The following is a 72089-nucleotide window of genomic DNA, read 5'->3' as shown; positions in this document are numbered from 1 at the left end:
TCAACAACAACACCAATTCGTATAGTATACGACTGTAGCTGTAAAAAGTCGCCAGATCACGCAAGTTTGAATGATTGCCTAATGTCAACTCCGCCAGACTTGAACGACTTGACAAAAATATTAATGGGATTTAGAACCAAGAAGTACGCAATAAGCACGGACATTGAAAAGGCTTTCTTACATATTGGATTAGATGAGAAAGATCGAGATTTTAAACGCTTTTTTTGGTTGAGCGACACAGATAATCCCAGCAGTACTCTTACAACATATCGATTTAAATCTATTTTGTTTGGTGAACAAGTTCACCGTTCATCCTAAATGCAACACTGCTTAAACACTTGGATGCATGCAACACAAATGTATCAGCAATGATGAAGAAAGACCTTTACGTGTATAATATTTTGTCCAGTTTGGAAAATGAAGATGACGCCGCAAAGTATTTTGTACAAGCCAGATCATTGATGTCGGATGCTGGATTCAACCTTTGTTCATGGAGTTCAAATTGCTCAAAACTTACAGATTTAGCCAAACAACATGACGTATGTGAAAAACTTTTGTCAAAATACTTGAACTGAAATGGGATACAGTTAAAGATACGATCACTTTTCAAAAAGTCGACTAATTTGATATTGAACTACCAAATATTACGAAACGTGAAATTCTTAAACAGTCGTCACGTATTTACGATCCGCTAGGATTACTTAGCCCTGTATCCGTACGAGCAACAATTTTAATGCAGACATTGTGGGAACAGAAGTACGGATGGGATGAGCCACTACCATTAGAAATACAGACAACATGGAAAAATTTAGCCAAGGATTTGGAGAAAACGACTTATACAGAATTGAAAAGACCGTATTTTCCCAATTTATCAAATCAGAAAACCCAACATCATGTTTTTGTAGACGCTAGTACAACTGCATACGGAGCAAGTGTTTACATATGTAACCATCATGAGTCATCTTTAGTTATTGCAAAGAATAGAGTAGCACCGCTTAAGCAACTGACACTACCACAGCTGGAATTAATGGCCGCATTGAATCGAGCACGACTAGCCGATCACGTTAAATTAGTTTTACACATAGAAGACATAACGTTTTGGTCAGACAGTCAGATAGTTCTACAGTGGTTATCAACTTCAAAGCAATTGAAAAGGTTCATACGAAATAGAGTAACGGAAATACGCAAATTGACCAATACACAAGAATGGAGATATTGCCCAACGAAAGATAATCCGGCTGACCTTCTTACTAGAGGACTCAGCGTGTCACAGTTTGAAAACAATACATTATGGTTCAACGGACCCGAATGGATCACTGATGCATCAAAATGGCCGTCGTGGAAGCCAAACGACACAACAGTATTACTTATCAGTTTGAGACAATTCTATGATCAAATGGAAACTTACGTCAGACGGCTAGAATCTTTGGGCCAGTCACAAGACTCGTTTGGAACATTACTTATACCAATTATTTTGAAAAAATTACCGGTAGAAATTAAAAAAGACCTTGCCCGTGAACATGGAACAGAAAACTGGTTATTACGAGACCTCCGGAAAAGTATTTGCAATGAAATAAACATAATTGATGCGGGACAAGACACTGAAACTTCTAACAATTTACCAAGTACATCATCTTTCTTTACCGGAACTCACTCAACAAAACCCCGCCAAAATCAAGCTCTAAATACAAGAAATATACGCCACTATTTAGACATTAAACCTTGTGTATTTTGCCGCGATGTACACGCACCAGCGCATTGCGCGAACGTATCGGATCCAGCATCACGCATGAACATTGTAAAACGGGAGAAATTGTGTTTCAACTGCCTTGGAACACATCGTATACATGAATGTAAGTCAAAACACTTATGCCGAAATTGAAACAAACGACACCACACAAGTCTGTGTACTGTACCCCAATTTAACAACAAGAACCACGATAATGACAGGAGTAGACAAAGCGTGCAAAATACAAATTACAGCTAACAGCATATCAATTTTCATGGTAACAATGGACAAGCTAACCAGACATCTGTACATTTGGTAAATGACACGAATCAGAAGGAAGAGGACACGTCAATTTTATACTCATCGTCAGTCCAGGTACGTACAAATGTTCTTTTAAAAACTGCAGTAGCACCCGTATGGTCAGACTACTCATGTAGAGACACCCATATACTTTTTGACGAGGGAACACACATCATTTGTGACCGAATAATTGGCAAGAAAACTTAATTTACATTCAAAGGGAACTGAAATTCTACAGTTATCATCATTTGGAGATAGAAACAAAAACGTAAGACATTTAGATAAATCGACAGTGGTCGTAGAAACAGATGCAGGACAGACAATACCGATACACGTTCTAATTGTACCAATGATTGCCGTACCTTTGCAGAACATTATTCGCCACATCAACAGAGGACTGAATTATATACGGGGACTTAAGTTAGCACATCCGGTAACAGAGGAAGAGTCTTTCGAAATATTGTTATTAATCGGAGCTGACTACTACTGGGACTTAGTCGAGGATGAAGTCATACGGGGAAAGGGTCCAACCGCCGTGAGGTCAAAGTTAGGTTTCTTACTTTCCGGTCCAGTAAGCGACAAGAGGAATAACTCGTTGATGGGTACTAGCATTTTTAATATTCTTGTTTCTCATAAAACGGAGGAGCGTGATATAGAAACATTTTGGAGATTGGAATCGATTGGTATTAACTCGAAGGAAACAAACGAAGACGATACGGATTTTTTGGAAACATATCAAGACACTTCGATTGAACTCAGAGGTAATAAATACTTCGCAATATTGCCATGGAAACAGGAACATGACGAACTACCATCAAACTATACAGTCACAAGAAGAAGAACAGAGAACGTTATTAAGAAACTTAGTCAAGATCCTAAACTACTAAAGAAGTATAGAGATATAATCGCCGAACAGGAACGCAGAGGATTTGTTGAGACAGTAGATGAAAAAGAACAAAAAGGCGGGAAAATTCATTACATTTCACACCACCCTATACACAAGGAATCTAGCACAACTCCTATACGAATAGTATACTACTGCAGTTGTCGTCAATCACCAAGTCATCCAAGTCTAAATGATTGTCCGATGGACACACCACCAAAATTAAATGATTTAACAAAACTCCTAGTACAGTTTTGAGCCAACCAGTTTGCTACATGTACTGATATTGAGAAAGCTTTCTTATATGTTGGATTGAGCGAAGAAGATAGAGACGTTACTCGATTCTTATGGCTTAGTGACCCTACAAACCCAGGAAGTCAGCTAAAAACTTATAGGTTCAAAGCAGTGTTATTTGGAGCGACGTCTCCGCCCTTTATACTCAACGCCACAATACAGAAACATTTGAAACAATTCGGAAACAGTGAAACAGCTAAAATTCTAGAAAGAGATATTTACGTTGATAACATATTGTCTAGTATGAACAAAGAGGAAGATTTACTTACGTATTTCAAAGAATCAAGGAGCCTGATGGCTGGTGCTGGATTCAACTTGAAATCATGGAGTTCAAACTGTGCTAAATTACTAAAATTAGCTAAAGAGGAAAACGTCCTAGATACGGATAAGTATACAAAAATACTTGGAATGGTGTGGAACAGTCGAAGCGACGAGATCTTTTACCCTAAGCGTGAAATTCCTACACCGGAACTACTTCAACATGTTACTAAACGAGAAGTTCTGAAATATTCTTCAAAAATTTATGATCCACTCGGCTTACTTAGTCCGGTTACAATTAGTGCGAAAATCCTGATACAAGAGTTATGGAAATGTGAATTAGATTGGGACGAACTTATACCAGATAATTTAAAGACTACGTGGATAGATTTGACCAAAGATTTGGAAAAGGCAATATAATTTACTATTCCTCGATATTATTAAAGCAAGCCATCAGCATCAACAGAATTAGAACTTCATGTATTTACAGACGCAAGTCCAAAGGCGTACGGCGCAGCAGCTTATTTGAGTAACGAAAACGAAACAACTTTAGTAATGGTGAAAACCAGAGTAACACCAGTCAAATGTTTAACCCTCCCACAACTTGAACTTATGGCAGCAATCATCGGCGCACGACTAGCTGCACATCTCCATTCAACACTTAATTATCCAAAAATTGTATTTTGGTCAGATAGCAGCATTGTTCTTCATTGGCTAACATCTGCGAAGACTTTGAAACGTTTTATAGCTAATCGAGTGAAGGAAATAACAGAATTGACGCATCCATACAAATGGCGGTATTGCCCTACTGATAACAACCCGGCAGATCTTCTTACAAGAGGACTTACAATTGAACAATTTGACCAGAGTATACTTTGGCGGAAAGGACCAAATTGGTAAACAGATAGTACAAAATGGCCAGAACTAAACAGCGCAAAAAAAATAGAAATAGCAAGAATTTTAAATGACCACTTACATATTTTTCATCCGATATCAGAGATTGCGAGACGTTAACCCCCGCTCATCTTTTGTATGGTAGAAGAATATCAGCGCTGCCATATCCGCAAATAGACATAGAGGAATTCAACGATCCAACCTATATGAATCATAAAGAACTCAATAAATGTGAACTTAGACAAACTTTATTAATACAACACTTCTGGACCAGATGGAAGTCCGAATACTTAACTTCATTGCGCGAATTTCACAAAACTTTAGGAAAAAACGAACAATCTTTTCAAATTAGGGACATAGTTCAAATACACAATGAATCGCCTAGAGTTAATTGGAAACTAGGTATAGTAAATGAACTCATTAGAGGCAATGATGGACATGTACGAGCAGCACGGATACAGACAAGCAATGGTGAGACATCCCGAACAATCGTTAAACTATTTCCGTTAGAGGTATCGGGGACACATTCGAATGCTACAAGCGATCACACTGACGAGCAACATGAAGAAACAACGCAAAACAGTACTAGACCGAAACGAAATGCGAGCATCAAGGCCGGGGAGAAAATACGAAAGTGGATAACCAATGCTGCTAAATGATGAAGAAGACTAGAACTTTAACAATTTTAAAAAGGACTTTCGAAGTTAATTCAATTTTTCATTTATGTGAACAAGAACTTAGTTAATTCAATTTAGTTCATTCATAGAGATAGAGACTTTTTTAATTTGATTTATTTACAAATATGGACAGTTAATGTGAAATTCATGATAATTTGCACTTTTTGCAGCCCCCAGTATGCCGATATTACCGCGGGATTACGACGTTCCTAAGTTTGTACATTACCATTGGCGACGTTGGCGACTTCAGTGAAGTCGCCGTGGGCTCTTTGAGTTGTTATTGAAAGTTATGGCTGAACAGACGTATTTGTTATATTAAAGAAAATATCATACTTTTAACCTTCACAACGGGCGCTTCTTTTGCGCAAGGTATCGAAGGGCGCTATGTTAAAAAATCTGAAACTAGAGCCCAAAATTTGAAAAAAATGGTAAAAACAAGGGGTCGGCCTATTCCAGGGCTCCTAGAGAAAAATAATGAGGGTTGTCACAGGGTATGACTATATAGGTCTTGTAGAAGAGAAACAGACGCTTCTTTTGTGCAAGGTATCAAAGGGCGCTATGTTCAAAAATCTGAAACTAGAGCTCAAAATTTGAAAAAAATGGTAAAACCAAGGGGTCGGCCTATTCCAGGGCTTCTAGAGAAAAATAATGAGGAGTGTCATGGGGTATGACTATATAGGTCTTGTAGAAGAGAAACAGGCGCTTCTTTTGCGCAAGGTATCGAACGGCGCTATGTTCAAAAATCTGAAACTATAGCCCAAAATTTGAAAAAATTGTAAAAAAAAAAATTGGGGGTCGGCCTATTCAAGGGCTATTAGAGAAAAATAATGAGGTTTGTCAAGGGGTATCACTATATAGGTCGTGTAGAGGAGAAACGGGCACTTCTTTTGCGCAAGGTATCGAAGCGCGTTATTTTCAAAAATCTGAAACTAGAGCCCAAATGTGAAAAAAAAACAAAAATAAGGGGGTCGGCCTATTCCAGGGCTCATAGAGACAAATAACGAGGGTATTCACGGGGTATGAGTATATAGGTCTTGTAGAGAAGATACAGGCGCTTCTTTTGCGCAAGGTATCAAAGGGCGTTATGTAAAAAGTCTTAAACTAGAGCTCAAAATCTGAAAAAATGTTCAAAAACAAGGGGATCGGCCTATTCCAGGGCTTCTAGAGAAAGATAATGAGGGGTGTCATGGGGTATGACTATATAGGTCTTGTAAAGGAGAAACAGGTGCTTCTTTTGCGCAAGGTATCAAAGGGCGCTATGTTCAAAAATCTGAAACTAGAGCTCAAAATTTAAAAAAAAATGATAAAAAACAAGGGGTCGGCCTATTCCAGGGCTTCTAGAGAAAAATAATGAAGGGTGTCACGGGGTATGACTATAAAAGTCTTGTAGAAGAGAAACAGGCGCTTCTTTTGCGCAAGATATCGAAGGGCGCTATGTTCAAAAATCTGAAACTAGAGCCCAAAATTTGAAAAAAAATGGTAAAAAGTTAGGGGGGTTGGCCTATTCCAGGGCTTCTAGAGAAAAATAATGAGTGCTGTCACGGGGTATGACTATATAGGTCTTGTAGAGGAAAAGCAGGCGCCTCTTTTGCGCAAGGAATCAAATGGTGCTATATTCAAAAATCTGAAACTAGAGCTCAAAGTTTGAAAAAAAAATGGTGAAAAACAGAGGGGTCGGTCTATTCCAGGGCTTCTAGAGAAAAATAATGAGGGTTGTCACGGGGTATGACTATATAGGTCTTGTATAGGAGAAACAGGCGCTTCCTTTGCACAAGGTATCAAAGGTTGCTATGTTCAAAAATCGGAAACTAGAGCTAAATATTAGAAAAAAATGGTAAAAAAATAGGGGGTTCGGCCTATTCCAGGGCTCCTAGAGAAAGATAATGAGGGGTGTCACGGGGTATGACTATATACACGGTGGGTATGGTTGTCCTGCGAGAGAACGTTCTGTGCTGGTGATTCGGTCTTGACGGGTGCTGGTGGGTCCTGATTCTGTGCTGGTGGGTTTGTTTACATTGCATCGGTACGACAGTAAAACGACCGATCTATTGTGTAATTTTTCTGTAACACATAAATCGTACCTCGTTAGGTATAATACAACGTTTTTTGTACGCAAAAGTCTTGGAAATATTCAAAACAATAATGTCCTGTCGATTTGCTGGTGATTATAAAAAATGTCCTGGTTCTGTGCTCATATGTCCTGGTTCTGTGCTCTTTATTTTAGAAGAAAAAGTGGCAAATATTCAACACCATTGAGGCAGAACTTTTGTCTAATGTATAGAAAATCCCCCTAGCATACATTTGGGGGAATACTTGTTTGAGAAGACTAGAATTAATTGTGTTTCGTTCATTTTTTTTTTTTTATGAAATGAATAAATATGCATATACTGGAGAATATTACTATCATTTTACACAATAAAAATAATTTGCAATATATATCATATCCCTTGCATAAAAAGGAAAATGTGGTATGACTGCCAATGATACACCAATCAACCAGACAACACAGTTCATAGATGTACCAACTACGTATCGATCATTCACCAATGAGCCAAACCAATAACGTATGGTAAGATTAAAAAAAAAACCAACAGACAATTAATACGAATAAAAAAAGGCCTGAATTATGTACAAAACATTTTAAAAAGATCAAATAGGATAGAGAGAAACCAAGACACTTTGGACAGATAGCGGGTTTAAACTAGTTTGCAAACGCTCAACCCTAGCTCTCTCTCTTACGTGTGACAGTGGTGTAATAGCATACCATAGGAAGAACTGCAAAACTTTGTTGTAACGGCTATACCGTGTTATCAATATGATAAAAAGCATATGATGCTCTATCTATCAATAATGATAAAATCATATATAACGATGAAAATACATAATGGATCTCCCGTTTTTATGCATGTTATTAGTTCACTACCGGAAGAGCCGGAGAAGACTTTAGGTCTGCCACCTGTCTGTCTGTTTTCCTCTGTTTCTCACAAAAAAATTTCTTGCTCGAAGATTTTGACTTAAATATTTTCCTAGCATCTGCGACCAACTAAAACGGCTTGTTTTGTTTCTATTTAATCATCTTGTCAATGAAATCTTTTCATTAATTTATTTTATTTTATCAGCCTTAACAAATTTTAAAGCCACAAATATTATTATTGTTAGGCGGAGCCTCCATACAAGCACGTATTGAGAGTGCTTATGCTTATAGCTTCTTACACAAACGTGTGTGTGCGTGCGTGTTTTCATGGAGAAAGAAGATACTGAAGGTAAGAAAAGTTTCTTCACAAGTCTTTTTTTAATGTTTTATGATAACATGACAAAACCTTTTTAAAATAGCGTAATTTCAGGACGAACGATATCATTGTTTACAAAAGTGTATGGGTAAGCAAACGTGACAAATTGTATATATTGTTGATTTCTTTTCGCTCTACATATAAACGGTTGTTCTATGATGATAATGCATGTTAATGTTCTTTTGTAACAAATTATGAAATACTTGACGCAACAAAATTCACCGAAAATGATGCGGACTGAAATTCAAAACAAAAAACTCATTTCCATGGAGATAATCTTGCCCGCCCACTCAGGCATGGTTCATTGATTTTAAAAGTTTGGCATACTTAACATGTTTAGGTTTTGTCATATAGAGTACTAATATATTTTTTTATTTTAATTTCAGATGCTTCAACAAGTTTCAATGTTGAGACCTGCATTCCCCTAGATGGATCCTTTGAGGAAGACAATAATATTACCCTTGTTGCTGAACGTGTCGCACCAGAGTTGACCGATAATCAAGAAGACAAAGAAGGAAACACTGATTGTAATAATAATGCTATCGGCGAAACGAGTACGTCTCAAGAAGTTCTTACTAGTTCATGTGGCGTTTGTAAGTCCAACATAAATAACAAACATAAAAAACGACATATGAGAAAACATGAACACCATTATTCTTGTTCCATTTGCCCTTCAAAATTCACAGAAAAATGGATTCTTGATGACCACATGCAAGGACATGTCAACCCATTAATATGTGATATCTGTGGGAAACATTTCACATCGAGGTTTGGATTTAGACGACATATGAAGGTTCATAATGGATCCTCTGAATTCTTTAGGTGCAAAATTTGCAGTGTAAATTTCTTTAATAAAGCCGACCATGAGGGACACAGAAATAGTAAGCATTTAAACTATAAACCTTTTAAATGCGAAAAATGTTCTAAAACTTTTTCATATAGATCATCCTATTTACGTCACAAAAGCGACTGTAAAAGTGTGGATAAAACCGCATGTGACAAATGCCCATCTTTATTTGGATCCAAAAGAGCCTATGACGAACACTATAAGGCCAAACACGGACAACAAGAACTGATATGTAAATGTGGCAAGAGGTACGCGTGGTTGAGAAGCTATAACAGACATATAAGTAAATGTAATAGCACTAATTGAATAATAATTTGACTAACAATAAATTGATTTCAAAATTTCAGCAGTCTTTTTCATCCTTTATTGGTGTGTATTAGAAATGACGCATTTTTTCAATCTACATTTAGGCAGGCTCTTTTGTGCGGCCAAATTTTTTCTTCATCTTTTCTGTGATATTGACGTATTCCTTGCGCTCCGTGAGGACAGTTGTCATATGAACTAATTGTAGTACGTTTCCTTTTAGCAGTTGTTGTTCTTGGTAAGTCAAATGGTTTATGGTTCCTGGAAAAAAATATGAGTACAAAAATAAGAATTAGTTTTATGATTTTCAATAAGGCAACTATTGAACATAAATCAATTTACTTAAAAAAAGGCACAAATAGAATGTAGAAGTTTAGACAGAGGTATAACAGTATAATACCGGTATATACACTTTCTGTAACAGTCAGTTAAGAAGAGACTGCCTCTCTCGGTATACAAAAGTGCAAAAACAGACTAACAAAAGAGACACAAAGTACAGATAACTCGAAAGTCTGAAAGGGAGTTCAATGCCAATTTAAACTTATAAAGTTCGTGTCGCTAGGACTAATCTATCAATCAATAGGCACTCAACGGATTTATTGTAAGGACGTCATTAACTGAAGTACAATTATTTCATGCCTTCGTCTGAAATACATTTTAACATACCCAAATATCTCTGCTTCTTCCTTGCTTCCAGTTGACTCCTCACTCACATCTTCAAGACAATGAGCAGTATAGACTGGGAGTTTCCTTGTTGTTGTGAAAAAAAATCCCCTAAAATATATATATATATTGGATTTGATATAAAGCAGCTGTTGTTATGTATATTATTTTCATCGTGACCTACCGATTTAAAATTATTTGGTTTGTACTAACATGAACAATATAACGGTAGCAATATGCAGAGCAGGATCAGATCAGCCTTCTGGGGCACCTGCGATCAACTCCTGTATATGTAGTTGGGTTCGTGTTGCAAAGCCTTTAATATTCTACTTTGTGGGTTTTAGGTATTATAATGTTGATAATCTGCTTGAGAATTTAAACCATTAAAAAGAAAAATGAACTTTGAAATCTGAAATGTACACGATACAAAAGGCAAACTTGCTTATAAACTTGTAAATAACATTTTATCTGGATAAATAGATTTTGAAAAGAAGGGGAAAAGATACAAGAGGAGCATTCAAACTTACATAAAAGTATAGTCATGTTATATAGAAGAATACGTGTCTTATTTTGTTACAACACATTTTGTCAGATTTCTATCATTACAGAACTAACCTATTTGGATTGAGACGAGTTGTCAATATTTCACAAGCTATGCTCATCGCTTTTGGAATTTCGGTTGTCCGTAATACTCCGGCTCCCCTAGGATCCAAATCACGAAATGAAGAAAAGAATGTCTCGTTGTCAAGGCTACCAATGGCTCTGACATTGTATGTCCCAGATTTTGAAATTCGGTATAGCTGAATGAGTCTTTCACAACTTATAAGTAATCCAGAAAACAGTCCTGACGGCATACTAGAAATGTGAGATCCAGGTGGTGGAAATCTATTCAGAGAGGTGGAACATTTATCTAAAAGGAACTCTCGGAGGTTGCGCAGCCTAAAGACTCGATCTTTTGCTTTTATCCCTTTTTCATCCACTGCTTCATACCATTCCCGAATGAGTTTACAGAAATTTGCCTCGTGTATGTCGTTATTTTTTGTCATGATTTCTTCGACCTTTGTGCTGAATGTCAGTTGTGCGATTGAATTACTTTGTGTATCAACTAGATCCTCCACGAACGCTACATTTAATCCTGAGCCATTTCCTTTGCTCGCAACTGCAACTTTATGCCATGCAGAGGGGTTGATATTCATTTCCTTGTAGCCTTTTTTGCAACAATGAATTCGGCAATTTGTCAACAAGTGGTGATGATCTAAAAATCGAACCAACAACTTATTTTTAGTTTTGTCCGGTGTCGAAAACCAGCCATATTTAGACTGAAAACCGAGGTTTTTCAGTTCCTCCATTTGTATTGCTGAACAATTGTTGTCGTTCCAGTTTTTACTTCTTTCCGTCCATCTAACATGGGCTGCAATCACATTCAGTGTCTCCTTTTTGATGGTCCGAAATTTATCCATTATAATTTGTTTAAGTTTCTTTGGATTCCTTTGTTTACTTCTTGGCCTTGCCGTTGACAGATTGGAAGAGCAAGCTGCTGCTTTTGCAAAAAAAATCAACGTACGAGTCTTTGTTTGATTTTGATGAAATATTCAACGAATGGCTTTTAGCGGAATCTCTGGGAACAAATACTTTATAGGACGACTGAAGCTCATTTTTGGTGACATTTTTGTTGATAACATCATGAGTCTCGAAGCACATTTTGAATGTACTAAGGTCCATTAGCTTCCAGGTTGCCTGTCTCCGGATGCTAGCATTTTTGGTCAAAAATTTCAAGATTTCTGAGTAGTCTTTGTCGCATAATAGATACAGATCCGCTGTAGGAAGATTATTATCATGGTCGAGTTCTATATTATGTTGTTCACTATCTTTATCTATATGGTTAGTTCTTGCAGACTCTAATTCTTGACTTTGTACGTTAACGGTCAATGCTTCCCTGAATAAGTTTATCGCCATATCAGTACATATTTCTTCATAGCAATGCTGCAAAATTCCGCTAACATGAATAGGTCCATGAGTAATCTTTTCATTATACATTGTCAAATTCATAACTGATACTTCCAAATGCTTACACGCGTCATCAAATGTTTTTACGACACATGGCAGTTTGCCTACCTCTAAATATGGTCTTGCCAAATCATTCACTGTGATTTTACAAACTTCTTTCCAGTGTTTCTTTCTTTCTTGAAGCAGAGTTAACGATGAACCATCTTTACCGTCGATTGCTAGTTTGATGAATTGTCCATCGAAAGCCTCAACTTGGACATTTATATCATAAGACATCAATTCTCTCCTCAGATAGTCGAGCATATTCCTAACTGTGTCAACTTTCAGGGTTTTTGAGCTGTATCCATATGCCACTGGATATACATATGGTTTTTGTGGATCAAATGTTCTATCAAGGTCGCTGAGCATAAAGACTATAATATCACTTGGTCTCTCTGTGTCTAATTTAAAATGCTCCTTTATAAGACGTTCAGTTTCTTCAGCATACAGTTGAACCTCACGCAGAGCAATGTTCGACCTGATTTGAATGTCCATTTTATGAGAATAGTACATTCCAGAACTTGTTTCATGATTTTCGTCATTGCATGGTATGGCCTTTAGTGATTTGAACTCTCCTAAAAACGAAACATTGTTCGACAAGAATGAAGCAATTTTCTCTTTGATTACCTTAGACTCTGGTCTCTTCTTCGTAGGTCGTGCTTTATTTGACTGTCCATATAAAGCTTCTATTTCTCTTTCCATCATCCCCCATAAATGACAATCAAATTTAACATGAAATGCTGTGGTAGATTCCATTGACCAAGATACGAACAAAGATTCTTTAACGTGATATCCCAAAGTTTCAACTGAAGTACCCATTTGGCAAAGAATTTGAGGAACATAGTATTCAGGTATGTTGTAATGCACTGGTGCTTTCCATTCAGATGCATATGGACATTTGATTTCAAACAAAACACGTTTTGTTTGTCCTCCATCCCCTTCGCCATCTGGACTAGCAACAACAAAAGGCTTAACTTCCTTCCATTTGACATAACATCCAACTTCTTTGAAAATAGTTGTTGGGTATAAAGTTGGAAGGATCTTACCACAAATAGTTGCTACTGCGTTAATTTCTTTATTTTTTCCATGTACCATCTGTTTAGTTACTATTTTTTCAGTCATTTTTTTCGCCTAAGATGACTTTGTCATAATGATCTTGTTGCTGACGTAATGTCCCTAGTCCTAATGCATGATGCAATTCACTGGCCGTAACCTTAGCCTGGCTGCGAATATTAAACCAATCATCGGATCGTTGTTTAATGAATTTTGTCCTACTGGTAATTTCTATAAATTCGTTTTCTGAGATCATCCTCAAGCATTTCAGATTTTCTTGTTTGCTCATTGTAACCATTGTGTCACATCTAAAATTGCTTTCCGAATCATTTAAAACGGAGCAAAATTGACAAAGTTTATCGATAACATTCATCATTCCATCTATGCACTCTTTAATAAGTGAGATGTTTGTTTTTTTGCACTTATTGCATATGAGTACTTTGACTGTTTCCAGTCCGAAAACCCCTCTTTTTCTGCTTTGATCTTTAATTTATTCAGCCCTTGTTGTTTACAAAGTAAGCACAGACGTAGTGATTTAAGTCTTTTACATAATAACTGCATTGTTTCCAGAAGTTTATTCTTCAGATCATTGTTGTATAGTTTATTTTCTCTGACAAAAACAAGAGTAGCAGTGCCTAATTCATACAATGTTTGTGTTTCTTTCAACAATTCTTTTACAACTGCAATATCTTGTTCCATGTCAGCCTGTTTTTCTGTCTTTGAAGGTTTGTCTTCGTGTCCCCATAAATCGACTGGGGAAGACTCCACGCCTCTACTTCCATTGATTTTCTTGAGATCTACACAAACTTTCCATGTCTTATCTCCAGCATGTTCGGTTTTTGATATGAATTCAATCATACTGGTGATCACACCTGGATAGATTTTGTATGGTAAACTATCTGACAAAGCAATTAAGTTTTGTTTACACGGTACAGCAAAATTCAACTTAGCATTCTCTGGTTTAAGATGACCTTTCACGTCAATATTATCTCTCACTAGTGTTTGATTGCCTAATCCTTTCATAAAATTCAAAAATTTACCATGGAAAAGCCTGAACCCAAGCCTCCAGAAGTTTTTGGTTACATCGTTATATCGCATTGATGCAGCGTTTTGTTCAGAAAACCATTTAGCAACATCAGGAAAAAGAAGAAAAGCGATATCATCCAATGGGAATTTTTCATTTAAAACCAGCTTGAGAAAAAGCTCAAAATTGTCTCTTTGGTTTTGACCATTTGGTATTTTATCCAAAATATCAAAAATGTTCAAAGCATGTGTTCCCATTCTGTCTTGTACAGCATCGTTACAAAAGTTGTTCCCATCCTCGTTCTCGTCACTTAAACATTTGACATGTTTTAAAATCTTTATGTTAGATGTTTCTGCCGAAATCCATATAGTTTTTCCCTCTGATTTAACGGCATTTGGCACGATGAAATAGTGTTTAGCCATTGAGCCAGATTTTCCATTATCTCCTTTGACCTTTTCTTTAATTGAGAGACATTTATCTCCATGGCATACTATTGAATGGCCTATGGCTTCAAAAGCATACTGAGTCTCTACATCACAGTAAAAGCATGCAAAGCCTTTATGTTCCATGCCTGGAAAATAATAAATCTGTCTCATGAGTTGATCAAATATTTGGAAATTTTTTAATAAAGAGCCAAAAATCAATGTTGTTGCTTTAAATGTATTTGGATACCCTTTGTAAACAGTTTGTAGGAAACATTTAATGTTAATTAGAATAAAGATGTTGAAGGTATTCAATTTCTTTCATAAAATACAAAAATAACATGCTTTCGTGTGATATTGAACTATAGATTTTGCCCTAAATAATAATATTTAGTAGCAATTATTCTAAAGCGTTAATACTTCAATCAAAAGACATGTTCAATGATAAAATGTGTGTCATAAACCAGTTTTAGCACAAGTCTGTACAGCAGACAGTTATTTTAGTGACGTTTAAAAAATAATACTAATAACATCTTGCGATAAATCACCAGCACTGTATCAGGACCCACCAGCACAATGACAGGACCCACCAGCACAGTATCAGGACATACATAATATATAAAAATGTGCATTTTTAAGAAAGCGCTACAGTTTTATGCAAAATAATTGTGCCAAGCAGTTGTAGGTATAGTAAACGGACTTGAAAAACACTTTTGTTTGTTTTTTTCTTTTCCAAATTTTGTAAAAATGAGCAATTTAGTGTTCTTCATACTTAAGCGGTGTAGACGTCTAATCTTTTGTTTGCTTGCTTTTAAACATATAAGAAACAAATATGCAAAATCTTACCTATTTATTTTGTTCCGTTTTTGAATAAATTGTCAAAATCATCATTTTCTTCTTTGTTTACATATTTTGAACGATCACCAGCACCCGTCAGGACCAAATCACCAGCACAGAACGTTCTCTCGCAGGACAACCATACCCACCGTGAATATATGTTTTGATAAGAATATTTAGACATTTAAACATGTTGCATTCGATAGTTTAATCTGTTATACTCTGGGGTTTTTTTATGCACACACGAAGGGTTTTAAAAAAGTATGCGCCCTGCCAAATGTTTGTTACAAAAAACTTTGCGCCCCGCTCATTAATTGCATGAAAAAAGTATTTGTCCCGTCCATGTTTGCACCGGCCCCCACCCTCAGATAAATATTGCACAGTCCCTTAATACATCATAGTTATTTGGATACAGAACATAAACGACAAGATTATTAATGTATTACCTATCAATAGATGATGAAAGATTACAATAGAAATTAGTTGTGATTGTCACATGATTCAAACGAATAATTATATGTGCAGGCCAAAATCACGAGTACAAGTAAAATATTACTACACAAAATATCTAAGCATGCCCAAAGAAGCTGAAAAACCGAAACAAAGTGCATGTAATAGTCAGATTATCTTTTAAATATAGCTTCCTGGTGTACGTCAAAGAAGATTTAACACATCAGTAACATTATTTCGAGAAATGCTTAACTCCATTTGAGTACACTATAATAAAGAACAAAATAAGTATGATTCTTTAAACGTATACACGACGCACAAGATAGACAATAAAGAGTATTATATATAAAAATTTTTGGGGACCTTTATAGCTTTTTGGTGTGAAACAAGGCTCCGTGTTGAAGACCGTACTATGACCTATAATGGTTTACTTTTATAAATTGGCACTCATACCAAATCTTCTTATATCTATCGTAGAAATGAAATTACAAGCCAAAAACATTTTTTTTTAGGAACCACTTAAACTTATATTCATGTATCTGTGTGTTTCATGCAGAAACCGTGTTCGAACTACAAGAAAAAAGAAATTACGTATGCAACCAAAAAAAAAAACGATTGCCGAATTGCAGTTATCTATTGGTCAGCGGATCACTGCAAATTGCTCGTATAAAACGGATAACAACTATAACACGTGTAAGGGATGCGATGGTTACATGATTTAAGTAAAATGACTGCCCTCAATAGTAAATAGAGAAAAATATCAAATGTCTATTTATTTGATCTTTGCACATACTGAATTTATTACGTTAGATTATATGATTTCAGGATCTCATATAGAAAAGTATCATATCGGTATTGTGGTGAGGATATATATTAATTTACACTCCTAAAAAAAACTCGCCTTGAATGTGTATTGCTTAATAACTATACTATCACAGTAAATATTGACACAGTTTTTCTTTCTGCTTTCCCTTACGAATACGTTCACTGCACCTTTTTAGCAGCCGAATTCTTTCTTTTTTTATTTCATTCTTTAATGCAAAGCAATAACTAACAGCTACAGGTATCAACTACAGAAATGTAAGCATCTTTCAACAGTATTATGAAAAAATACAAACTACGTTAATAAGGAATAGAGGTACAACAATGTATGGCTATTCAAACTTCACCAGTATTTTGATTTAACTTCATGATAAATGGACAGCAGTATAACAGTTTGTATAGTAATAAGTATATATTCGCAGTTGATAAAGCGCACGTTAAAAGTAAATTATGCTTTCGTCGCCTAGAACTCGATAATCAATTTTCTTAATTGTTACATTTAAGAAGGCACATGTTCATAAACCTCTACTTTTTTTTTCTATTCGTAACATTCAAATTTACAAAAAATGACTAGAGATAAGAAAAATAAAGTTGAAAAACTGCATTTTTATGGTCAGCTGTATGCGTAAAAAGAGAAATAGAGAACAATGCAAATGAAAAAAAAAACCCAATCAAACACCATGACAACAAATGAAACTATAAAAGACCAATATTGTTCACTAAAGTAAACACTTAACCAAAAAGCTGCAGATTGTGCAGCAACACGAACCTCATTAGTAGAATTTGGATGCTCTGGAAGAGTATACAAATTCTGTAAGGTTTACCAGTTTAGATAGGTGATTCGGTATTAAATTACATTTGGTGATGTTACAGTGCTGGAAAGAGGGCATGTTCATAAATACGAAGAAAAGGGGAACATATAAATGTGTTTTGAGGCAAATATTTAGTTTCATAACGGTCAACAAAGTTATGATGAGGTCCGTAAAATTTCGAAAGAGATGTCTGCATCTTTACTTTTTGAATCTGGTCATAAACATATCTTAATTGAACACCTCTAACAAAATTATGATGAGGTCCGTAAAATTTCGAAAGAGATGACTGCATCTTTACTTTTTGAATCTCTGAGTTCAGGGTCATAAACATAATTATCTTAATTGAACACCCCTAACAAAATTATGATGAGGTCCGTAAAATTTCGAAAGAGATGACTGCATCTTTACTTTTTGAATCTCTGAGTTCAGGGTCATAAACATATCTTAATTGAACACCTCTTTTTCATGGAAATTTTTCGTGAATTTTTTTTAACTTGTAGCTTGTAGAAAACAAGCTGAATCCTCTACATGCCTACCTTTCCAGTGAATTTAGAGTCAGATTGTTCCAAAAACATTTACTAGTAAAACCGACAGGTTCTTGAAAATCACACCAGCCAAACGTTACACGAGGTGCATGACAGGACAAACTTGTTAACATTACTTACATCAGTTACAAATTTGTCAACAAAACCATTTTGATCTTTCCATACATCTTTTTATTATCTATGGTATCACTTTATAACTAAAAAATCCTGATTGCAGATATGATATACGACTTTTAATTTTAATTATTATAATAACATAAGGCAAACATATTAAACATAGATACTCAAAAGTAAAATTACAAAAATACTGAACTCCGAGGAAAATTCAAAACGCCAGGTCCCTGATGATCAAGAGGACAAGTAGATGGGATAATGAGTGAAAGACAAAATTGACCAAAGATAAATAGAGAGCTAATATAGGCAGTTGTATTTCAAATATGTAAAGCTATTGATCGTGTAAAGCCTATAAACTTTGTGTCAACGCCAGTGTAAAAACAGAACGGTTTTATTTTACGAAGGTGCCTAAAGTAGAGGTTTGTTTGTCAAAGGTGACCGCTAAAAAAAAATGTTTCAACGTTTGGCTGAGTTTTCTGTTTTAATCTATATTACAGTATGCTGAACAAAGATTGGTTTTGTGGACATATTGGGTGGCATTGTTTCAAATATATTTTCACATCTCTTAAAAAAAAAAGAAACCTTTATTATGATATGTGGTATACTGATGTGTCTTTTGAAGACTAAAAGCGAGTCCGGCTTTAAATCAAAATTTAATTCTTATATCTATAATTGGTTTATATTTAACACGATATTTCGGTTTCAATTAAAAATAATGAATTCAAACCACCTAAATCTTCAAATAACATTAACTTTCATTGGTCTATAACACGGTGTCTTCCTCCAACACGGTGTCTTCCTCCTATTCCTACTTTAATAAACTATTGAATCTGAATCTGAATCAGATGCAAAAATAACTTATTACCTGTTCTAATAAAAAAAAAAACACTGGTCAATTAACAGTTGATTAAAAAATGTTTGTATAGTATAATCCTTTGTTTGCACAAGTTTTCCTTCTATTCCCACATGAAAATTTACCTTTTCTTACCAGATTTATAAAAAGTGGGAATAGAGGGAATGAACCAGCCATTGCGTCATTGTAAGCTGACACTTATTAAGATTAAAAAATACTTGTTTTGTTCGTCTTTTATTTTTAACAAATATCCCAAAAAATGTAACTTACCAAATAATTGACATCTTTGGTTTTGCACAAACATAAGATATGGCGCGTTTCTTATAAATTATGTAAAATTTATTTTGTCAGATGGTGGTTGAAGTAGATGGTCTCCAATAATTTGGATGAATGGTTGTTCTACGACTTGTGGCTTTGGAATACAGAATTGATATAGAACAAGAACATGCACAAATCCGCCTCCTTCAAATGGCGGGAAACCGTGTTCAGGACCTAGTAGACGTACCGAAACACGTGCATGTAAAATCAAAGATTGCCCAATAGGTAAACAATAATTGTGTATAGACATTTGTTGATAATATAAATTTCATAAACTAGTAGACATGAAATTCATTTAATAAGTTTCAACTTACAATATTCAAAATTTATTTTGTATTTTTAGATGGTGGTTGGAGTAGATGGTCTCCAATAATTTGGATCAAAGGTTGTTCTACGACTTGTGGCTTTGGAATACAGAATGGATATAGAACAAGGACACGCACAAATCCGCCTCCTTCCAATGGCGGGAAACCGTGTTCAGGACCTAGTAGACGTACCGAAACACGTGCATGTAAAATCAAAGATTGCCCAATAGGTAAACAATAATTGTGTATAGTTATTTGTTAATTATATAAATTTCTCATTTATAAATTTCATAAATTAGTAGACATGAAATTCATTAAATAAGTTTTAACTTATAATATGTAAAATTTATTCTGTCTGTTAGATGGTGGTTGGGGTAGATGGTCTCCAATAATTTGGATGAAAGGTTGTTCTACGACCTGTGGCTCTGGAATACAGAATGGATATAGAACAAGAACATGCACAAATCCGCCTCCTTCCAATGGCGGGAAACCGTGTTCAGGACCTAGTAGACGTCCCGAAACTTGTGTATGTAAAGTTAAAGATTGCCCAATAGGTAAATAATAATTGCGTATAGTAATTGGTTAATTATATATAAATTTCATGAACTAGTAGAAATGAAATTCATGAGAAAATAGTTGAAGGGAAAGTCCGCGATATTTTACTTATCATTTAAATATGTTTATCTTAATAACATGAAAAACACATTTACAAAGTTTTAAATTTATATTCCTTCTAATGACGGAGAAAATCAAGTATTTGTAACTTTTTTTGTTGACCTACATGTACGTGAGTGGGTTGTGACGTTTTAATCCGATTTGTTGAATTCTGGGAAAAAATAAAATTCTAAAGTCTATTGATTATCGACAATTTACTTAATTTAAAGCGCACAGATGACGGATGGTCGTAGTTATTAACCACACTATAAGAATATAAGAAATGAATAGTGATGTACCGTTTAGTATTGATTGTATAAACTTCATATAACAGGCTATTATTTGAACTTGGAATTATTTTTAATTATGGAATTTGCTTGATTTCTTGTTATTGAAATTTTTAATAAATTCCATGTTTATTCTGTACTGAAATGTTCTGTGCTGCGCACAACACTTTCTATTACAAGGAAAATAGTATATTTTCAATAGAATGTACTGTGCCGCGCACAACACTATCTAACCAAAATACATTGTATGGAAAATGTTATTAACCGCTCAAAAGATCATAATACCAAATAAACATGGAATTTATTAAAAATTTTAAACACAAGAAATTATGCAAATTCCATATTTAAAAATAATTCCAAGTTCAAATAATAGCCTGTTATATATGAAATTATACAAATGTAAATATTTTCGAATTAATTTCATAAATTATTGTTGAGATTTTTTCATAAAATGTCTATTTAACAATTTTACTGATATTGAACTGAACATATTTCTGTTTTATTTACCGTTATTATTTTGATTACCATTTCAATACCATTGAGGATTAGCTCTAGAGAGAGCAGACTAGTAGCGTTTCGTTAGTTTGTTTGCTTCCAAGAATGAACTAGTGACATGTCTTACTCTGAACAGTTAGTAAACGGACGTAACATTGATCTATAGACATCAACCGCTTGTTCTTGATATTTAAAACTGCATGCATACATTCGTTTATGAGAGCGATAATTTCTTGTGTCTGACAAAAAATAAATGCCTGCATGGTTATATCTTGCCATAAGTTTATATTAGTTTGGTAGGTTATCACTCAAAATCGTTATTCAAAAATCCTGTTTGTGACATGTAGATTCACTTCAATACCGAATTTCGTCTGTATATTTCACAAGTGTATACCACAGAAAAGCTCTGAATGTACATTACTCCCATTTTGTTTGGGTGTGCACCATCGATGTTTACGACAAAAGAGATGATTTCAGCTTTTCAATTGTTAACTTTCCATCTCTGAGTAGCAACATTCCAGCAGCACCTGCATACGGGGTATGTATCTCCCAATTGATACGATATTCCCGTGCTCGCATTTCCTATCATGATTTTCTTGATAAAGGGTTGCTGCTCACAAGGAAGCTATTAAACCAAGAGTTCCAAATGGTGAAGTTGAAATCATCCCTTCGTACATTTTACGGACGCCTTCACGAGTTGGTTGACCGTTATAGAATAACCGTTTCACAAATGATATCGGATATGTTCCTTACGTCTAACTACAATGCCCTTCCCTTTCATGTGACCTACCGAATTATACTATTTACCGGATTTGTTATCACATAAGCAACACGACGGGTGCCACATGTGGAGCAGGATCTGCTTACCCTTCCGGAGCACCTGATATCACCCCTAGTTTTTGGTGGGGTTCGTGTTGTTTATTCTTTAGTTTTCTATGTTGTGTCATGTGTACTATTGTTTGTCTGTTTGTCTTTTTCATTTTTAGCCATGGCGTTGTCAGTTTATTTTCGATTTATGAGTTTGACTGTCCCTTTGGTATCTTTCGTCCCTCTTTTACAGCATTATTAAAGAATAAGATGATGATGGTAGGAAGAACTATTAGCGTCATGTGGTAATTATACACGAATGTCGGACCATGAGTTGTCAATATGTATGAAAAGATTTTCAATACAACCATATTGAGAAGGAATGTTTACATGCTATACTCTCGTACTAGTATTAAAGGGTTCTTGTGTCGTTTAACTAAGACACACATCTTTTTACCAACAATGTTTAAAAAAAGACAAAACCAATTTAATGTCATCTTTCCCTATTTTTGAATATAACTATAAGTCTGATTTAACTTGCGAGAATACTCCTAAAGCGTACACGCAGTTTATTCTTTCTGTTATTTAATACCAAGAAAGAAAATAAATCCCGAAATTAATTTGATTCTTTGTTACTCAATAGTTTTCCTGGAAAATATTCACATCCCTTGGGAATAATTAGTGTATGTCCAGTGGCATATATATGACATGCATGTCGGAACAGGAAATTTGGCATAAAGTACTTTCAGAACCATGTTCACATTATTATACATTTTTATACATTTTACCTAACAATTGTGATGATGACGAATTTCTTCCTTTGTCCCTTTGTTCGAGAACAATCTTATTGTAATATAAATATGTGATTTTACTATGGCCATAACTTTGATGAACCAAAGCAAGTTAGATATCGACCTGTATTTAATTCAAATTGGTTCTTTTCTTCTTCTTCTTCTTTTGGTATACAATAGTTCATCGACATCCGATGATAACATACAAAATGTATGTTTCTTTCTTATGTTCAATGTATACATGTACATATTTTAAATTGCGACTATCTATTATAGTTCCGGAACTTTCTATCCAGGTGTATAAACGAATGGTCGACAAGTGCGTACATTTTTGTCAAATCAATCATTTCAAACTGTCCTTCACTATTGATCATGACAACTAGTACAAATGTATGTACTTACATTTTCCCAAATTCACCCTTGGAAAAAATGTGTAAATAGGTTTTTATTTTATCAAATCTTTTTTTGGAATTATTAAGATTTTTATGAATAATATTCTTTACACCAGAAATGTTATTTATAAACAAGCGTATGTGTTGTGTAATGACTAGTATATCACTATCGGACACGCAAGACAGAGATGTATAATATGCACCTAATAGTTCAAAATGAAAAGTTACAAGTTATCGGCCGTGTACACTGATCAATACTCTCAGAAGTGAAACGATGCATTAACTTTCCGACAGGAAATCGCTTTAATACCTGTACGTGTCACCTCGCAATACCTTTGGAAGTGATACCTTTAGCCACACTGATGATCAGATAAGGGAAGGTCCGAATTTATTTAAATAAATTTATCATATAAATTAAAATGATTTATGACCAATTAGTTTTTCGAAAACGATTTTCACGGAACACTTATTTATGATCATTTATGACTTTGAACTTTGACTTTTTAACTAATTCCCGTATAAACAGTTTAAAACTGACAGACCATGGTTATTTAAAAAAAAACATTTTCCGTATCAAGTTAGTTAGTCGTATAAAACAACCGTAAGATTGAAAAGATACAAAATGTATCGACACCCAATTACGACTACATTAAGATACTGTAGTTTTGGTCCTTTGTGGTTCATAGACATATCGTGGTTTCTAAACGGAGAAGATGTCAAAATGGCCGAACGCAGAGAATTGATACTCTAAATTTAAAATCGATCGTGATCTCTTATTTAACAAAATAAAACTTTAATATCTATGAATTTGAGCATTTTTATACAGAATGCAGGGATCTCCATGGATGAAAATTGAACCATGGAGGAACTTTCACCATTACAAACTTTGTCTACGCTGTACAGTGTAGCGCGATCGGAAGTATTTTATCCCTCCATACAAAGATGGTGAACATGCTAATTCATTGCTTATTTAAATTATATTTATTTGTATTTTCATTATAGAATTAGAAGTACCAATATTTTCATTTATTGCCGTTTTTAACCATTCAAATGCCAAGTCTTCATGGTCCCCCCTTAGTCGAGAATGACCAAAAGCTGTCATGAAGGTCCCCAAGCAGATTTCTTTTATTTTTGGTAATTGTTATGGGGGTTAAAAATCATCTGATGTGGAGCTTATTTTTCGTGGACACTGTCAAATTCAGAGCCCATTACCGGTATGGCTGATTTGCAGCAACAACAAAACAATTCGTACGGGTTATGTAAAAGGTTAAAGAGATTTGTAAAGCAAACGTTGACAAATGAAAAGGTTTTTAATGACTTTATCTGGAAAAATTGATGCTGTGCAACATGCATCTTTCGAGTCTGAATAGAAACCGGAAACGCGGATGTATCAATTAAAGTAATTCTAAATTATCGTTACAGCAGTACTCGAGTTATTTGCGATGTAATAATATTTACTGTTTTGCGTCTTATTTTGTACTTCTTAAAAAAGGGGGATGCTGATTGCGTAAGTCAAAATAAAGCACGTGTTCGACTTGTTAAACTGTTTTCTTTGTAACTGGATTAATTTATTAATTTATTTATTTAATCTAAATGATCATAATCATTTGCTGAAACTTAGTTGATTACTTTGACAATGGATCGTGTATCCTCAGATAGTATTCTCCTGTCTGGTTTGTTGATCTACCTGTACAAGCTCAGGTACAAGTAATTAGCGATCTTAATCCGGATATCCCTCAGGCGTTAGAACTGTATTGGATTATAACATAAAAAGCCTAAGGGTTATGCAATTACATGCATTTGATTATAATTGATAAAAAAAATGGCGTCGGGCTACAAAAAACGATGAAGTTTTGAACGATGGCGGAAGACAATTTAACGATGGCGGAAGACAATTTAACGATGGCGCGAGTCATTTGACGATGGCGCAAGACATTTGAACGATGGCGGGGCTCCATCGTTAAACAGGCCATGGAGATCCCTGGAATGGACATAATACCAATTTTTGATTTTTTTGCGGAGTTTCCCTTGAGATTCAGCCTCAGAACGAAATCAAGTTGTCGATTACATTCATACGATTTTCACCTTTTTCTGTTTGGAATATTTGTTTAAACATTAGTTTGAAATTTAAAAAAAATATATATATACAAAATAAGTCTATTATAAAAAGCTGACATATAGAAAACAAATTAATTTTGATACCGACAACAGTTTTATAGATATTTAACAAAATATCTAGAAATAACAGAAATGAGTTGATAAATATAAACGGTCATTCGTTTTTAGTAGGTTATATGACAGTTGTTTTTGCATTTCTATATGTTAAATTTGATTCAAAATTAAAAAGATCATAAGAGTTTTCTACCACAATAACAATTCCAAGTTAGAGATATAGGAGATACTTTAACATAATTATATGTATTTTAAGAATGGCCTACGTAAAACGTATGTTTTAACTTTTAATGTGTGTGGAATACCTCCTTAATTTACGTGATTCCCAATACATGTGTACACTAGTAAGTTATAAATACCAACAAAAATGAATTGACATCTATATTCAGAAAACGAGCTTACTGAAACATTTTGAAGGAAATTTAGTATAAAAAAACTAACTGCAATCCCCGTTCTCTTTCACGAATATGACCTACCGAATTAGTAAGGATTACGACAGTTGTTATCCATTCGTTTGATGTGTTTTGGCTTCTCATTTTTCCATTTGAATACAGATTTTCCGTTTTGAATTTTCCTCATAATTCTGTATTTTTGATATTTTACTTTGAAGGATGTATTTTCACTAAAACATAATATTCCATGCTATCGAAATTAAATCGTCAAAATGTCTAATGATGACTCATAAAAATAAAAAAAATAAACACTCCAATATTCTAAACCCCATAATTAATGCCAATGTGCATTTCTTGTCATACTCATATATTGTTTTTGTTTTTGTTTTTCAATTTGTACTGTATAGAAGACTTTATAAGTATATTTTGGTTGTGTCTGATCCTTTTTGCTTTGAGCAAATAACACATGTTTAAACTAAACTATCAACGAAGGCCATGAAAGAGTAAAATTAGGCAAAAGTGTGTGATCGATTTTGAAATTTCATACATCGATACAAAAGACACATCAAAATTTCAAACAAACAATCGCACAAACTCGAAAAAGAGCAATACTGGTGTGTGTGTGCAGTGAAATCGTTTCATAATATATTTCAAGGTGAATCTAAAGAATTCTAAAAACAGTTTTTTCTTCTATTCTTTCAAATTATTTTTGTATGAAATTTGGTACATATGGGTACTACAATAATTGAGCTATAGATTTGATGTTTTGATTTGATTTTATTGTGTAGTAATTGTAAACATATTTTTGGGAGAGGTGATGATAATTACTAGGTCATCATGAATAAGGATGTTTGGTTTACTTTTCAAAGTTCATCGAAGTTTATTCAACTTTCTCTTTATTGCAAAAAAATAGATGAATGTAATAATCTCTGTAAAAACACTTTTGTTTAGATGGAGGTAGGAGTAGCTGGTCAGCCGTAAGTTGGACCAACAATTGTTCTACAACTTGTGGCTTAGGAATACAGTATGGACAGAGAACCAGAACATGTACAAATCCTAGCCATGAGAATGGTGGGAAACCGTGTTGATGAGCACGATTACTGTAACTCGTGCATGTAAAATAAAAGTTTGTCCCCCAGGTAATCAATTAATACATTAAGCTGGTTATTTTATATTAATTTCAAGAACTGAGAAAAAAGAGTTCAGTTTATGTTTTTAAAAAAGGGTCCAAAAGAGGGACGAAAGATACCAAAGGGACAGTCAAACTCATAAATCGAAAACAAACTGACAACGCCATGGCTAAAAATGAAAAAGACAAACAGAAAAACAATAGTACACACGACACAACCTTGTCTAGAATAGTGAAGTAAAGTTATTATTGTTTTCGTGGTGATTTCAGATAACATTACAGTCTTCTTTTCAATATCAGAGTTTTGCTGCACCAGGAGCGCATTTCGACAAATTCTTTCTCTTCAATGATGCTTTTTATTATTATTTGAAATGAACTTTAGCAAAATGAAATTAAAGATCTAAGAAGATATAAGAAGATGTGGTGTGAGTGCCAATGTGTGATTAGTGCCAATGACACAACTCTCCATCCAAATGACTAGTGTTAAACCATTTAAATGGGAAAACCAACGGTTTAAAAGAATTATGAAAAAAAGGAAAATAACAAAAATACTGAACTCAGGGGAAAACTCAATCGGAAAGTTTATAACCAGATTGCAAATTCAAATGACAAAATACATAAAAAATGAATGAACAAGAACTGTCATATTCCTGATTTGGTACAGGCATTTTCAAATGTAGAAAACACATCAACAAACGACAACTACTGAACATCAGATTCCTGACTTAGGACAGGTGCAAACATTTGGATATGTATAATGTCGTAACTGCAATACCCATTCCTTTCACGAATATGACCTACAGAATAAGACCATTTACCGGCTTTGAAACAATTTGAGCAACACACGACGAGTGCCACATGTGGAGCAGGACCGGCTTCCCCTTCCGGAGTACCTGAAATCATCCCAAATTTTTTTATGGGGTTCGTGTTGTTTTTATACTCTTATTTGTGACATTTTGTTCACGCATCATTGTCAAAATAATGGAAATTGATGCGTCTATTGTACAAGTGAAAAGGTTAAGCGCTATGAAACCAGGTTCAATCCACTGTTTTCTACATTTTAAAATGCCTGTACCAAGTCAGGAATATGACAGTTGTTGTTCATTTGTATGATGTGTTTTATCCTTTGATTTTGCCATTTGATTAGCGACTTTCCGTTTTGAACTTTCCTCGAAATTAAGTATTTTTGCGATTTTATTTATTATTTTGTTTGCAGCGGGTTAAAACGTAAGGTCCTTTTTGGTCACATATCTCTCAAACAGTCTTAGTTTTTAAACAACATGGATGTGGTCGGGAGATTTTATTTTTCATTTGCCATTCAGGAATTCCCATCTTCGAAAAGCGCATCTGGTGCAGTAAAATTAGGTACTTTTAAATATAAAATCGTTATATCAGGAACATTTAATTCATTTATAAGAAAATTTACTTAGGGCATTGGTGAGTATTTTGTTGAGTGTTTTGTGAATGGTACGTCGTTTTCTATTGGCCATTCTCTTGTCTCATTTTGTATTTTACTTTGCTATCATCACATAGCTTCCTTCGCTAATGTTATCTAACAAATAAAAGATGCACGGTTAATGAAAAAGGAAATGCTTTGCCGTCAGTAGGTACATTTCTCTATCAACAGGTGTTGTATATATTATTCATCTACGGGTTTGATTTACTTTATCCGTCCACAGAAGTTTATCCTTATTTTGATTGTTAGTTAAATAGCCATATCAATGACGTTTTTTTTTTAATAATCCTCACCTCACCTCACCTCGCCTATCCTCTTCATGCCGATCGGCATTTAAGGCCCCGATACATTTTGAATAACCCATAATCGTTTAATTCTTTAAGTTGATGGTGGTTGGAGTGATTATATATTAGCATCTTGGAACGGGGATTGCTCCACTACATGCAAATGTGACTATGGAATTGAGTCTAGATACAAAAATAGAACTTGCACGAATCCGAAGCCGGCGTACGGTGGTTAAGAGTGTGTAGGAGAGTCATTTGGAATTAGCTATCGTACTTGTAAACTTAAAGAATGTCCACTGGCGGGTAACTACATGCATTTTGTTTTATAATGTGCTAAACATTTTTAATCTGAAGAAACTAATTATTAATATATTTATATATTCCAGTCAACAAGCACTGTATAAATTGTTATCACACACGATCACTTGATTTGAGGCAAGTTTCGCTTCTCTCGAGTGTTTCTGTCGCTTTTAAAGGTATCGGCTAATGTATAATATTGTTTCCTTCTATCTACTTTTTCCAGGGTCTCGCTTCAAATAAAGAAACGCGATATGTGCTTTATATGTTCGGTAATTTTGGGTCATGTGTGCAAATGGAATAATAGTATTATCGTCTTGCTTTTCTCGCGGGGTTATGGGTTCATGACATGTATATCAGCATCAACTTGTTTTGTTAATTGCTGTTTTTGTTTTTGGTTTTTAAACCTTAGAGTTCGATTTGTTTTACTAGGAACAATTGCACATTTCGTTCTTGAAAAACAGTATTCTGACTGACAGTCCCCAAATAAACCAATTGAAATAATAAAAATCGTCAAAATATTTGTGACGTCACACAAGAATCTTGTCTACATAGGACTCTTCAGTTGAGCTGGAATTAGGCCAAAGGTTTATGGATAATCATCATGATCAAGGAAAAGCTATCCTACCAAAAGACTAAAAACATTAGTGTTTAGAATATCGCTTTGAACTGCAGATAAACATCTTTGTTTATCCTTTGTCCTAAAAAACGTTCTAATTTCAAAGTGTTTTCCTCAGTTAAGTTTCAGGAGTATATAATTGACACAATCGAAGGTTTAAAATCGGGTGATGTCTTAAGACTAGAATCTTTATCAACCAGTCATATTGTGATGTATAATCAAAGTATTTTATAAACGTAACACGGAGGGAGTCATACATGGAGAAGGATCTGCTAACCCTTCCGGAGCACATGAGATAACCCAAGTTTTGTGTGATTTCTTTTGGTCAGACATTTTTTTGTTTAATAAAAAGATGTGGTATGATTGCCAATGACACACCTCTTCATAAGACACCAAATGATACATACATTAACAGCTATAGGTCACCGTACGGTCTTCAACAATGAACAAAGCCCGTTCCGCATAGTCAGCTATAGACGGTCCCGAAATTAAAAATGGAAAACAGTTCACACGAGGAAACTAACGGCCTAATTCATGTATTAAAAAATGAACGAATAAAACAAATACGTAACGCAGCACCAAACGACTACAACTGAATTGCCGGTAACGGACTTGGAACAGGCACATTAATAAAGTTTGTTTATTTGTGTTTTGCTTTTAGTCATGGTGTTGTCAGTTTAACTTACGAGTTTGAATACCCTTTTGGTATTCTCAACTTCTCTTTTACATTTATTTATTTTATATTTGTTATATTTGTTATTCTCGTGGGATTTTTCTGATGCTTGGTCCGTTTCTGTGTGTGTTAGTTACATTGTAGTGATGTGTCGTTGTTCTCCTCTTATATTTATGCGTTTCCGTCAGTTTTAGTTTGTTACCCCGATTTTGTTTTTTGTCCATGGATTTATGAGTTTGAACAGCGGTATACTACTGTTACAAGTGCAAATAAAATATTACACAATTAAAATGATAAAGCTTTGACATATTATTTCGAAAAGTATTAATTTGTTCTCGTGATTTTAAAGTATAGAGTCATCAATGATAAAAGCTGTTTGTAAAATGTTTTTTTCGACATAGTATTTTCAAGGTTTTAAATACTCAATCCCAACGGTAGTCAGAATTCAAAGCATTTTTTCACTAAATTCTTATTACCTACTTTTTTTTAATTGCAAACAGTTTAATAACATTATAATCAATAATCTAATGTAATAATTTGAAAATAATCGAGTTCATATTGTCATACTACAAGTTGTCCAGCACATCCTAATATAAAAACGTACATAAAATTTACATATTGATCCATGAAAATGATAAAAAAGCAACGTCAAACTGTAAATATAAGTTACTGTACGGAACTTCGATGATCGGTCTAATAACGCAACAGTTCCTTAATATAGTAAACCTGCATCACATCCGTTAACCGCCATGTGATTTCGCGTCCATATATTTCCCTTATATCTAAAAACAATTTGGCGAGATCTGCTCTAACGAGTGTTGATCATGTACATAGTATAACTATATCACACACAGGGAAAACCCTAAGTTTCAAAATTAAAAAATTATAATCAAACGATCATACAACTACAGATTATACCTTAAATATAACTTGTGACCACAACGGGCAGTACATCCCACATCCAACAGACTGTCACAAATTTTACCAATGTGCTTGGACTACACCAGTAGAAATGAGTTGCCCTGATGGATTGGCATGGAATGAAAATAAACAGGTCTGTGATTACATGGACAATGTTTCATTGTGTAACCAAGTTGAATCAAAGAAAGACTCCTCGCTGAACACCAGTAAAGAGAACACAGGTATTCAAATTAACTTGAAATTAATCTAAAGAGTGGAACACTTTAATGCTTTGAAAGTAATAAAAATGAAGTGTATATTTGAACAAACAATTTTTAATACTGATACATTTAATTCAACTAAATGTTTGTTTTATAGTTACACGAAGATCACAATATAGTGGCAACTTAACATTGAGAACCGATATATAAAGTAAAAAATGTCTCAATGATATATAGTTTTGTAGACTAAAACAACTAGCAGCTCTAAAGAGCTTGTGTTGCTCACCTTGGACTATGTGCATATTAAACAAAGTACACAGATGGATTCATGATAAAATTGCATTTTGTCAATGGTGATGTGTTTGTAGATCTTAGTTACTGAACATTCTTGCTGCTTACAATTATCTCTATTTATAATGAACTTGACCCAGTAGTTACAGTGGAAAACATTTTGTAAAATTTTTCAAAATTTATGAAAATTGTGAAAAATTGACTATAAAGGGCAATAACTCCTTAAGGGGTCAATTGACCATTTTGATCATGGTGACTTATTTTCAGGTCTTACTTTGCTGTACATAATTGCTGTATACAGTTCATCTCTATCTATAATAAAATTCAAGATCATAACCAAAAGCTGCAAAATTTTCTTAAAATTACCAATTTAGGGGCAGCAACTCAATAACAAGTTACCTGAATGGTCTGAACATTTCAGAGCAATTAGATGTCGACCTAATGAACAATTTTATTCCAATCAGATCTGCTCTAAATGCTTTGGTTTCAGAAATATGAGCCAAAAACTGCATTTGACCCCTATGTTTTATATTTAGCAATGTCGGCCATCTTGGTTTACCGGTTGGATCATCGGACACAATCTTAAAACTAAATACCCTAATGATGAGTATGGACAAGTTTGGTTAAATTTGTCTAAGTAGTTTCAGAGGAGAAGATTTTTGTAAAAGATAAAACAAATTAAGAAAAATTGTTAAAAATTGACTATAAAGGGCAATAACTCCTTAAAGGGTCAACTGCCCACTTTGGTCATGTTTCACTTATTTGTATATCTTACTTTGCTTAACATTATTGCTGTTTAAAGTTTGTCTCTATCTTTAAAAATATTCAAGATAATAAAAAAAAAAACGGCCAAATGTCCGTACAATTACCAATTCAGGGGCAGCAACCCAACAACTGGTTGTCTGATTCATCTGAAAATTTCAAGGCAGATAGATATATCGACCTGATAAACAATTTTATACCAGTCAGATTTCTCTAAATGCTTTGGTTTCAGAGATATAAGTAAAAATCTACAATTTACCCCTATGTTCTTTTTTTTTTATCCATGGCAGCTATCTTGATTGGTTGGCCGGGTCACCGGACACATTTTTAAACAAAATACCCCAATAATGATTGTAGCCAAGTTTGGTTAAATTTGGCCCAGTAGTTTCAGAGAAGATTTTTGTAAAAGTTAACGACGACGGACGACAACGGACGCAAAGTGATGAGAAAAGCTCACTTGGCCCTTCGGGCCAGGTGAGCTAAAAACCGGTAAATATATAAAGTGTACTTTTACATAAATTACTCTAAAACGAGGAAAGATATGTGCAAGCTAATCGTAGTACGTATAAAGCTATACTGAGACCGATGCGGATAAAATTAGAACAGTACAGCAGACATATCGATCAGTGCTATGAGAAAATACCCAAAGCAACACACAGAACTTTGAATAATAGATTCAATGTCAATTACAAACCAGGGAGATGCATGACACCTGACAAAATCCAACACCGACTTATGGAACATTCGGAACGAAAGGAAAACAATTTTCCTAACTAAGGACAGGCATTTTCCGGAGACCAAAGTGGGTTAAACATAGTTTTAAAAAACGATAAAACGAGCCACTCATTTTTGTGACTTTTTTTACAAAAGTAGGTTAGCAACTCAATCAGACATAGTTGTTTTACAAGACGGGCTCTAGAAGATATAATTGTATAACTATATCACAGATGTACAACACAACGTACTTAAAAAAGCGAATTAGCATACAAATAATTCTGACAAAGACCAAAAACACCCCATTTTTTTTAGTTTTTGCTGTATAGTAAAAGATGATGATATATGACCTTTCCGCGATGAAGTAAATACTAAGTAAAAAAATCAACAGTTACATTTGTATATACCGATGTAAATTATGACTCCAAGTTATACAAAATGACAAAAGTCACTATTAACTCCAAATTCAAACCTCCGAACGTTAGATGTACGTATACCGAGTTCCGTACAGAGTCAAAATACCAAAAAGGACCATTATCATACAAATACAAAAAATAACCAATTAAAAACTTCTCTTGGACAGTTAGCATTCCACTCTTTTTCTATATAATGGATATATAAAGTCTATAAAGAAGATATAACCTTGGTCAATACAATCTCTAATTGCAGGTGAATTTGATTGTGGAGATCAGACTGGATTCTTTGCAGATCCTAAAAACTGCACCACATATTACCGTTGTTCACACGGACAAATGTATCACATGTCTTGTGCAACTGGAACCTTCTTTGGCGAAGATGCGTGCATTGCTGGAGAGTGTTAAAAAGATCCTACATGAAGGTTAGATGATTTATGATTTTACGATGAAGTAAATAAGTAATATTAGAAAACTACTAAAAAAGGGGCGAAAGATATCTGAGGGACAGTCAACCTCATCGAAAACACAACGGACAACGCCATGGCTAACAAAGAAAAAGACAAACAGAAAAATAATAGTTCACAAGAAATAACATAGAAAACTAAAGACTTATAAGCAACACGAACCCTACCAAAAACTGGGGGTGATCTCAGGTGATCCGAAAGGGTAACAAAATCTTGCTCCACATGTGACACCCGTTGTGTTGCTCATGTTATAACAAACCCGGTTGGTAGTCCATTTCGGTAGGACACATTCGTTAAAAGGGATTGTTTTACGACATAAGGAACATATCTAACATACTAAATATTAAATGAATATATAAACCGAACTAATTAAATGCAATCTGTGTATACAGTCTTAAACTCTATTATCCCGGAGCTACGCATCGCCTGAAACTGTCTTTTCCTGTGTATGTATGAGATGGAGCATTGCTGAAATTCAGTATCTGTTCCATATCTGTGAGTTTTGTAATTTTGAGTGCCTAACTGTTTTGATTTCGTTCTAAAAATGGAATAAAGTTGATAAATATCATTTTATTAAAAGTAACATCGAACTTCAATTACCTAACCACATCACTATAGGAAAAGGGTAACTGTGTATTCTATATTCAACTGCAATTATTATGTAATTAAGGATGATTATTTTCCCTTTTTTTCAGGTTGCCATAGTTTGTTATGCAATAGAGAACATATTCGGACTATTCAAAATAATTTTTAATATCAATCATTTGTGAATGAACACTTATCTTATAATGTTTCAAGAAATAATTATGCTGTTATTTTATTATTGTATATATGTATTGAAATAGTGCTAAATAGAGACTCGTAATACGTATTTTCACAAGACAGATATTTGACCGTACTTACTTATGTTCCGTAAGGGGGTGATAATTTCATATTCCTTGAATATCAGTTAGGAGCGAGGCAGAATATTGTTGTCAGAGTGACTATTGATTTTCATCTGCTGCTATATAAATACATGCATAATTTTACCGTAGAACTTTTAAGAACTTTTTTCACCACTGCTTCCCGCAATTTGTGTTGCAGAATATTTATTTTTTACCTATCTTATGCAATGTCATCAGGTATTTATTTTCAAAATCCTCTCGCCTCAATCACTAAAAAATGATTGTGTCATCCCCTTACGTCAAACATTCCATTTATGTCTTAAATGCAATCAAACTTGCATTGCCGTGCTTTTATAATGGATATTGATGATATCTCAGTAAGAATAAATATGTCTCTTTGGCACATTCCCCATTTCCATTCTCAATTTTATTTTCACTTTCACTGTACATAAATTTAAAGTAGTCAGAAGTTGAAATTTGTTTAAGATTAAAAAAATCAAATACATGTTATGTACATTTGTGTGTAAAGAAAGCTAAATATGACAAAAGTTCTAGTATAAAAATGTATTATAACATTGTATTATTTCTTTCAATATCCAAGATTTAAAACTTAAGCTGCACATTGCATGTTTAATGAGGTAAACAGAGTACACTAAGAAAACAACGAGTGTACAGAAGAAAATAATCACACTATATGTAAATTTATCATATTAAATCATTAATCTTTGAAACAATGGGATAGGAATGAATACATTTATAATCATTAAATGCAGTGTTAGGTTCTTTTCTTTGCCATGATATAATATAATTGTAATATAAATGTCCAATCTAATTACAGCTTTTCAATTGGGATAATGACTATGTCAATACCTGCATATGACGTATATATATCTCTGAGTTGATGCTTGCATTTCCTATAATAGTTCATCGAGTCTTTAGTTTTCTATGTTGTGTCTTGTGTACTATCATTTGTCTGTTTGTCTTTTTATTTTTTAAGCCATGACCTTGTCAGTTTATTTTCAATTTATGAGTTTGACTGTCTCTCTGGTATCTTTCGCCCATCTTTTAGAGTCATATCGCCGATCAAAGCTGCCAGCAATCTAAGAAACCTGTGTGATGAGAACTGATATGTCTACATATAATCATTTGATATTATATTTAATAGTTACACAAAAAGTATGAGATATACATTTGGAATACAACTGTTTCACAAACTACGCCTCTGTTATTTAATATTTAATATTCATAGATATTCTGTTTTGTTTACCCACTGATTACCATGTTATCCACGTTTTATCTTATTGCGAACATGGAACCCAAAGTAAAGGGATCTGTAGTACATAGTATTTGTAGACGTTTATACTTTTATTATTCAAAGCATTTAAAATAAATATGCCACACAGCCTATTGTTCTGAAATTAAAAAAATAATGATGCATATAAAATTTCCATTCAAGAACATAATGTTTTACGAAACTTCATAATACAAAACAAATTTAGCCAAAAAGGCGTTCCTATGGGAAATTGGAGTGTCCATATGAGTGCTACCTCCTCACGGATAGGGTTAGATATAAGGCCATTTAGAGCACAAAAAACACGATAAGAGGTAGTTGCTCCTTAAAACTTTAATCGTGAAAAGGTATTTTTGAGATAGTGAAACCCTTTACTTTTTTTTCAACTTCAATACTAAACTGTAATAATGGCTGCAATCATCTAGGTGATACATTGTAACCTCACAAATGCACTTTTGACAGATTTTAAGAAATTATAAAAACCGTAGTTTAAATAAAGAACTCCAAGAGTGCTTAATCTGTTCTAAGAGAGGTCACGCACACGTTTTTATTATGCATGATATAATTACAAAAGATTGGTGTTGTTTGAAACAAAGTCAATTCTCCACCAAAGACCAAACGATATGGATATAGGCAGCTATAATTGACCTTCATTAATGTGTAAAACCAATACCGCATATTCAACCAGTTTTGATTCTTATATATCATTTGGCGGTGAGCGTTCTTGGTGAAGATAGATCTAGAAATGCGCATCGGGCGCATTAAATCAATAACAAGATGTTTTCATTTTTTAAAGGCCTCATAATAACGAATGTAAAACAATTCAAACGATAATGCTGACGGTCTGATCTATAAACAAAACAATAATTGGAAACTTAATATTATTTACAGCAAAAAACGACAACTACTACAATTCTGGTTCCTAACTTGGGACAGGCACAAAAAGAATGTTTGCTGACGTCTATTCCTTCCCTAACCAGGAACAGTGGTGTAAAAGTAAATGTAAGGCATAAGAACGCACCATTAAAAATCAAGAGAAAAGGAATTCACTCATTAGATCGATATAAAGCATACACAACCCTAATAAAATACAAAAGACACAAAGTACAAATTCGACAGTACTAGCAACTATAAATAGCTGTAATAACTTCGAATAAAAATCATGTGTCTAAGACTAAAATATCAATCGTACACACCCAGCATCCAACGAATTTTGTGTATAGGCGATTATAAAAAAAAATCCATGACCTTGTGCATTAATATGCTATAGAAACTTGCCATTTACGAGTACTAGCTTTTATTTTACGCTTCGACCTTTGGCAGATTTGTACCAAATGATTAGTAGATAAATAGTTTTCCTTGTATAATAAATAAGCTGTAAAGATATGTATTCTTATCAACCAAACTTCCCTTTCTAACAGTACGTCGGTGTAATGATATTTGTTATGTGACTTTCGTATTCTTGTTGAGGGATATAAATAAAAACAAAATTGGATTTTCTATCTTTTATCATTCTGTAACCAATTCTTGATGTCGACAATTAAAAAATAAATAAATAGGAAAGTTAATTTAGGATGAAAAATTTATTAATCATATAAACAAAAATCAAAGAGTTTACCCACAGGAACAAATTCAAATATACAAACCAATCCTATTACATAGATCTGAAAATGAAATGGTTTTAACTTGTGAGAACTAAAACATAAGGGGAAGAAGATTCGACAGATTTGACAAGTGATCTACGAAACATCCATTACGAAAAACCCAAAAACTCGTTCATTCAGACATGGTTTTAATAGTTCCTAAATATCATTGTGATATTTTAATATTGAATTTAAGCAATTATCTTTGAATTTATAACTCACTTTTAAATTAAATTGTCTTCTTAATTTTACCGTGCCCATTTTATATACCTGTATAAATCTTATTGTTTATCAGTAAATGTAATAGTATGGTTTTATATGCAGAAAAATATAAATATCTTTGGTTCAGGATTTCATAACTTGGGCTTTCATATTCTTATGTTAATACTTATATATGAATGAACATGTTGTTAAGCGGTTAGGAAAATTTTAATATAATATAATGCGCTGTTATGAAATAAATTTCTTTTCGTTATAAGGCTTAACGAATACCGTTATGCGTAGTAATTTGCACGGGTGAATCCACCCCTGCATACCTACGCGGGAATTAAATCATTCGACGGTTTGCATTCAATCAGTCTACACGTTTAATTCAATTGCTGTTAAGGTCTGTTTGACTTTTATTTTGTTTTTGTTTAAAAAAAAAAAAACACTTGTTGTTCTATAGGTTCTGTCTTTCACATGTATATTAAGATTATTCTTATAGAATTGTACAATTCAATAGATGCACATGTATACTGTCCAAAGTTACAGTATTTAATCAATTTCTCTTTTCATTCATTTAAATATAGTTGCGAATTGTTTCTAATTTTTGTAATTATATTTTGTAGATTGTTCAGGCTGTTGATCATACTTCTAGGCAAGAGAATGTGATAAGGACCGTTTTTTGGCGTAACACCTGCCATTCTATTTTTTTCCCCACATGTTATTATGTTCCGAATGTTTTATTAAAAGACTGGATGCTGCAAACCTACATCCCATAGTATATTTGTGTTTTGTGTTATTAAGCCTTGTATAGAAAAGAAATGCTTTATGTTCGGTTGAACCCGTGAAAAAGAACATAATACGGTTTATTAATAATAAAAATATAGGTTTGGCTTGCCATAAAACAAGGTTCGACCCACCATTCTTTCTTAAAATGTCCTTTAAAATGTCGGGAATACGGCTGTTGTTATCAAATAGTTCGTTTACATGTTTGTTAATGTATGTTTGTGTTGCACTGAAGTGTTCATGTTGTTTCGTTGTTTTACTCTTACAGTTGATGTGTTTCTCTCTGTTTTAGTTTGTAACTCGAATTTGTTTTTTCTCGTCGATTAATTACTGCGGAACAGCGGTTTACTACTTTTGTCTTTATTTTCTTTTATTTAAAGTGTGTATATAATGTTTTTAATTTCTGAGGAATTTCCCAAAAAATATTTAAGTATTTGGATAAATGATACACTCAATATTTTTTTCTGCGCTGTTGTTTGTCTTTCGAAGATTATCTTCTAATAGATTTTTTTTGACACATAAACATACTAAAATCCTGGGCATGTCATGAACGAAACAAAACAACAAATTCATTAACTGTCTTACAAATTATTTTAAAATAACGTTGTATTTGATGTAATCATTCTTGGAATTTACAGGCTTAAAAAGATTGGAAAGAAAATAATTGCTTTTGTAGATTTTGTATTGGTAAATGATATGTTGAGACATTGACCAAGGACATGCAGACAAAAATTGAACATTCAGTTAGTTCATTGTAAATAAAATAAAAAAATATTTTCTGTACTATCCAGGCAAGTTATATATAGTGTTTACTTTTATATTTTAAAATAGTTTATGTTCGTTTGAGTAGACAAGTACGACCGTAATATATTAGAAATGTATTGCTCCTTTTTGTTGCTCTTAATGTGGTCTTTTGTTTTTAATGTATACGAGCGTCACTGGTGGGTCTTTTGTATACGAAACGCCCGTCTGACGCAAATATAAAATTTTAATCCTGGTATCTATGATGAGTTTATTTGACGTATCTGTGTTGTCTTATTCTTGTACCCATTGTTACGGGATGGTAATGAGACACACCTGATTTAAACAGATTTATATACGACACCATACACTGAGATCTACTTTGGTAAGGCTGTTGATCATATCGACAAGATTTCAAAACGAGATTTTTGCCAGATTTTTATGTCTTTACAGGGTATGTACTTGCATTACTAAACAAATAATGAACACAATAAACATTATGACATGTAAACAATTATATTTGGCATTTTTATATTCCTTTTTTGTTAATCTTGTGAGACTTTAGTCGTTTTCTTTTACGCAGTTGCATATTTACTTAAAGATTTTCACCAACTGTTCTGAAATGACACGAAGCAATGAAGTTTTACGTGAGTTGTATGATGTGCATGTTTTCAATATGTATCAATATATTACATAAGTCGTGACACTTAAGTGTTTGTTGAATTCAATTGACCATTATAATCAAGAAAGACGTTTGCATAACTGTCTTATACTTACAAATATCATACAAAGTAGAGCAAATTTCATAAGAATGTATTTGCCACTAGTGGCATTTTCAAAAAAAGATTTTCAATAATTATAATTACTTAAATTAATATCTGCATGTGTATTCTAACAGCATTCTAACAATCGTATGAATTGTATCTAATCCGATAGTGTTACTTTACCTCAAGATTGTAACTTTCATGATAAAGTACTAGACCTAATAGATGTTCTCTGTTATTGTATTCGTGCTATTGTGTTTTATTGTTCTATGGCGTTTGACGTGGCTCAATTGACGTGGCTCGGAATTTCATTCATCCCGCCATCCAATTTCCACTATAGAACTGGTGAATTTCTGGTGCAGGTGGGTCCTCAAGTGGGATTGGGATAAACAGGATATTTACAGTGTTGTTTATATTTTGGATACCCTTGTTTTTATATTTTGATTAATTTAGTTAACTTTTACTCTATTTGGAATGTGTATGTTCTTTCAACAAAATAAAAACGTTTTTGCTGAAATCATACATCATTGCCAAATATACTATGCAGGATCGCAATTCTTGTCAAATTAACCTATTATATCTGTTTTGGTTGTTCGTCCAACTTTGTCACTATATCGAAACTACAAAAGTGTAAAATAAAAAAAAATACTTTACTCCGCGAAAAACCCAAAACGGAAAGTCCCTAATCAAAGGTCAAAATCAAAAGCTCGAACACACCAAACGTATAAGTATCAACTGTCACACTCCTTACTTGGCACATACACTTTTTTATTTAGAAAATGGTGGATTTAACCTGGCTTTACTGCTTACTTTACCTCTCATGTGTTTGACAGGTCGCACAAAACCCCACTATATTAACATCAATTTGTTAACAAAACAATTGCAATCAGACATAAAAGAGGGACGAAAGATACCAAAGGGACAGTCAAACTCATAACTTGGGTAAAAATGTCAAAAATATGGTACAGCGGCAGCAATGTGCGATAATCTTAATCACTACAAAAACTAACAAGTATGTAACAAAGAAGAACAAAAAGGTATATAGACAAAGCACATTAGCAAAAATCAAAGACAAACATTCAAAAAATTACCTTAGCACAGTAATACAATTACGGAATGTATGATTAAAGAGCCACTTTATATGTAAAAAAGAAACATAAAAAAAGTTAGTTAGCGAATGCACATCAGAAAAAATGAATGGCAATAAAACAATGGTTTTTAACCATAGAACAGTAATACAATGACGGAATGTATCAGTACAGAGCCACGTCAAGCGGATATCACCAAAATCACATACTAAACAGTTAAAGTGATATTTATAAAGACAAATGAAAGAACAACACGTTATTAAGATCATAAACAACATCAGTACCCAGAATCTATATATGTAAAGACCATCGTGTATTAATTGTGAAGTTGATAGTTATCAACAATGTCTTGGTACCTTCTGGTGAACTTTAATTACATTTACATACCTCTGGTTCATCAATTTTTTGCTCAGAAACCTGTGACGTTTTACAAAGTCTGAGTAGGAGCTGCATTCACTTGACTTGCAAATGATTTCAAATTGTATATCCCATATGAAGGTGAAGTTTGTAGTTTCAAATAGTGAAGTTGAAATCATTCCTAAGTAAATTTTACGGACACCATCACGAGTTTGTTGACCGTTATTGAATAACCGTTTCACAGATGATATCGGATATTTTTCTTACGTCGTAAATACAACCCTCTTCCCTTTTCATGAATATGACCTTCCGAATTAGACAATTTACCGGGTTTTTAATTACATGAGCAACACGACGGGTACCACATGTGGAGTAGGATCTGCTAACCCTCCTGGAGCAACTGCGATCACCTCCAGTTTTTGGTGGGTATCGTGTTGCTTAGTCCTTAGTCTTTAGCTTTCTATATTGTGTTTTTGTGCTATTATTTGTCTGTTTGTCGTTTTCATTTCTGACCATGGCGTTGTCAGTTTTTATTTTCGATCTATGAGTTTGACTTTCCCTCTGTTATCTTTCGCCCCTCTTTTGTATATTGCTAGAGGGAGGTTGAGCTAGCTATACAATGATATTTTACCCACCATCTTCTTCGGAAACGACCTATACCAAGTCAGGAATATAGCAGTTGTGTTTCATTTGTATCGTTGATTGATAGCGTTTGGTCTTGTCAGTTATGTTGATCTTTTTATGAATTAAGATTTTTTTTATTTGCCTTGGAGTTCGCATTTATTGTCAAACTTTGTATGATAAATGGAAAACAAATAGTATTTTTCCCAAATTTTTTGGTATATTGTGAAGGTAAAGACAAAAATAATATACATTTACAACATGGATTTAAAAAACACTTCTCAATGGAGCAGATTTTTTTACGTGACAAATCACCAAATTGTATATATTATATTGTTATAAAACTTTGTCTAAAGCACCTTGTTCAAAAATTATAGACATGTATCTAAAACGTAATAGTTGATATAAGTAGTGCATATAGTTAATAATGAAAAACATGAATTTATGACATGGACGTAATAAAAAAAAAGTGTATACATATATATATATATAAATATTTTCTCATTTGTTTATCCCTGTTGATCACGTTTCGAAGAAAGCAATGACATCTTTGTTAAGCTTGTGGCTGCTACCTATGTTTATTCTGTACGCAAACGGGTAAGTTTATGCATTTTCTATCGAAAAAAACAATGTATCAAAATAATTGTTTTCTTTGTATTAAAGGAAATATTTCGATTACGCAAACATTTTTTAGTGCAATCAAAAAAAGTAAAATCACAAAAATACAGAACTCAAAGGAAAATCCAATCGGAAAGTCCATAATCACATGACAAATTCAAATTACAAAACACATCAAATACGAATGGAAAAGAGCTGTCACATTCCTGAGCATAGGCATTTTCAAATGAAGAAAATGGTGGATTAAACCTGGTTTTATAGCGCCAAACCTCTCACTTTGTTGACAGTCTCATCAAATTCCGTTATATTTACAATGATGCTTGAACTAAACAGACATACTAAATAAAATACTCAAAATATGGGTAAAGCATGCGCAGTTATCATCGTGTAACAATTTAAAAAGGAACAATTTGACAGAACACAAAAACATTTATCTACAAACATCAATTATGGATTGTCGAAATGGCGCTCTGTCAAATCTATGGCAATATATTTGAAAGTAAACTCGCGTCTGGTGTAAATTCAAACTTCCCGTTTGAATGGTTTTACACTAGTAATTTTGGGGCCCTTTATGGCTTGTTGTTCGGTGTGAGCCAAGGCTCCGTGTTGAATGCCGTACACTGACCTAAAATGATTTACTTTTTTTAAGGTAGCACAATACAAAGATTTTATAACTTCAACTCTCAAGTTTTAAAATGCTGTAACTTTCTTAATAATGCTCGAAAATTTATAAAAGTGGTAGTTATGGATAACCAACAGATTACTCTTTTAAATTAATGCAATGTTAGTATTATGCAACAATTATGTAACCAATTAAAAAATATTAACTGTGTCTAAAATATTTTTCACCAAATTTCCACTTTCAAATGAAATTAGCTTCTGCATAGGTATGCCTAGAGGGTTGATTTTATTATATGTTGTTCCGATGGCCATTATCTACAAAAGAGTGTTTCAGATTTTAGATAGAATGTATAGAACAAATTGTACACCTAATTAAACATTATCTTTTTTTATGTGGTTCGGATGTTTACACTAATTAGAGATTTATGAGAGAATGAAATACCATAGAGACAATTTGAGACACCCTTTTGAAGCCCATGATGTGTTGATTAATATTTCGTTAAAATTTTCTGTATAGTTAAAGAGATGATAGAGCTAAATTCATTCAAGTGAACTTACCCAGATTTTTCCACTAATTACATAATAATTGATTTCATAATTGTTGCATAATAAAAATATTGCATTCATTTAAAAGATTAATTTTTTATCTATCTATATATACCTCTTTTATTATTTTCTATGCATTCATAAGAAAGTTACAGCATTTCAAATGTTAGTGATTGAAAGTACAAAAATCTTTGTATTGTGCTACCTTAAATTGTTATTTGGATGGAGAGTTGTCTCATTGGCACTCACACCACATCTTCCTATATCTATTTAATCCTGGTACTTATGATGAGCTCATTTTAAAACCACTGAGTCCATGTCACTGCTTTTTTAGTTTAAATTCCCAGAGGGTATCACGTACCAGCCCAGTAAGAAGTGCTGACAAAAATTATCAATAATATTGTCATATTTATAATAACCTGTTTACAAAACTTTTGAATTTTTTAATTACTAAGATTTTCTACCCCATGAATAGCTATAGATTACCGTAGCTGTATTTGGCAAAACTTTCAGAAGTGTTGGTTCTCAATGCTCTTCAACTTCGTACTTTATTTAGACTTCTTTGGATTCAAGCGTCACTGATGTGTCTTCTGTAGACGAAATGTGCGTCTGGCGTAAATATTAAATTTAATCCTGGTATCTATGATAATTTATTTAATGTAATTTTCTGGCTAAATACATTTTCAGTCATTACGGCAATGACAGGAGATACCAAAGTGAAAATCAAAATTCAAAAGTTGCAGATAAACCGAAAGTACCATAAAACGACGAATAGAGAAACAAAAATCTACAGTATACAACATGGAAAACTAAAAAAATAGTAAAAATACAATTTTATTTTTTTAATTCAATGGAAAATAAATATAACAAATTTTAGAATCGAATTTATTCAAAGTCTTGTAACTCACTAATGTGGTTGGACAAATAGAACAGATACCAAGGTAGACACACTGAACCGATAACCTTTTGCATACGGTGGAAAAAACAGTTAGCACAGAATAAAATAGAAAACACGACGAACAAACAGCAGTCAACAAAGTAAAGCACTTTACAAAAAACTTAAGATAAAACTCAACCGTAAAGCAGTGGTAATCTTAAAGATAAAAGTGGCTACAGCGCAAAATGAATCAAAACGAAATTAATTGCTACGTGTTGTATGACTCATTATGACCTTGAGATGAACAACAACAATCAAGACACTATTCGTTTGTTTTTGTGCTTTATGTTGTGCATTTTAACTATCTTTGTGATTTTTTTGTATGTTTCAAAATCAAAATTTTAGTTTTTTTCAAGTCTTACTAATTTGTTTGGATAAATAAGTTCAGGACATTTGCCAGTCATTTATAGTAACACATTGTTTTAAACTGTAAGAAGTCCTTAACAATAGTATCATCTATAGCTATTACTAAAAACAGGATTACATTCATTTTATACAAGAAAGAACTTAAAATGTGACAATATTAATGTCGTGAACACTTTTCTTTATTATGATAACATTTACCATTTAAGATTTAAGTAGTGTTTCTAAAACTGATGAACTCTTTGATCAGATGGCTGACTTAACAACTAAAAACATATGAATTTTATATTGAAACTACGATTACAAATTCCTCCTGAAGTAATTTAACTTAAGGTAGCACTACAGTCAGAATTTTCTGACTCGAACCAAAAGTCTTTAAAGATTAACTTCTCCAAAACTACTCAATGATTTTTTTAAATTTTTAACTCATTTTAAAGCTGAAATATCACTCTTTCTTAATCGATAGATAAATTTATTTTTGGTATGATTATTAATCTCAAAATATAGCTCATTAATTTCCAAAAAAGTGTTCTTCCAACTTAGATGAAAATGTCACATTCATGTCAAATGGTAGCAAAAATTAGTTTTCAACATTTTAATCAACCATTCACAATCAACAAAACCATGTCTCAGATTTTTGATATATGCCTCCAGTAGGACAATATATTGTTTTTACTGCTGATTGCCAAACCTCATTTCACCTTTCACCTTTGGAGACTTATAAAATCATTATGAAACAAATTATCCAAAAACTGGGACATAAACTTAAAATTAGTTAAAATGCCTAACATTGTTTTTAAAGGTAGAAGACCAAAGGCAAGAAATTCATACAGGCAGTCAGAGGATTTCAAAGATACTTTCACACTCGTCTCCATGATTATTTTTTTCCTTTTGGTAGATTTTTTCCTTTTACATTATTTCCTTTTCATATCTTTTTTCTTTTTCTCTGTTCTAAACCTCCATGTTATTTAAATTAGTTGTGTTGCAATGCAATGGGATATTTATCTTGCGGTCAGGTATTAACAGCTTGACACTGGTATCAACAGATGATGGACGTATTAGACCCTTCTTAACATCTATATATTTAGATTAATAACATGTACTTTGTTAACATAAGTTCATTCTTAATTTACCCCCTGATTTGATATGATAATGACTTAGGAATTTTTGTAAACCGTGCAGAAAAATACTAACTTCAAAATTTTGTGATAAAAAAAAAATCTTCAAAAAATCATTGTTAGACTGTAGTGCTACCTTAAACTTAACTTGAAGGAGTTTGCAAAAAAATCTATTGTTCATAGATGCTTTTTGTTTTCCGTTTCGTTTTTTGCCTGCATACTAAATTCATTACGCGTTTTGTTTGTCAAAAGCAATAGTGGATGTTTGTTTTTTTAACGCATGTATTTTGTACCACATTATAGAACCTGTAAGACATCTTATAAAACACAGTCGTACCAATCCAGTTATTATAAAGCATGTGGTTTCCTGTGGTTGTCAAGATGCCGAAGGTACAGGTAAGTTTGTAAGCATAATGCCATGTATAACACAAGTAGGTAAAAAGGGTAGGCTTCTTGTGTGATTTACATTTGTTTAACCCCCTTTTATCATTGTCCTTAAATATATATTTGATAATAGCATCTTAATTCTGCAATTCAAGTTGAATTACACAAGTGCATCATATGATCTATAGTTTTTGTACCAGCATTTATTTGAAAACAGTAAAACACAAAATGAATCATTGATATTAGATTTTGTCATTAATGTTGATTTTACTTATTTCCTTTTTTTCTGGAAGAATTTAAGATTAAAAGAGGGACGAAAGATACCATAGGGACAGTCAAACTCGAAAATAAAGTGACAACGTCATGGCTAAATATGAAATGGACAACCAGGACAAACAATAGTACACATGACACAACATAGAAAACTAAAAAATAAACAACCAAAACGAACCCCACCAAAACACATGGGGTGATCTCAGGTGCTCAGGAAGGGTAAGCAGATCCTGTTCCACATGTGGCACCCGTCGTGTTGCTTATGAGATAACAAATCCGGTAAACAGTCTAATTCGGTAGGTCACATTCAAAAAAGGGAAGGAAATTGTATTTACGACGTAAGCAACATATCCGATATCATTTGTGAAACGGTTATTCCATAACAATCAACCAATTCGTGATAGCGTCTGTAAAAACTTACGAAGTGATGATTTCAACTTCACCATTTTGAACTCTTGATTCAATAGCTTCCTTGTGAGCAACAACCCTCTATCAAGAAAATCATGATAGGAAATTCAAGCACGGGAATATCGTATCAATTGGGAGATATATATACAGTATGCAGGTGCTGCTGGAATGTTGCTACTTAGAAATTGAAATTTTACAATTGGAAAGCTGAAATCATCTCTTTTGTCATGAAGTTTTGTTTTCAATCGCCCTCATTGTCAAATTCTAGATGTAGGTCAAGATATGAGGCCGACTTACCTGTATCTGTTGTATCCTTTATCTAAAGTAGGCTTTAGCAATCATCTTAAAATAACCTAAAATGTGTTCGTTATAAATAGAAATAATGATGAAAACGTTATTGAGACAACTGTCTCCCAAAAGAACAAAAGAGAATAAAGAATATTTAGGAACCAAGCCTACATACCCTTCGCCCCTAAAATAACTAAGCATTTAGATTATAAGTTTGTCTTCCAAATATTTATTCTAAGTAAGTATGGCTTATTCTTAGAAAACATCGACCTGTAGATCAAAGGGAATGTCTTCTACATCTTATTAAAATAAGTGACCACATATCCAATTAAGGATGCAAGTTCATAGACATTATGAATCAAACTTAAATATCGTTTTAGAAACTTTGACCGTGACCTTAGACATAGTGACCATTAATTCGCTACAAATCTAAATCTCAATTAATTTGACAGTGTATCCCAGTAAAGTTTTGGTTTATTTACATACTACTTGATTTAGGACAGGGATATCGGTTTGGCATTGTCTGTATCTAACTTTGACCTCTAACCATCTAGATATAGTAGCTACTAACCCGATAGGGATCTTCCTCGCATTATATGTAATCAGATGTGTAGGTCAGGTAGTCATTCCATTTGTAATATTTGGTTTTGCCTCCTTAAACCACTTCTCTGTACCGATTTCAGTCTATTAAAGTAATAACTTCAACTACAAAAAAGAACTTGTAAAAAAGAACCAGAACACCTCACGATTTCTTTCTGGTTTATCTTTGCACATACTCAATTCATTTCACTAAAAACAGACTGTTGATTGTATGATTTCAGGACCTCGTACAGACAAGTATCACAGCGTTATTGTGGTAAGCATGTATATATATATATGTATATTAGTCAACACGCTTTGAAAAAAACCTCATTTTTTCACTACGACATCACAGGGGATAATAATCCTATTTGCTTTTGCTTGATTAGACTAGCCATTCACCTTTTTTGCAGTTAAATTCTTTTTTGGTTTGTAATATTTTATTCCAACTACATGAACCAACTAGAGAGTTTCCCAAGCCTATTGTATTAATGACAGTGTAACAGAAAAATAAACGTATATACATGCAGGTTTCATTAGAGACACAGTAAATGATGGAGTGATATCTTATTTAGCTTAACAAGATGTATACAAACACAATTATGATGTACAGCGCAAGTTATCTTGATGAACTCGATCATACATTATCATTCTACAGAGAAGTACTTACTTCATTCTTGTGGTTATTTTTTCAGCTTATCCAATATACTCTTGCTAACTACAAGAAATTAGAACTATCTACTGATTTTTGTTGTTCTATTCGCGTCACTCCTAATTACTCAAAAGTAACTAGAAATAAGAAAAGAGTTATGAAGGGCTGTAACTGTCAGCTATATGCATATAGTAGGAAAAGAAATAATGTATATATAAAGGGGGATATACAAAAGTGAAAAATACTAAATCCAGATAATAAAACACAAAGCGCAGATAAAAAATAAAATAAAACACAAAACACAATGACGGCAAGCTAAGCGCCTGGAATAAGGAATCATACTGAAATACATCAAATAAATTCAGAAATACGAATTAACGTTTACATAACTTTCATGTAAACGTTTAGAAATTAGTTTAACAAAAGTCAATGTTCAAAAGGAAAATTCGTAACAGTTGGGCTTTGTTTCGTGTTTTAAAAATATAAACGTTGCGATGTGCTTGAGTACAGTTGATTTAAGAGTAAGATAGTGATCCAATACAGGGTTGCATTTGTTTTGCGCAAATTTACACATTTCATGTAAAGTAAACCCTACATTAACATACGCTTACACATAAATTTTGAATTCAAAGCAGAATGCAAAATGTTAAAACTCTATTACTTAAAAAAGAAGTTTCAACTTACAATATATCAAAATTTATTTTGAAGTGTAATATTCAAAGAAGAAATAACATTTTAAGATTTTGCATTTTGCTTTAAATTCAAAATTTTCGTGTTAGCTACTAGTAATGTTGTTTTTTTTTTTTAACTTTTTACAAATATCCTAAAATAAGCCATTTCTATAAAAATAATCATATCTGAGGATAGGTTTCGTTTTTTGTATACAAAATAATTTTTATCGTGCATGCTTCTTTTAAATCTGTTGAATCCAATTTGTATCTTCAGATGGGGGTTGGAGTAGTTGGTCTGCAATACGTTGGACCACCGGTTGTTCTACAACTTGCGACATAGGAATAAAGTATGGACAGAGAACTAGAACATGTACAAATCCGAGCCCGTTGAACGGTGGAAAAATGTGTTCCGGATCGAGTATCCTTAGAGTAACAAATACCTGTAAAGATAGAGACTGTCCACCAGGTAAATGGTAAATTGTGAATTAAGTTCTACGTTGAAAAGATGCTGCAGATACGAAAAAAGGATATTTTTGATGTAAACTCAAAAGTCGACAACAAACTTGCATTTTCTTTGCAAAAACCGAATCCCGATGAAAAGAGAAACAAGTTATAAAAAAATACTACGCAATCAACATAAGATTATGCAGCGCGAACCCAACCTATGTTTCGTTTTATCTAGCTAGCTATATACATAGTAGCATGTGCATCTTTTTCCCCTTTGAATACGTATCTTTAGAAACCTTAACTGGCTATGAACAATATCATTTTGAAATTGCATCAGTAAGAAAAACCGGATTTTCGGATTTTTCGTCCACATACATTTAGTCTTGTGCTGATACTTTCTGTGATATATTTTCTAATGTCGTTTGTGCTTGTATCGTTACTATATCCATACTTCGTTCAAAAAGAGTTTTGAAAATATTTGAAATATTGGATTAAATACGCACCCAAAATGGCCGAACAACACGTCAATACAATAGTTTATACTTTTCTTCATACATGAAACTTCATCCGTCCATCGATAATCGTGAATTAATCACTCCACCTTTATGTTTTCTATCTCTGTTTAATGGGTTCTGTTGGTAGTAGTGCTGATAATACATATTCAAAACCTATAATATAATTCATATTTGTCATTATTACAGCAAACCATAAGGATATGGCGTATTATTCATGACACAGCAAAAACAAATCAAACAAATAAAAAAAAGGAATAGCACTTTTATTGCAGTAATTTTATATCCTGAGAGCGGACGTTAATGCAAAATAATTCGGGTAGATGTAATACCAGCGAATCGGGCCAGGATTAAAAAAAACATACTGTAAATAACATATATAACTATTTTAATCTAATTGTTCCTACGCAAAGGAGTAGATATAAACATTTTGTAGAATGAATTTTATAACTAAGGTATCACATCCAGGGTGAAGGACTGGTGCAACGTTGAAATCCCTTTTGACTTATATATTCAAATCAAACAAATGAATAAATTCTAAAAGGCTGGCGTTTATTGGCTGTGTCTGAAATGTGAATTACCTTATTTGGTATATCGTTTGTTAAAATGTTTAGGTTGACTCTGATTGGAATAAATACATGAACTTTTAAATTGATTTTGTTCTATAAGTTGATGGTGCCTGGAGTGATTACACAGAAGTGTCGTGGAATGACGACTGCTCCACTACATGCAAATGTGATTACGGGATAGAATCAGGATACAAAAACAGAACTTGCACCAACCCAAAGCCTGCGTATGGTGGTAAGGATTGTATTGGAGAATCATACGCTGTTGACATCCGTCAGTGTACTCTCAAAGAATGTCCAGGTAACTGTTTCATTTTATGCTGTGAAAATTATTTTACTATGGATAAACTCATCATAGATACCAGGAATATAGTGTAATACACTTGTTTACTCTTAAAGAATACCCAGGTAACTGTTCTATATATAGCAAATCGAATAAAATAATTTTACTTGTGTAAAATCCAAATGTTTGGTTGTTACCAAAATAAACAAGACGGTCACAATATTTACAAACATACAATGTTTATATAACTATATTAACTATAACACCATTTTATTAGGTAAGAAGATGTCTGTAAAAAGTCAGGAATATGAAAGTTGTTATCCATTCGTTTGATTTGTTTGAGCTTTTGATTTTGCCATTTGATTAGAGGCTTTTCGTTTTAAATTTTTCTCGAAGTTCTGTATTTGTGATTTTATTTTTTTCAAAGTTAGCAAACATTCATATTATATAAGTATATCAAATATTTACATTTTGTGGAGAAGGTGCTACTTTTATAAATATGAAAATAAAACATATTCCTGAAGACATTGTTATGAAATATAACAACACAAATTTAGTTGCACTAAAAGTTGTTGTTGGGGCCTCGGTGGTCGATTGGTCTAAGAAGCTACTACTTTAATCACTAGCCAGTCAACACTCAGGTTGTGAGTTCGAACCCCGCTCGTGTGGGTGCACTCGACTCCAATCTTAATTGACTGGGATTGTCAGTTTTTCTATCGAAGGTCGATGGTTTTCTCCAGGCCTCTGGCTTCCTCCACCAATAAAAACACGAAATAACCTAAATGTTGTGTTTAAAAGTGGCTAGATGTCAGTTCACTGCGAGCACTCTAAGATCTGTTCCTAGTTCCTTTTTGTTGTTGGGATGTACAAATACCAGGACACGTCCACTTGTATTTTTGTCCATCTGATGAGTTAAGCCTCTTTCAACTGCTTTTTATAGTTCGTTCTTATGGTGTACTGTTATATCCTGCTAACAATGTTTAACCCCACCACATTATGTATGTGTGTATGTATGTATTTGCCTGTCACAAGTCAGGTGCCTGTTATTCAGTGGTTGTCGTTTGTTTATGTGTTACATATTTGATTTTCGTTCAATTTTTTAAAAATAAATAAGGCCGTTAGTTTTCTCGTTTGGACTGTTTTACATTGTCATTTTGGGGCCTTTCATAGCTGACTATGCGGTATGGGCTTTGTTCATTGTCGAAGGTCGTACGGTGATTAATAGTTGTGTCATTGTGGTCTCTTGTGGATAGTTGTCTCATTGACAATCATACCACATCTTCTTTTTTATATTAAAACACCTGAAATCAAATCAATCAATCGAATGGAGTTTTTTTTTATAGAAATAAGCATCAAGTTGCATTTAGCTACATAATTTCAGTTTTATTTGTTAGCTAATCTATTTCTAAGTACATACAAATCATTGACCCTCTCAACAATAATGTAACTTATGGTATACTCATTAAGTGTTAACATGACAATGTATGACAAAAGAAAATATAATTAAAAAAGGGACAGTTGTTCTGCGTGGTAACAAGACTGAATCTAAGAAACACAAATGAGTATTCTTATCGTTACAAATCTTTATTAGATAAATGTAATACGAGCAGATATATTTCTACAATTATACATGCTTCTTTTCCTATATATGTTATTAAAACAAATAAAAACATTTAAATAAAATAAAATCAGTATTTGGATTTCTCGTTTAACCCTTGTTTTTGGTGTGGTTCGTTTATAGCTCTCTTATTTTGTTTTGTATACTGTTGTTTATCTTTTTTCATTTTCTATTCTCCCGTGGGGTTGTCAGTGTATTTTTGACTAATGCGTTTGAATGTCCCATTCGTATCTTTTACTTCTCATTTTACGGTATACTCTTTTAAATCTGAGACGCTTTTGAACACAAAGAATGTCTTTTCTTTAAGGATTGTGTAAACGAATAAAAAAATAAACGAGAAAATATATCGCCTGACTAGACCACATTAATGGGGAAGTGGTTGCTTGAACCTGGATAGCTTAGCCTAGACAAACCTCTCGCTGATATGGAATCGTAAACAATACCGATAAAATGGCAAGAACTCAGTACACTCAGGACAGAGAAATACATAAACAGATAAATAAATGATATAATAGTAGATGAGATCATGTAAACCACAGAATAACAACTTTTACCTTCTCTGAACTTACAAAACGAAACATCATAACTAAAAACATGCATATTTGTTGAAGGCCGTACGGTGACCTATAGTTGTTAATGTCTGTGTAATTTTGGTCTTTTGTGGATAATTGTCTCATTGGCAATCATACCACATCTTCTTTTTTATATGTTGTATGTGTAAATACCGAGATACATCTAATAGCAATGCGAATTTAAACGCGGCAAAACAGTCATATTCGGAATACGTCACGCTCGGTACTTAGCAGACAACACGACGTAGATGGTAAACCACAACCCCAGACGTGGTAAATATGTCGTTAGTTAGTTTAGACACAGACAAATCGTATAGATCAACCAATTTGAGATGGTGCCATAACAATCTTATTTTCCATGTTGCACCTGGTATTGCACACAACATCAATGTTAACCCTATTATGTTCTGTATTATTTGGGTTTTTTTCAGGTGATTTAATTTAGATTATTTTTAGGAAGTAAAGTAATGTTGTTGTAACACATTTGCATGCTAACATAAAAGGTGCACTAATACAAATGTTCACTCTTAAAGTTGATGGCGGTTGGGGTAATTACTCTCTTGTAATGTGGAGCGGCGATTGCTCGACAACTTGTGGTTTCGGAACAGAATCAGGCTTGAAGACCAGAACTTGTAGTAATCCCAAACCAGCTCATGGCGGTAAAGATTGCGTTGGTGAAACAAACTCAACCGAAACTCGTCAGTGTAAACTAATAGACTGTTCAAGTAAGTGTGTGCTTTTCTAGAATAACATTAAAATGCCATCCATGAATGTTTCATTTCAGGCACAATAAAGACGATGTAGTGTTAATGTTGTCGTTGGTAATTTCGGTAATTTTAGATCAAGTGCTTTATATGTACAAATTGTTTCATCGATGATCAAATTAGCTGGTGTAAATTCAAAAAAAATTGCAAAACCCTAGTAATATATTCAATATTCATATCTTCAGATAATATTTCAACAATTATAACTTGTGACCACAACGGGCAATACATCCCACATCCAACAGACTGTCATAAGTTTTACCAATGCGTTTGGTCGACACCAGTAGAAATGGATTGTCCAACTACTTTGGCATGGAATAAATTAATACTGACCTGTGACTACATTAAAAATGTTCCATTGTGTAACCAGTTGGGATCGGCAGGCGATTCGTCTGGCGACACCAGTATACAAAGCACAGGTATTCAAATCTAATATGAAGATAAATTGTAAAAGCAAAAAACACAATTATTTGTACACAAATTGAAAAGCATATAAATCAAAATTCTGACATATGCTGGACAAACAGCAATTTTTTATTAAATATAATGATCACTCACTGGTTACTTACACAAAACGTCCTTAATGTCTTTTGTATGTATCTTGACAGGCTCTATTAAAAATTCGTAGAGGAGAGTCATGATAGTTAAAAGTGTTGAGACTGCGCTTAAGACTATTTCTTAAATTGTCGAAATGCGAATCTGGTGCAACAAAGTTGGTACTATAGAGTTAATGTGTTTAAATACTTCTTGAAAACTATTAAAAATGAGAACACAACTGTCAAAACTACAGAAAGGAACACACACATTTGAAATATTTGTATAACAACAAGCTTAAATCTCAAAATGTGACCAAAACAGCTCCGTTTTCCTTAATATCAAGGATAATTTCTGAGGAAGATATTACTTCGGTCACTAACATTTCTAATTGCAGATGAATTTGAATGTGGAGATAAGACAGGATTTTTCGCAGATCCTAAAAACTGCATCACTTTTTACCGTTGTGTACACGGGCATAAATACCACATGTCTTGTGCAGCTGGAACATACTTTAGTGAAGGTGCATGCATTGCTGGAGAGTGTTAAACAGATCATATGTAAGTTGTTATTGCAATGTAGTTATTAATGGTCATTATAGAAAACGACTTGAAATATCAAATCAAATATGTAAACTGAAATAACCCCCACCCCAAAAAAATGTTTTTACACGTAAACAATCTAGACATCGTTTATACAGAGATGGGGGTCTTCAACATGTGTTGTGATCTCTAACAAGTTTTTTCCCACGAATATTCCTTTATTTTAATGTCATTATTGGGGCATGAGCATAAAATATTGAAAAATATGTTTTGTATCAAAATATGAAATATAGTCAGTTTATTTTCTATCTATGAGCATGAATGTCCCTCTGGTGTCTTTCGGTCCTATTTTATACCTTATAAATATATTTATTTCTTCTTTTTACAGGTTGGCATTATTCGATACCAACAGACAACATAATCAGATTATGTTACATTTTTTTTTCTCAATCATTTGTGAATTAACATTTATCTTATTATATTCAAGAATATGTTGATATTTTGCATTTACATTATGCGGACTGTTCTTTCTTTTGCTTTACAACTGTTATATTCTGAAGAAAACACAACACAGAAAACAAACAATGACAACACTGCTAGTTTCAATACCCTATATTTACCCTATATTTAAAACTCACAGTTACACATTGCAGCTTGAGTGAGGTAAAAATACGTTGATTGTACTGCAGAAAATAATCAAAACGTATTACACTTTTACATCATATTGTATTAGCTATACTTATTGAATAGAAATAAATTTATCAATTAATGCAGTGTTGGGTTCTTTGTTTTGATTTGATATTGTCTCATAAATGTCCACTCTGGTTCTGTACTGACATAATTATAAGCAACACAATTTGTGCCAAATGAGGAACAGGATCTACTTTCCCTTCTAGAGCTACCGATATCATCCCTTGTTGCTCAGTCTTCAGTTTTATATGTTGCATTTTTGTTTCTCTTTTCGGCTGTTTCTCTTATTTTGCGTCGTCATTGTTATTTTCGTTTGATGAGTATGGATGTCATGTTAGTATCTTCCGCTCCTCGATTACTGTTTATTTTGTGATCATGCTTATATCTCACAGTTGATTCAACATTCCAGAGCTTGTATTTTCTATCATGATTTCCTTGATAGACGGTTGGTGCTCACTATGAAGCTATCAAACCAAGAGTTTAAAGATGTGAAGTTAAAATCACCACTTCGAAAGTTTTACGGACGCCTTCAGAGTTCACTATAAATATAATTGTCGTACCGCAATCCTGTCGGTATATCGTATCAGTTGTGTGATTAACAATGTTTTTTTTTTTAAATTAGCTATAATGAAAAACGATTATTATATGTTTGTATCCATAACCCTTTTGTTAGCAATTGTTGTTGACAAATAAGAAAAATAATCAAAGACAAGATTGGATAGACAGTTTATTGATGAAGTAAAATTAAATAAAAGAGATACTTGAACACCTGGAGCAGAAAAATAATCCAAAGGAGGAGAAAGAAAACAATCACCAACTTGAAGATGACCAGGTATTAAAAGATTCAACGAACAAGGTCAATAGTATTAAGAATATATTAACATCTCAAAAGCAAATATTGAAAAATGAAAGACTTGTAAATGTAGTTTGGTTGCCCTTCGTGCTTTGTATAATGCATACATATATGACTACTCTACATATTCACGATTTGTTAATATCAGCAAAAAAAGAAGCTAATGTCTGTTCAGGGTATCAAATTACAAAATCCTTGCCACACATAATATATTGATAACTTATATTGTTTAATTCGATCTAGATACGTCAAATGGTACTCTATGAAACAGGTATTCCATCATGATCAATCGTCCGGTGAGGTGTTCCTTAGAAAATTAAAAGCTATTACTTCCACTAAACCTTTACCGCTTGAGATCTGTATTCCAATTGATTTTTTGTGAGCAGCAATCTTCTATCAAGCAAATCATCAAAGAAACACAAGCTCGGGATATCGTATCGACTTGGAGATACATACTCAGTATGCAGGCTGCAGGGGATGATACTACAAAGTAATGGAAAACTCCCATTAGAAAAGCTGAAATCATCTCAAATGTCATATATGCTTTTTCAAGGAACTGTTTTCATTAAAAGATATGTTTTCCTTCCAGTAATGGTGTTAAATAAAACAAACAAAATTCAGTAAAAGTGATCTGATGGGGAAAGGGATATTTTTAATGCTAAAACAAAACGAGCAACTGTCTAGACTACACAAATGTAGTTAGGTCGATATCTTTTTTTCAAATGACACAATCCCTCATCAACTTTCTTGCCCCTTACTACGTGTATATAGAAATGAAATCATAGAGACTTATAACAATACGATATTGATTTACTCTTCTATAACTGAAGTATCCATACATATATAATTTATACATATAAAATTTTAAAGATCATATCACATTTGTACCAGAATAATTTTATCAGTAGATAATATGTTTACTCCACTTAGTTTTTTGTCGTTATAATAATAGATCAGACTTTAACGTTATTGACTAAAACAAACCAGAAGTTGCCGCATAGTAGGATGCTGATTTACAGTTGAATTGTTATTCTCTGTATATATCTACATTTCAACTAAATATCGATCTCCCAATGACATGAACAATAATGTCAAATTTTGAATCAAACAGCCCGCATCTTTAAAGGTTTCCAGCTTTTATCTAAAATTACAAGATTACAATATTTTCTTCTAATAATGTAATGAAATAAATCCATTGAAAAACTGAAACAGTGGTATAGCTGGAAACAATATAATTTAAGCTCACTTTCACTTGCGGTATCATGCATCCATTGTTAGCATTTTTGGCCCATGCATTACATTACTGAACCAATTCTTATAAAAATTCAAATAATAACATTTACCCAGTAAAGATTGACCTTTACTGATTTTTGATTTTTTATGTAGCACGGTAGGTATGTATAGTGTCCGGCTAGGATCGTGGTTTTTCGAGAGATTTGATCTGGCTTTTTCGAGTGTGACCACTTTTTCGAGTGAATATGATCAAAAATGTAAACAAACAGACTTCTTTTCTAACAAGACGTGATATAGAAGCTTGAGTTTGATTTACAAGGTTATACATGATATGTTAGCATTTGAGATATAAAGATAGTATCATTCTGACACTGCTTTTATTCCAAAATACCAAAATAAAGTTGTTTTTTTACACATACCATTGCAAATGTCGCAAATTGGAAATGCATACATGAAATCTATATATCCTTAGATATACAAAAAACTACTGTTATTGCATTGAAAACGACATTTTGAGTGTAAATTCAGTTTTTCTTGTCCAGGCTTTTTCAAGAAGAGTCCGAGCTTTTTCGAGTGTGTCCTTTTTTTATCGAGTGATTATACACATTTCTTATAGCTAAAAATGTTATGTGTTTTCGTTTAAAAACTATAAAATAAAGGCTCAATTTAAGTACTTTCAAGGCACATGATGTATCAACACTAGCATGTTATCATGACACAAGTATCGTTCATTTGTATATATTCTTTTTCTCACATCTTATAAATTGCATGAGCAGTATATATCCGTGATGTCAACAATCTAATGTAAGTCTTCCGGACCATATAAGTATTTGGACCTCATGGGATAACTATTACTGAACAGCAAAATGTCGACTTGGAAGATAACTTCCAAAAATGTCTTAATGAACTGTTAAACAAGAGTTCAACTGTTTTACTAACTGACAAAAAAAAATCGATATAATAAAGAGTCTAATAATTGATACTAGAGACGGACAGAAAACAGATACACCAAACTTAAGACAATTAATTAAAAGACAATGGGTTTCAACTTGTTACTTGGGCTGTTTTTGGGTAGCCTTTGAACTATAGAATTAATACATTTCCTGTAACCGTCATTGTTATAGATAAGTTTATTGTATTATTGAGTCGTTTCTAATGTATTCCTATATGGTCTCAAATTTGGTTTCCCCTTGGGCACTTATATGTTTCGCCACTTTATTACTTTTTTCGCCAAGTAACATAAATATATCTTTCGTTTAAATTTTTTTCTACCCCACTCCACCCCTAAACCGTTAGTTTTCCCCTTTGAATGGTTTTGAACTAGTTATTTTTTGGGCCCTTCATAGTTTGTTGTTCGGTGTGAGCCAAGGCCTCGTGTTGAAGGCCGTACCTTGGCCTATAATGGTTTACTTTTATAAATTAGTATCTTGATGGAGAGTTGTCTCATCGGCACTCATACCACATCTTCCTATATCTATCATATGGACCGACCATACGAGTACAGTTTGACCATATGAGTATACGCATATGGTCGTGAACATGCGCGTATGGTCCTTATACTCATATGGTCGGGAACATAAGCATAGACAATTCGAATTGAGACGTACATACATATGTTGTATAAGATGAGGTGTATGTTCTTAAAAGAGTATACATCTTAGATATTTCATTATCTATTCGTCTTGAATCTTGTATTATTCATTTTATTGTTTAAGAAATGGAAACCAAAAATGACTTAATGCTACAACTGTGAGGATGAGTCTGATTATGCAAACATAATAACTGGTCATAAAGCAACTAAACACCATGATAACTTCCTTTCAATAAATTAAATGAAAAGTGTCTAAAAAGTGGAAAATATGAATATTAATCAAGACATTACACTGTTGTTCCTGGTGTCGTTCTAAGCACTGGAAAATCTAGCTGGTCATAGCATATGCTATACACATTTTGTATTTGTCTATCATTGCTAAAGGATCATATTTAGGCTAATGAACTATAATTCATTTCATTGTTGATTTTATCTTAAATTTTATTCAAATTTTGTGTTCAATGGCAATAAAATTGGGGTGGATTAAGTGTGTGTGTTTTTATGTTTTTTTATTAATAGGTTTTCTTTTAAAAATCTCCGGAGTTCACCACAAGAAATATTATTAACTGTAAAATCAAAAGTAGCATGAAATGAAGTTAAAATGAATATGATTCCCTGCATAATGTTCTAGACACCGTTTTGTTCAGGATCAAGTTATTTCTAAATGAACACTGGAAAGTAGTTGTATAATGCTCTCCAAACAGAATATTTGCATTAAATTGAAAAAAGATTCATTTTGATATGTTTTTGATGACTTATTGGGAATATATGACATTATCCTTCACTTAATTACAGTTATAAACTAGAAAAAAATCGTTTTTTAAAGCCTAGAATACCTTCAAATTTTCTGTAAAAAACCCGGACCATTTGTCTAAAAACCCGGACAAATTCACAGTTGCTCTCGAAAAAACCCGGACAATAACAAACACTGATTTTTTTTTATTAAATACAAGGAAATTGAGCTTCTTTGTTGATCAAAACATATATAGTATTCAATATAAGATGGGTAGTAATGTTAAAAACTTGTAATTACGAAATATCCAATAATTGAACTTAATGCATGTTTAATCACTCGAAAAAGCCCGAACTACACTCGAAAAAATTGGACCAAATCACTCAAAAAACCACGATCCTAGCCGGACACTATACCTGCCGTGTGTAGTATGAGTGCCAATAAGTATTGTATACTGTTTAAAGACCTGACCAGTATATTCAAATTACTTTTATATATTGATTTTGTAAGTTAAACTATTTCATATAAGTATGAATCTACCTCTTTTCTGGACTTGATACGTTGTAACCCTATTGTTCAACACTATAGATCAATACCACAAGATAAAACCTGTACTAAAAGCCCCCAAAATCTTCCTGACACTCTAGGTTAGAAAGTTTAACCCTTGGATTTCCTTATCACATGGTATCCAAGGTATAAACTATTGTGGATTACTTTTATTTTACATTTACAATGACTATGTAAACTTAATCAAGTCAAGTTTCATTAACTACTTAATACAATGTGTACTAAAACAATTTACTTTTGTTTGTATTTGTACTTCGTCTAAGGGAATGTTTTCTTTATACCGTCAAATTGATCAGTACTTTTCAATATAAATGTATATGTGATAAAAATCTGTGTTTTGTGTGCATCCATTTTCATTAATATTTCAAATCTTGAGAATATTATGCAATATGAGTTATCAATTTATTATTTTCACACAGGGTTTTAAAACTTACATTGAAGTATTGTGAAAAGACTACAAAAAGCGTTACATAACTATGATGATCAATCATTTAGACACAACTAGTGATCGTATCAAAACGTTGTTAGAGATAAATGTTTATTGTTGTGCAGAATCAAGAATAAACCCGTATCATTTTGCCCGACAACATGGTATATATTATATCTGTTCTTTCTTTCTTCATTTTTTTTTGGGCTTACGGACTTGCTTACATGCAAGTACATGTAGCTAAGTTCCTTTTTTTTTAATATTGTCAATTCCCAACAATTAAGCAGTAAAGTATGTGTCTTTTTTGTTAAATGTCCTCGTATTATATGAATTTGTGATTCAGAACCCCAGTGACTAACGTTTTCAATATCATTTATGTTCGCGTACATTTGCTGAACAAATAATGAAAACACACGCATACATAGAAAACAATCTGCCCATATCTCATGCGAAGTCATATGCATGCTCTTTGACACATTCCCCATTTCCATTCTCAATTTTATGTTACACACATCTGATTCCTTATAATCATGTCATTTGTGACTGTAGACAAATTCCTACCTTTGGGTTAGACGACATATATATATATATGTTTCGTCTAATATTTCTTTAGATCAAAGCCGGTTAAGCGCGCGATGTGTTTATACGACACTTGTCTTGTTTTGGAAGAAAGTTGGCTGAAGTTGACCTCTTAATACTGTTTTTGTTTTTATATCGTTGGGTCACTGTATCATTGAAATCAATCCCAACTATTTTAATAATACAGTTTAAAACGCTACAACAATCATTGAAGTTAAAAAACGGTAATCTCAATGACAGAAATGAAACACCAAATATTTAAAGATCTGTTATAATTCTCGGCTGTTGTACATGTTTATTCAGTTGCTATCATTGGATTTAATATAATATTGAAGTGAACAATCACGTAACGTGGAAATTCAAACATTTTAAACGATCTTATCTCTTGAGTTCGATATGATAATAACATATCCTAATTATACGTCAGACATCATTGATTTATTTGTCTAACTTTTCTAAAACTACGTAAATAATCATAATTGATTTCAAATGTTTAAAAAAAATAAAAAATTTATGACTTCCTTTAAAAAAAAAAAATCTAATATTTTTTTTCTCGTTTAGTTATACATGTATTTTGTTTTTCCTGTTTTCCAGCAGTATACCTTTAAACAAACGTAAGGAAATTCATTACACGACCCACTTTATGTAACTTGACTAACGTTGAGTATTTGTGCTGTTTATTTATCCTCAATGGATCACTTTGATGCAAGTATATAATCTATATGTAACTGTCGCTATTCCAAAACATGAAGAGGCTTGTTTTTTTATTTACAAATATACTTATAATCATTAATTGGGTCCGTCGACCTACAGAAAATAGCGGCGATTTACATAAAAAGAACCAAATCAAAAAGTGCCCAAAAGAAACAAAAAGGACAGGTATTACTTGACAGACATAATATGAGGCTAAAATTGCATGGATATTTTTGGACCATTAACAATGATCCTTTAATGCCAAAGCTCCATAGTCAGGATGCATTGTTTTTATATCCCATGTAGCAATCTTTATGCGTGAATTTCATCCGTAAATGTTCTTTAAAGGTAGTTGAATAAGATACTCAAAGAAATTGAAATATTTACAAAACAAACACTTTATGTGAAACCACTTTTTCTTGCGGGGGTAACATATTCTAATTACCTTGTTATATGAGACTCTTGTAAACAATACTAATTGTATATTGTATCCGTAGATTTTAACGGCAGCAAGTTTTGAATATCCCCGTGGTTTAATCTGGCTCTTTTTAAAATAACAAAAATTGAAAAACATTTAACCATGCAAAACGCAATGACCGTTTTTAAAAGAAATATTCACTCATGATTCGTCTGTAATTCTCTTCAAACAAGTTAACATGGTAGCCTTTAATACCATTGCCTTGTACGGATTTATTACGAATCGTATCTTGAGACAGCACTTCAAACGTACACCAACAAATAAGTATGACTGTAATATATATGATTACTTGTACTTTGAGTTTGTTTGTATGCCGTAACAACTCTCTCGAAACAAAGTGGTTGAACCAGATTTTATTATAAACTTAAGGTATATAACCGTTTCTTTGTTCCTACTCTTAAGCCTCTTAAAATTTAAAACTTGCTAATTTGATCGATACCAGATTTATGTGTAAATTTTATTTCCAAGTCTTTTTAATTGTAAAGACATGTTCCAAGTGTCCAAATTGACTATAACATACAGCGTAAATAAAATGGATAAATATTAGATTCACATTGAATTGTAGAAAGTACTTAATTATTGTAACAAAAGTTGTAATTAAAATGCTTCAAGAAAATGACGGATCTTTTGTGAAGGACAATAATACTAAACAAAGACGGGCTTCAAAAGAAATTCGGAAAAAGAAAAGAAAGATAAAATCAAAAGATCACGACATTCATTTTATGACAGCCACTAATGAAATCGAATTAGAGGGAGAACAGGCGTTTAACTTTAATGGTAATAATTTAAATCATGATACAGTTAGTGATCAGACCAATCAACGGAGTAGTGCTTCCCCATCGAAGGTTTTAAATTGTATTGATAATAGTGGTAATGAAAATAGTGATTTAAATCGGAAAGATTCAAATAAAGAACGCCAAGTATTGACTCAAGGTGACGAGACTTTAAATGTCACTAATAAACAAGAAGTTTCGTTCAATAATACAATAGTTAACAAAGTTGTGGATACCAGTGTGAAACAGTCGGAGGAATATAGTCACGACTCGTACTCGTCTTCATTCGAAAGTTCTGATGGTGAAGGGGACAAGTGGAGTGCACCAGAAAATAAACCAGTACAACAAGGAAACAAGAAACAAGTGTCCGAGAAAATAGTTCCTAGTGAAAATAAAGAAAATAAGAATAAGTTCGAAAGCACTGGAATAGAAAAAAGTGAAGAAGAACCACCTTCAACGTCAACTCCGAGAAAGGATTTAGATCAACAAGATCATAGTGAGTCATATGCATATTCCAACACATTCGAAAATGATTCCAACTCTAAGGAAAAGTTAAAAACAGTAAGCGATCCCGGGAATCAAAAAGGTAACGCTGACGCTACGTTGAGTGAGTCCAGCTGGCCATCTTATTGTCAGGATAACAAAGACATTGAAAACCAGGAAACAAAATTGAACAGTAAAACAGCAACAGAGTTGAGCAACAACAGAGCTGGGAAAACAGGTAACGTGAAAAGTACAAATGTCAACAAGCAAACAAAGGATAACTCGGATATCAACAAGGATAAAGATGACGATGATGACGCAACATTAACAGAGTCAAGTTGGCCGTCATATTGTGAAAACAAAAACAAACAGGAGGTAGAATCTGATTCTAAAGAGCATATTTACGTTGGGGAGAGTAAAAACCAAAACATTAAATCTAGTGATCATAGTGTCAATAGTCTTTCTGATAAAAAATCAGACCAAAAGGAAGTCTCAGTAAAAGATCATTCTCAAATTTCTGTTTCATTTTCCGAAAATTCAAAAAATAAATGCGCTGGTGTAGATAAGGATATTTCTGACAAGAAACAGGAAGAAGAAAGCGATGATGCTACACTAAGTGATAACTCGTTTCCAACGTATAGAAGTGAAGATCCTGTTGTTATTAACAGTGGTGACACTCCTGAAGATAAAGGATTGCAAATCAAGGTCAGTACAATCGTGGATTCCGCGTCTGATAAGTCCAAAAATAACGTTTCTGTCATTTCTTTGCTGCATAAATCTGAAAACTTTGAGGAAATTAAACAAAAACCTACAATTGATGCAAAAACGTTATTATCAGATACACTAACAAACTCACAAAAAGAGTCACAAAATAGGAAAAATAAAGAAACACGGAAAAATTCAAGTCCTGACGACACTTTAGAGGATATTGAACCCATTTCAAATATAGATGCTCCATTGCCCATTGATACTGACAAAATAAATAGTGAAACACCAATTAATAAAGACAATAAGCCAATGGCAAGGCAGAAATTTGTCAGACAAGCTGTTAAAAATTCTGATTCTGACGTTGAAACTGAAAAAATGGAAGGCACTAATACCACAAAGGCTAGAGAGGAACAACCAGTGCACCTTACAAACGGCGATGATGGGGTATTTTCTGAAGAAAGTGACATTGAAGGGAAGGAACATATTGATAGAGATGACGATGAAGAACTAACTAATGTAACTGAATCTAATTCCCGACAGAGAAACGTATCTGATTGGGGAACAAATGAAGATTTTAAAAAGGAACATGAAACTGGTGATGAAAATAATAAGGATAAAATTGAGAACAAAAAGGATGAAAGTAAAACTACGGATAACAGTCTGGATCAACCAGTTGATTCCGAAGTTCCAACAAATGATACTATACAGGACAATGGTCAAGACCATACACAAGCACGCGAGGTTGACCAAAACATAGATGACGCAAGCAAGAACGATAAAAATGATGACGTTGGCGTTGAATCTGTTGAACAAATCAGACGGAATATAAAAATCGACAATGCTGTAGATACTGTGGCTGAACTGGAGGTTAAGGTTCAAGATTTAATGGAAAACATGAAGGATCTTATGTCTGAGTATACGACACGGTTAAATAATCAACCATTGTCAGATTTTGTGATGGATTTAGACAAATTTAAAGGTGATTTTATATCACTTAGAGATGCATACAAGAAATATGAATCTTTATTTGTCTTTTTAAATAAATGTCTTAAAGATTTACGCTCTTCTGGTGATGAAGTGAACAACTTGATAGCAAAGCGCTTCCGGGAAGAAGATTTGACCACATGGATGGAGTCACAAGAAAAGTTTGAAGAAGGTTAGTGTTCCTTACGTTAACGGGTTTTACTTCAGGTGTATATAACGGAGGTGTATGGATAAGTATGTAAAGAACATAAAGATGTAGAAATATGAGTTTTGAAATAATTTTCGCTGTTTTTGTCAAAACCTGTCGGAATTGTTGGGTCCTCAATGTTTTCAAAATAAGAATTTTATTAGGACTTTTAATTTGTTTATTCCATCGCAATGATGAGTCTTTTGTAGACGAAACTCGAGGTAATCTACAAACTGCTAAAAATGGTATCTTTGATGGGTTTTGTTTTTCTACATTTCACGAATTCGAAGCAGGTAATATATACATGTACATATTTCTTACAAAGGAGAAAAATATTTGATCAAAAAGCTACATATAGTTATAATTGATAGCTCTATGTAGATATATATATTTATATAAGTTTAACTTCTCTGTTAAATTTAAAAATACAGAGATAAGAGTATGCAAGGTAAAATAAGTCTTCTATTGTATACTGAACTTTAGTACATTCAACCAAGAATATACTGTCTTACTTTTAAAGAATTTTTAATAACGGATTTAAAAATCAATCCGAGATAGTGTTGCTATTTCCCCCCTCTATGACACTTATAAACATTGCTTTGTTTCATAACAATATCAGACGTTTTAAACTCAAAGTGACAAAACTTGATAACTTGTTAATTCTGAATTTTAAATTTTAAAAGTTCAAAAGTTCTATGAAAACATTTGACAATAATATAAATGACGATCGATACATCAAACTTCAGTTTATATTAAACATTCTTTTGTATCACGGGTACATTATATTTTCTTAAGTTATATAGAAAAATAAAGAACGTAAAGCCTATTTAAAACGTGACTTTTAAAAACACCGTGTGTAATTAAAAGAAAAGTCTATCTTAATGCGAGGTTCGTCGACGGGGTTAAATTGTATGTCAATAAATAGAGGTGTCGGTATAGTACGTCAGTGAAACAGAAACCTAACGACACAAACAAGTAAAGCAAAAATAAGATCAGTCTACAGTATATGGCACAAGACAAATGTCTATACAAAATATATCTATCAGTAACTCAAAATTAAAACGACAAAAAACAAGATGTAAGACTTAACATATAATTACAACAATACCGGTAATACAACAGAAATACACTATTATACCGTAATCAATGCTTTATTTGAGTTACATGACTTGCATGAAAGATCTGCCACTGGACGATAAGTAACCATCAGTCAATCAATCAATCAGAGTGATAGAAGGCAGGCCAAATGTACTACACCTGCTTTTGAGCAATCACACTGTTCTACACGTAGTCTATAAAATCCGTGACTATTTTTTATTTATGAAAATTATATACAGGAGAAGATATAGAAAATAGAGCAATATTTTTTTCTGGAGGTTGATATGGGAGGTTCTTGGAAGTGTAGATTAAGCAAATGGCATATACTAAACAAAAAAAAGTTAACATGAAGGTATTGCAAAATATTATTGTTGAAGGTCAAATGTTCAATAGGACATTACAATTTAGATTAAATCAGTTATTTTAACGAATAAAAAGGTATCTCACCTTTTGTATAGTAAATGTTTACGTGGGTAGGAACCCCCACCAGCAAAGGTCTATTTTTTTATTTATTTTTACAGAAAGGGTAATTATAACAGTTTAAATTTTTTAAATGGTTTATTATATGTCATATTGGCTCACCTTAAGAATTTACTAATCTTCAATATTAAAAATAATTTTTTATATTACTTTACTGTAGATGGTTTATTTCGGTGTTTTTTTTTATTGTTGAAATTTAAGCGTATTAGTTTCAGAATTTAGTTGATTTTAAGATGACATAATAACACTCCAAAGTATATAATTCATGGATTAAAATTGTTAGGTTAAATAGATTAATAGTTCATTAATAATTTTAATCTCTGAGTCAGTGTAAGAAACAGAAAACATTGAATAGTCCTGATTTTGAATATCCAATTTTATATATTGTGCATATCAATTTCGCTTGAAAAATAATTTTAGCAAGGGAAAGGTGCCGATTTTTATCCTGTCCCGTCTTACGTTTTAATTGAAATACTTTCCGCTGAACACATGAATCCAATAAACAGTTCAGCAGTTCATGATCAAATTTAGTTGTCTTGTTTAACATTATGGATACAGACAGGTCCATATATATAAATTCTTTTCAGTAAGTCAACATCCAAAATTTGATACATCAAAATTAAACTCTTTTAAAATGTTTAACATGTTTAATGAAAATGCTTAAAAGGAAATGTAGCCTAAACCGTAGATGTATAGTAGGTTCTGTTACATATTATTAAAATGAAGCACAGTTTTACCTCTTATTTACTTTTATGAACTCAGTTTTAACATTATCAAACTGTAATTTGTATTTCACATAATAATATACACAGATAAGAATTCAATGAAACATCTTCTGGTCTTATGATTAACACGTTAGTTCGTCTGTAATTATTAATTTAGGCATGACAATTACTAGGCAAGAAGTGTAGGGTTAAGATACCTTTCTATTCAAGCAGTAAGCCGTTGTTCAAATATTCTATGTAGACTTGATAGTATTTAATAAGAGACATTTGTGTACATTAATTTTATTTTTACCTATTCAGTCAAGGTTCAACATAATATATGAGAAGTCATTAAAAGATGTGTGAATTAACTAAACTTTTTACAAATACAAAAACCTTCAGTTGAAATGACATTCACATTTAAATAAATCCATTTTGAATCCATAGATATCTCTGTAGGGAATATCTATTAGGTGTTTTGTCAAATATTCTACTAAAATCACTCCTTTCTGAAAAAGATTTATAATTGTATTTGATGTTGACATTTTATAAAATCAATTTGGGACAGGAAATTAAATTGGACCTTCACCAAGTAATGAAAATATTAATCAACAGCAATCTTAGTTATTTTCCCATGCATAAACAGAAAAATAAACACTTTACACAAAATTATATCACTGCTTAAAAACCGACATGAAAGCTAATTGATCACTTGTATGAAATGTTTATCTTTACCTTCAATTTTAACAGAATTCAATTTTCTGCGTTACAACCAATATATTAAATGAAATTGATTACCATAATTCAATATGACTTCTGAAAGACATGGGGCAATTATAACATATTTGAAATTTGAAATTACACATATATCCATCTCCAGGAGTAACTATAGGGTATAGAAATATGATCATCTTCCGACTTGTCCCGTCAGTATCAAAACCCTTGCTAAAGTATGGCTTTTACACTGTGCATACATGCAGTCACATCTGGTCGAAAAGTTTACGTTTGATCCACGGCTTTCGGCGGGGTTAATGATGTTTAGTTTTTAGTGATGTGTTTTGTGTGCTGTTGGTCGTCATTTGATGTTTTTCTTTTTCCCCTAACGATATCAGTTTGTTTTGACCTGAAAGTTTGAATATTCCTTTGGTATATTTCGATTCTCAATTAATCCAATTAAGTGGTCATTTTGAACGACATTGAAAAGGGAGAATGGGAAAGACCTTTTGCTTCAACTTAACAACATGCAATCTACGGACCATCGAAAGACTTGTAGGCTGTCCGCCTCGATTGTGATTTGTCATAGACTCGATCCATAATCGGGTCAAACTTGCGGACTGTTAACTTTTCAAACTAGCACGTGTAAAAGACGACCCAAATTTTCGGTCTAATACAACACTAGGTTCTTGTTCATATAAAATTAACATTTTCTTGTCCTGATATTTCTATTATATTTGTAACTGGACGTTAAACACCAAGACTGATATGCAAAAACTACTTAAGTTAAAAAAAATTCCGAATGAACGGATGTTTCTACATGTTCTACGATAAATAAGTACTACGATTAGATATCTTGACTAAAGTGGTTTTATGCATACCAGCCAAAATCATCACCGTAGAAATCACCAATTAGTCACCGTATTTAAGTATGGACAATTTAAATTGTCTTCTTGCAGGTTCTGAATCGCCTCGAACATAGACAAAGATGTATAATATAAAATCACCATGAGTTATAAACAAGTTGTGAAAGCTTACAACAGAGAATACTAAACGTATAAGATATATACGGAATGATCAAACAAACATTAAAATCGTCAACCAACTCCGAACAAACACCTTAATTTGAAGTAACACACATCCATGCGGTCAGTGTTAATGAAATAAACCTTGGTCGTGTAACAAACCGTTAAGTTGCATGTCTAGTTACCCAAATCTCTATAAATCATATAATAAATGACATATTCATTGATAAAACTTTAAAAAGTGGTGGCACCAAATAATAATTCCAAGCATAATTGTTTTTTTTTTTAGAGAAACACAAAATTCGCGAAGAGCGTATTGCCGTGGAACGATCTGCATTGGCGAAAGCTTCAGAAGCGAGGGCATCAATTGCCAAGGCAACCATTGCAGTAGCAGAATCCACTCAGTTAGCTAATGAGACCGAGATCGAGGCTGCAGAGGCAGAGAGTCTGGCAAAGAAGGCATGGGAATCGGCAGAAGTGGCTCTGAAGGCCGCTGAGGAGGCAAGGAAAGCGGCTATAGAGAAACGTAAAGCTGATGATGAAGCTAGGAAACGAGCACAAGAAAGGGCAGAAAAGAAGGCGGAGGAGGAGAGAAAAATAAGAGAAGTAGAAGACAAAGGGTTAATGGAAGAGGCAAAGAAGAAAGGAACAACTTTTCAAGATGAACGGAAACGTGCTGACGAAGAAAAGGCCAGAAAAGAAGCAGAAAGAATAAATCCAAATAATTGGCCGAGATACATGTAGGTATATTTATTCGACAAATATATGAAAGATAATTGATATTATCTAACACTGAATATAGCTGAACATATTCAAATTACAATACCGACATTTATCTGTTCTCTTTTCTGACCATTGCTTGTGTGGTCCCTCAATACAGCTCACCCATTGTAACATCAGTTTTTCTATGGCAATGATGTTCCGTTTTGAGCTATTGCTGTAACTTCCTATGTTAGTCTGTCATTTCCTTAGCTAGTGTAAGTGTAAGTATGCTCATTTGACCATTCCTCTAACCATTGTGTCTTTTCTTTTAACTAGTTTATGCATTTATATCAGAGTCCAACCAATAATGAAATTTGTGCCTATATCATGGTACAATTATATGATGAGTTCATGTGAATATTTTAAAGTGTTCAATATTGAGCTCACGGTTGATATAAAGATATAAAGACGAAACACTTAAAACATCCTTATCAGAAAAAAGCTCTTAGACAAATCTTTTAAAGATATGCAAGATCAAGCAACCAAGTTGGAATTAATCATAAAAATAAAAGTTAAAACACCTCAAATGGTTCCTGGAAGTAAAACATAAATTCTAAAATGATGCTTTAGCAACAGTTTGTAATCTAAAACAGCTAATACACAACATGTTGATTTTTTTTTAAATAGAAAAGTTTGAATATGATGTATATAAATATTGCAATTTTATATATTTATTTTGTTAACAGATACAGCGTAG

General features: G+C 33.0%; 1 protein-coding gene and 5 long non-coding RNA genes across 7 annotated transcripts in view; all 6 read left to right on the top strand.

Moving 5' to 3' along the window:
* Positions 1–8189: 8189 nt before the first annotated feature.
* On the top strand, positions 8190–9518 carry LOC143049432 (uncharacterized). The gene is made up of 2 exons (XR_012970238.1): positions 8190–8298; positions 8712–9518. It is a non-coding gene; the product is annotated as an uncharacterized LOC143049432 (long non-coding RNA).
* A 9954-nt stretch (positions 9519–19472) lies between these two features.
* Positions 19473–20287, top strand: LOC143049431 (uncharacterized). The gene is made up of 3 exons (XR_012970237.1): positions 19473–19659; positions 19778–19969; positions 20102–20287. It is a non-coding gene; the product is annotated as an uncharacterized LOC143049431 (long non-coding RNA).
* Positions 20288–26683: 6396 nt separating this feature from the next.
* LOC143049429 (uncharacterized) lies at positions 26684–35524 on the top strand. The gene is made up of 5 exons (XR_012970236.1): positions 26684–26868; positions 28698–28901; positions 31099–31329; positions 33745–33913; positions 34651–35524. It is a non-coding gene; the product is annotated as an uncharacterized LOC143049429 (long non-coding RNA).
* Positions 35525–42813: 7289 nt separating this feature from the next.
* LOC143049428 (uncharacterized) lies at positions 42814–48751 on the top strand. Its single transcript, XR_012970235.1, has 3 exons — positions 42814–42931; positions 46841–46933; positions 48712–48751. It is a non-coding gene; the product is annotated as an uncharacterized LOC143049428 (long non-coding RNA).
* Positions 48752–50068: 1317 nt separating this feature from the next.
* LOC143049427 (uncharacterized) lies at positions 50069–56388 on the top strand. Its single transcript, XR_012970234.1, has 6 exons — positions 50069–50258; positions 51421–51618; positions 54324–54515; positions 54740–54973; positions 55486–55648; positions 56019–56388. It is a non-coding gene; the product is annotated as an uncharacterized LOC143049427 (long non-coding RNA).
* A 7572-nt stretch (positions 56389–63960) lies between these two features.
* LOC143048685 (uncharacterized) overlaps positions 63961–72089 on the top strand; it is a 22877-nt gene continuing 14748 nt past the window's right edge. For both annotated transcript variants that reach the window (XM_076222492.1, XM_076222491.1), the window contains exons 1-3: positions 63961–66594; positions 70920–71370; positions 72079–72089. The exon at positions 72079–72089 is cut by the window's right edge and continues 185 nt beyond it. In XM_076222492.1, the coding sequence (XP_076078607.1) occupies positions 64077–66594; positions 70920–71370; positions 72079–72089 (2980 nt within the window). In that variant the 5' untranslated portion in view covers positions 63961–64076. The remainder of the gene's footprint in view (positions 66595–70919; positions 71371–72078) is intronic.

This window comes from Mytilus galloprovincialis, chromosome 10 (genome assembly GCF_965363235.1).
Source record: "Mytilus galloprovincialis chromosome 10, xbMytGall1.hap1.1, whole genome shotgun sequence".
Classification (NCBI taxonomy): Eukaryota; Metazoa; Mollusca; class Bivalvia; order Mytilida; family Mytilidae; genus Mytilus; species Mytilus galloprovincialis.
Note: the sequence above shows the minus strand (reverse complement) of the source record. Positions and strands in the feature narration are given on the sequence as shown.